The sequence below is a fragment of the Gigantopelta aegis genome, chromosome 8 (genome assembly GCF_016097555.1).
Source record: "Gigantopelta aegis isolate Gae_Host chromosome 8, Gae_host_genome, whole genome shotgun sequence".
NCBI classification, from domain to species: domain Eukaryota; kingdom Metazoa; phylum Mollusca; class Gastropoda; order Neomphalida; family Peltospiridae; genus Gigantopelta; species Gigantopelta aegis.
In genome coordinates this window covers 21,344,576-21,416,664 of record NC_054706.1, presented here as the reverse complement: position 1 = coordinate 21,416,664, position 72,089 = coordinate 21,344,576, and the positions used below count along the sequence as shown (strand labels likewise).

Sequence of the window (72,089 nt, the reverse complement as noted above, 5' to 3'; positions counted from 1 at the left end):
TGGCGGGAATCAAGATTCTTCAAATCAGGAACCTAGGTTGGTGCATATATGTATACAATTGCTACTTGCCACCGTTAGTTTCGTTTTATTGCATTGGTAATAAAGTTAAGTATGCCAAGCACTAGGCTTTTTAAACCAATACCTACACTATAAGGGTTTAACCCTTCAAATTAGATAGCTAGGCTAGTTTAACTCCCACTCCGTCATTGTATTCAATGCTATACAAGGACGGAGGGGGATGGGTGGTCATGAATGACCGTTGAACTCACTAGAATAGGGACTTAAGACAATAGGTACAACCTTAACACAAAACTAGGATTCACACACAGACTACACGCCCACTGCATCAGTACACAGGGTGCATTGACTAATGATAAAATGCACCCGCCACCATTTAATGGCCCAGCACGTACTCTAATAAGGAACCGGACAAAAGAATACCGGTTCCGAGTACACAATTGCAATGCACACGGGGGAAGCTGAACAAAAGAATATCGGCCTCCCCCACCCAAACCCCCAATATTTGCTGCTGGTAATAACTTGGTACTTGGTGATGCCACGACCAGGAGCGGTCAGGCCCTTTATAAGGGCCCTATGGGCAACTTAGGGAGACACCACAGCATCGTAGAGGTCTAAAATTAAAGACAGGCTGCTCTGAATGTGCACGTAAAACCCTATGACCTGACCTAAGCAAACAAGGCACCGGCCTCGGTGTTGTCGTGGTTAATCCATCGGACATATGGCTGGTAGGTACAGGGTTCGCAGCCTGGTACCAGCTCCCACCCAGAGCGAGTTATAACGACTCAATGGGTAGGTGTAAGACCACTACACCCTCATCTCTCTCTCTCTCTCTCTCTCTCTCTCTCTCTCTCTCTCTCTCTCTCTCTCTCTCTCTCTCTCTCTCTCTCTCTCTCTATCTCTATCTCACTAACCACTAAGAACTAACAACTAACCCGCTGTCCTGGACAGACAGCCCAGATAGCTGAGGTGTGTGTCCAGGATAGCGTGCTTGAGCCTTAATTGGATATAACCACGAAAACAATCTAAAAGAAAGAAAAAACGAACAAGGTGGATTTCCGGATGGAGGGGGGATTGCTATGGACATCTTAATAATTCTGTAAAACTAATTATTGCCATTGGTGCAATCCGCCTTGTCTGTATTAAAAAAAAATCAAATAGATGGGAGTGTATCACATTATATGTCCATATGTTGTCCTGTTTGTGGAAAATTGCATATATATCTGTTATTATTTAGTAGTAATGGTCTCTCTCTCTCTCTCTCTCTCTCTCTCTCTCTCTCTCTCTCTCTCTCTCTCTCTCTCTCTCTCTCTCTCTCTGCCACACACACACACACACACATACACACAGACACACACACACACATACATACACACACATACATACATACATACATACATACATATATACATACATACATACATACATACACAAGGTGAAACATTTGATGTCGGTATCCAGCAGAAAGTTTCTGGCTAATAGATAAAAGAAGCAAAATATCATTATCTTCTTCTTCGTTTTCTTCTTCTTCATCGTCATCACCATCCAGTTCATTTTATTTTTGCATGTGTTTGTTTTCCTGGTCGGTGTTTTTTTTTTCTGGTGGTGGTTGTAATGGTGTGGTGTGGTGGTGATTGTTGTTGTAATGGTGGTGGTGGCGGTGGTGGTGGTGGTGTTTATTTTGGATCTATTTTGGGGTTTTTTTTTACAAGGTTGACGCTATCTGTGATTTAAATCAGTTTCACGGACGAATGTCTACGCAAGGAGATTATGCATTCGGGTCTACGCAATTACCGAGCCAATTTTTAGAGGTTTGCAGGAACACCCGTGTGTAAATATCCGAGCCAATTTTATGCCAGTTGCTTCAATGATTACAAATTTATTCTTGCATTGATTGCTGGCGCGCTGGGTACGCCAGTTTTGGTAAATAATGTACAAAGCCAGTCTTCATTACGAATCGTTCTCGTAAATTTGCACTGCGGTCCGAAACGCTGGCCGTTTATTCCACCATAGCCAGAGCAGCTAAACCGACAAATCACCGGTGCCACGTTTAATACCCTTAATTCTGACAAAATCGCAGACACAATTGCAAATGTTTACTGAAAAGTGCAATTGGCGTATGACCCAACCAGTCAAATTAAATAGCTTTACCCCCGAGGAACCACAGTCGCTATCAAAAAAGAATTTCCATCAGGATAAAGACGTAGAAAGGAGAGCAATTCCATTTTGTTATTTATAGCGTTCATCTTGGAAAGATTGATTTTTGTTAATGATTATAAACTCTTTGATTTGGAATCAGTCCAGCTATAGCGCCACAATTAGTCTATGTGCAGATAGTTTTAGCGTGATTAATGTTCGCGTAAACTTTATGGAAGGTCAAAAAGACCGTCAAATTGCTGGCGGAGATAGATCCCCTCTATAAATCTCGTCTCGGTTGGTATTTGATGTGTCGATAGCAGCCGTATTACTTGTGTCTTCGTGAGGAAATTCGGTAATTGTATCTTTCGTAACTGCAGACACTTCTATAACTCGTTTATCTACGTCTGTCATTGTAAACATTACGTAATATGTTACCCACTGAAGACCCCAACTTTCTGTGTGTCGTTCTGTCTGTCAGTCTCACTCGGTTTCTATCCTATATTTTTTCTTTCTCATTATCTCTTTCTGTGTGCCTCTCTCTCTCTTCTCTCTCTCTCTCTCTCTCTCTCTCTCTCTCTCTCTCTCTCTCTCTCTCTCTCTCTCTCTCTCTCTCTCTCTCTGTGCGTGTGTGTGTTTCTTTCTCTCTCCATTCTCTTTCTCTCTATCACAATGTCACTTCCTCCATCTCCCATACATTTTTCGTTCATTCTCTATTTCGTTTTCTCTCTTCTCTCTCTCTCTCTCTCTCTCTCTCTCTCTCTCTCTCTCCTCTCTCCTCTCTCCTCTCTCCTCTCCTCTCTCTCTCTCTCTCTCTCTCTCTCCCTCTCTCCCTCTCTCTCTCCTCTCTCTCCTCTCGTCTCTCTCTCTCTCTCTCTCTCTCTCTCTCTCTCTCTCTCTCTCTCTCTCTCTCTCTCTCTCTCTCTGTGTGTGTGTGTGTGTGTGTGTGTTTCTTTCTCTCTCCATTCCTTTCTCTCACTCGCATGTCTTTCGTTTGCCCTTTTCTACTTATCTCTCTGGGTATCTCTCTGGGTATTTTAAAAATACTTTGCGTGTAGTAAGTAGGTGAAATAGCCGTATGTTACACAAACACAACTTAAATTTTGCTGAGATATCATAAAACAAATAGTTTATTCATGTCTCTTCTTTTTGTTCTGCTGGTTAAATAAATATTTGGAGAAATGAAATGTATTATACATGTATTTTTATATAATATTTTTAGCAATTTAACAGATCAAATTCCGTGCCACACGCTTTTAATATACTGAACAGCAAATGAAACGCGAATATTTTTATGCATGTATGTATTGGTGCATATATATCTATATATTGTATGTATGTCGTGTTTGACTGTTACATACATAGATATTAACGCATTGGCGCAGGGGATAATTAAATCATTTCTGGCCTCACAAAGTATCTCATACCATTGCTGGCATTCGAACCTGTGGCAGACCGGCCTCGGTGGCGTCGTGGCAGGCCATCGGTCTACAGGCTGGTAGGTACTGGGTTCGGATCCCAGTCGAGGCATGGGATTTTTAATCCAGATACCGACTCCAAACCCTGAGTGAGTGCTCCGCAAGGCTCAATGGGTAGGTGTAAACCACTTGCACCAACCAGTGATCCATAACTGGTTCAACAAAGGCCATGGTTTGTGCTATCCTGCCTGTGGGAAGCGCAAATAAAAGATCGCTTGCTGCTAATCGGAAGAGTAGCCCATGTAATGGCGACAGCGGGTTTCCTCTAAAAATCTGTGTGGTCCTTAACCATATGTCTGACGCCATATAACCGTAAATAAAATGTGTTGAGTGCGTCGTTAAATAAAACGTTTTTTTCTTTCTTTCTTTCGAACCTGTGGCACTTATATGTATGTATTGATGTATGAATATCTATATATTGTATGCATGTCGAGGTTGACTGTTACATACACAGATATTAACGCACTGGCGCAGGTGATAATTAAATCCTTTCTAGCCTCACAAATTGTCCCATGCCGTTGCTGGGACTCGAACCTATGGCACCGAATCGCCTGCAAATTGCTGACTAACCACGATGCGTTCTGAGCTATCCAGACATCCATAAAAAGGATGCTGTTTAACTCCACCACATACATGGGGCCTACAATCCACGCGTTCGATCCCGCTTACATGATTGACACAGTGGGCAGACCTGGCACTATGTATGAATATATATTGTATGCATGTCGAGGTTTACTGTTACATACATAGATATTAACGCACTGGCGCAAGGGGAAATTAAATCTTTTCTGGCCTCACAAACTTATGTATGTATGTCTGTCTGTCTGTCTGTCTGTATGTATGTCTGTATGTATGTATGTATTGGTTTCATGATACTGTTAATTCGGTAAATAAACTGTCGAAATGGTTCTAAAATGTTCACAAGACATTGATAATTTTAAGAGATACAAAAACTAATGGGATTCAAACAGAATAATTTAAAATAAAATTTAACAAATTAAATATATATATGCATTTCTTCAGTGTATATTATGTTGAAATACATGAATATATCGTGCGTTATCCCGGGGGGGGGGGGGGGGGGGGGGGGGGGGGGGGGGGGGGGGGTGGGGGGGGGGGGGTGGGACATGTCCAGCTGATACACGTGCTATATATACTTTCAGCCAATTAGTTTAAATGTAAAATAGCTATTACTTTGGGGAATTAGTGTATGAATTTTATTCATGGATAACAAATAACTTGCTTGATGCCGTGTCTTCTTCTTTTTTTCTTTTCTTTTTTTTCTTTTTTTTTTCTATTTTTTGGGGGTGGGTGGGATGGTTGTTGTTATTGTTGGCTTGGGATGGGATTTTGTTGTTATCATGGTTGTTGTTTATTTTTGTTTTGTTTTTATTTTAGTTCTTGCTTTCTTTTGTTTTTGTTTTATTTTATTTTTAGGTCAGTTTGGTTTGGTTTCGTTGAGTTGAGTTGAGTTATCCTATGCTATCCTGTCCCGTCCTGTCTTGTCATATCTTATCTTATCTCAAACAAAATGGAAATGTTGCGTTAAAGTAACTCTTAAAGAAGTAAAGAAATACATTTCATCCTGGGGGATCGATCCCTGTCGGTGGGCCCATTTGGGCTATTTCTCGTTCAGCCAGTGCACCACGACTGGTATATCAAAGGCTGTGTTTTGTGCTATCCTGTTTGTGGGATGGTGCATATAAAAGAACCCTTTCTACTAATGAAAAATGTAGCGGATTTCCTCTCTAAACCTATATGTCAAAATTACCAAACGTTTGACACACAATAACCGATGATTAATAAATCAATGTGCTCTAGTGGTGTCGTTAAACAAAACAAACAAACATCCTGTGGGAGGATTACGGCCTATGATAGAAGGATTACGGCATATAATAGAATGTAGTAGATCAGATGTGGGGGAGGATTACGGCTTGTGACAGAAGATCCGTGGTAGGTCTACGTGTAGTAGATCAGATGGGGGGGGGGGGGGTTACGGCCTGTGATAGAAGATCCGTGATAGGCCTACGTGTAGTAGATCAGATGTGGGGGAGGATTACGGCCTGTGATAGAAGATCCGTGGTAGGCCTACGTGTAGTAGATCAGATGTGGGGGAGGATTACGGCCTGTGATAGAAGATCCGTGGTAGGCCTACGTGTAGTAGATCAGATGTGGGGGAGGATTACGGCCTGTGATAGAAGATCCGTGGTAGGCCTACGTGTAGTAGATCAGATGTGGGGCAGGATTACGGCCTGTGATAGAAGATCCGTGGTAGGCCTACGTGTAGTAGATCAGATGTCAACTTGCTCCTCAGTGCTATAACATTGTTAACATTAATTGTTTTATCCATGCATCCTTTTTACAAATGAATATTTTACCTTTGGTGAACAACATAAGTAGATATTTTTATGAAAAAATTCAAGGTCCTGTGTTGCATACTTGTTTCACGCAAATCCCCGTTCTTTCCGTTTAGTTTCGCAACTTTAAATTCTCCTGATGGCCCAAGGAGCCGAATTTAGCCCAGTGGGTAGAGTGTTCATCTGAGGTGCTTAGATCAAATGACCGAACCCCCTCCGTGGATCCATTCCTTGACTTGGTTTTTTCTTCGTCCTAGCCAGTACATCAAGACTGGTATATCAAATGTCGTGGTGTGTGATGTCCTGTCTGTAAAACAAACTGTTCCGCCAAGACTATATATGACAAAATTGCTAAATATTTTACATCCAATAGTCGATGATTAATTAAACGATTTGCTCTAATGGTGTCGTTCAACAAAACACACGTTAATCTTTGACCTGAGGAACCGTTAACCAGTCAGAAATTAGGAATTGTAAAGTAACTGAATCCAATGCAGGTTTGAAGTCAAAAGATACGTTATGCAAAAATTATTTACGTAACAGAATAATCGTTTATCTAAGTAAAAATCAATGAACCGTCTTTCGGTTACCTAATATTTTGAAAGATTGTCTTCTGAAAAAGTTGAACGTTTTCGTTAATCGCCCTATATTTATAATAAATCATATTTACGGCTTACGGCTTACGGCTAGCTGCTTAGTTCGTATCACGGTGCCGGATTTAACCCAGAGAGTGTATGCAACTTAGTACTAAATAAGCTTGCGTCAAACTTAATTCGATATGAGCCCGAAAATAGAAAACAATAAATCGGTTTTAATGTCAAATTCGTAGCTCTGTTAAGATCCGCTATTATGCCAAGAAAATTATTTTTAAAGAAAAAAAAATCGCGTCTAGACTGAATCAAAAATTTATTACCCGGTTTATCCGCTTTTATACAAAAGTCAAAGTATTATATCTTGGTTTAGTTGTGTATTATGCACCTTATAAATCTATAGCTACGTCTGGGTTGTTCAAAACATTCACTGATTGATTTGCGCGGTGGAGCCTTTAAAACTTGCTACAATACCGACATTTAAAGTAACGAAAACAAAGTCGCTTCATAACCGGTTCCCGTTGACATTGACATCTACCTTTATAAAAAGGTGCATATCTGACGGTATGCATTTCTCTGGAACACAAAACAGCATGTTAAGCGTAGTTTTCTATGTTTTAATTAATAAACCGGCCTCGGTGGTGCCGTGGTTAAGCCATCGGGCTAGTAGATACTAGATAACGACTCAAGGGGTAGGTGTAAGACCACTACACCAACTTCTCTTTCACTAACCACTAACAACAAACCACTAACCCACTATCATGGACAGACAGCCCGAATAGCTGAGGTGCGTGCCCAAGACAGCTTGCTTGAACCTTAACTGGATATATGCAGGAAAATAAGTTGAAATGAAATGGGTGTTGTAGGGGGTCATTTTGCAAACTGCAACGCATTAACCCTGAAATTTAATCAGGATTGGTAATTAATTAATTCATTAATCAATCGACGTTTATTCATTGAAGTTATTTATAAATCTAATATGAATTAATACATTTACTGCTGGCCTGGCTGACAACACTTATATTTGAAACATATATTTTTACTACGATGTGAAGAGACATGGATTGGGCTTTTGAATGTGGACCTAAGGTTCAACGATTCTGGTTTATCTGCAAAAACTGAATACCAAATTACTTTGGTATTCAGTTTGTATCATCTTAGGCTCAGAACTTTATTTTTATAAGCACAGCGATCATTAAATTAAAAAAGGTATAGTTTTCTTTTATTAAATGACACCACCAGGGCACATTGATTAATTAATCATCGGCTATTGGATGTCAAACATTTGGTAATTCGGACACGTAGTCATCAGAGGAAACCCACTACATTTTCCCTAATGCAGCAAGGGATCTTTCATATGCACATTCCCACAGACAGGAAAGCACATACCACTGGCCTTTGACCAGTTGTGGTGTACTGGTTGGAACGAGAAAAAACCCAATCAGTTGAATCCCTAAATACGTGATAACTATAAATGTAATCACTTTGTACACCTTCAACAGAAGCATGTACAATCTCTCGAACGCCAAGTCAAGCCGCCATCGTTTGCACCACCAACAGGAAGGAAAGAAATTTTTTATTTAACGACGCACTCAACACATTTTATAAACGGTTATATGGCGTTAGATATATGGATAAAGACCACACAGGTATTGCGAGAGGAAACCTGCTGTCGCCTCTTCATGGGCGACTCTTTTCGATTAACAGCAGGGGATCTTTTATATGCACCATCCCACAGACAGGGAAGTACATTCCACGGACTTTGATATGCCAGTCGTGCACCACCAACAGAGAACTGTAAGATCTTCTCAATTCAAGAAGTATCGATGTCCGCCATGAAATGGTTACATGCAGGATCCCCGAAACATTAGAATCACTGACATCCAAGTCACCGACTTTTGAACACAAGATCACCCAGTCAACAGAATCACTGGCTCGCTTGTGCTCGTGTTCAATCAACAGATGCATTATACAGTCAACCAAGTATTAAATCACTAGCGTCAACGGCATCATCTTTTGCACCATCAGCTGAGGCATATGATATCACCCAAGCATTGGACAGACCCATTGGAGTCAAAGGTACAATTGTATAAACATCAAACGATGCATGTACAATCACAGGCTTCAAAGTTAAAGTTTGTTTTGTTAACTAGATCACATTGATTTATTAATCATCATCTATTTGATGTTAAACATTTAGTGATTTTGATATATAGTCTTAGAGAGAAAACCCGCTACATTTTCCCATTAGTAGCAAGGAATATTTTACATGCACCATCCCTTGCTTCTAAGGTATCATTTTCTGCTCAGATGAATAATGAACACCCAAGCGTTAAAATCACTGGCGTCAAAGATATCATCTAGCAGTAGTAGTAGTAGTAATAGTAGTAGTAGTAGTAGTAGTAGTAGCAGTAGTAGTAGAAGCAGTAGTAGTAATAGTAATGGTAGTAATAGTGTAGTAGTAGTAGTGGTAGTAGTAGTAGTAGTAGTAGTAATAGTAGTAGTAGTAGTAGTAGTAGTAGTAGTAGTAGTAGTAGTAGTAGTAGTAGCAGTAGTAGTAATGGTAGTAATAGTGCAGTAGTAGTAGTAGTAGTAGTAGTAGTAGTAGTAGCAGTAGTAGCAGAAGTAGTAATAGTAGTAGTAGTAGTAGTAGTAGTAGTAGTAGTAGTAGTAGCAGTAGCAGTAATAGTAGTAGTCGTAGTAGTAGTAGTAGTAATAGTAGTAGTAGTAGTATCGGTAGTAACAGAAGTAGTAATAGTAGTAATAGCAGTAGTAGTAATGGTGGTACATGTAATAGTGCAGTAGTAGTAGTAGCAGAAGTAATACTGTAATAGTGTAATGGTAGTAGTCGTAGTAGTGGTAGTCGTAGTAGTAGTAGTAGTACCGGTAGTAGCAGAAGTAGTAATAGTAGTAGTAGTAGTAGTAGTAGTAGTAGTAGTAGTAGTAGTAATAGTAGTAATAATAGTAGTAGCAATAGTAGTAGTAGTACTAGTAGTACTAGTAATGGTCGTCGTCGTCGTAGCAGTAGTGTGTGATGTAACTTTAGCATTTCGTATAAATACTCAGCAATGTGTATTACTACTGCTTCCATTACTACTACTACTGCTACTTTGGCTGCTGTTACAATAAAATGTAAAGCTGGTGCTGGGGTTTGTACTGGTAATGCTGATGCTGGTGATGGTAATGTAATAAATGTTACCACATATACACGCGAGGATCCATAGAGGTCCTGGGAGTTCGTACACGCACCACCACCCTACCACCACCCACCCACCCACCCACACACACACACACACACACACACAACACACACACACACAGAGAGAGAGAGAGAGAGAGAGAGAGAGAGAGAGAGAGAGAGAGAGAGAGAGAGAGAGAGAGAGAGAGAGAGAGTGTGTGTGTTTACAAAAACTGGGAGCAACATCTTTATCGATTGTGTGTTTTGGGGATAGATTGTCGTCTTTATAAATCATATAATCCATGCCATAATTGAAGCCTACTTTGGAATTCTCTAGTAGCGCGGTTTCGTGGGTTTTTTTTTTTTTGGATTTTTTGTTACGTCGCAGCTAATTCTCCCCAACTAATCCGTCCCTGGTGCGTGTACGAGGACAACGGTACAGGCTGAAGCCGTGGAACTGACCTGTGATGTTATTATGAAATCTGGGGTCATCGTTGGCATGTCTCCACAGCGGGAGTTTGGTCGGACTATTTCGGAGATTCTATTTTCAGACACGTGTATACACGGCTTCATGGCGCTAATGAAAAGACGAGCCAATTAGAAACCACTGCCGATGGTTTTGATCAATAACTCATATAAGCCCACGTTGATACATATTTCAAAAGCGCACGTCATTATCAAAGCAAACGAAACTTGATTGTGTGACCCCACCGGGCATGGCAGAAGTGATTTTTTTCTCTCTCTCTCTTCTTCTTCTTCTTCCTCTACTTCTGCCATCGAGTCGTGATCCTAAGACAGTAGTTAACTCCATATTATGGTACCAGTGAGCGCGTGGCCGTGTGCCGATAGAGGGCGCTTTCCTAATCTCATCCCAAGCAGATCAGTGCTTTGTCGGCGATCAAACTATAAATGTAATATAAGAGATGTGTACGTTGATCGTTTCGCCATTACTTCTCCTTTAGTCACACCGAGACTAATATTTAATTTTCGCTGATGGAAGTGTACAGATAGCGTTGCCCTAATAGGAAAGAGGGCGACCTTATCTTCTTTGAGAATGGGTCTCGCAGCACGGTTTGGAAATGTGCTCATCGTCTGCCCATTAATTTCATCCCTCGACAAGCAATCTGCATAAATAGGGCCAGTAATCACTGGATACCGATAACTAGTCCTTTTACACTGGAACTCTTTAGCTCTTTGAGTGAGAGAGAGAGAGAGAGTTTAAAAAAGGAGAAGAAGACGAAAATCACCGTGTCTAGTTAGAAATATCAATAACGAAACGTAACGATTTCATTAGTTGACGCTGCGATAAGAGCAAAATACGCGATAAGTGAAATTACGGAACTGTTTTTACCTGTTTTAAGTGTGGGTGTTTTTCATGATCTTTGAGTCTCAGAGTCTTCCATGCATTACCTATGTAATATTTTCCTTATTATCAGACCTTAAAAGGCAGTTCAGTTTTAAAGGTACCTGCTCTGTCAGGGACGTTTCTGACGGCACTGCAAAAAGAGCTTTCCTCGTAGACAAAAAGGGAACCTTTATACTAGAAAGGAATCTTGTATTTTGCTGGTGGTTCAACTGCACCCTCGTTTGCCTTCATTCTAGAGACGGCTCTGCCTGTAAAAAACACTGCATGGTCCTTCAGTCTTAAACTTATGAAAAAAAGAAAGATTAGATGGGGTGTGTTTGTCTTACAGTGGGCAAATACTACTGCCGTATAGATAGCCATTTTTCATTACCCAAAGCTATATGCACGGCCGTCGTGTATATAGCCACTTCTATGTTAAGTAACAAAGATGATGGCGTTTATTCATGGTTGTATTTGTTAAATTAATCTTTGTACGCAATAATTAGAACGATGTGAGGTACAGGATTTGTGGGTAAAAGGATGTACGGCATCGGGTAAGTAAAAATAAGGCTTCCGGCAGTGCAGATCAAAAGATGAGAAGCGGTCAGAACGATGGGAAACTGTTAAAAGGCATTGCTTGTTATATTATAGATCCCTGTACATCTGGGGTGTTCTTTATTGTCTTAATATCTATAGAGGTCGGAATCTAGCTCAGTCGGTAGAGCGCTCGCCTGAGGTGATTGTGACGAAGGGTCGAATCACCTCTATGGACGCATTCTCGGATTGGGTTTATGCCTGTCCCAACCAGTGCACCATGACTGGTATAGCAAAGGATGTGGTATGTGCTGTGCTGTCTGTAGCGAAGTGCATATAAAAGATCCCTTGTTAATAATGGGAAAATCTAACGGACTTTCCTCTAAGACTATATGTCACAATTACCAGACTTGACATTCAATAGATGTGCTCTAGTGGTATCGTTAAAGAGAACAGACTTCAACTTTTTAACTTTAATATCTACAGAAGTTCATGACAGTGTTTTTGACGTGACCGTTTGGCGACTGCCAGAATGTGAATGTTACAGAAACTTCCTAACTATCTTATAGAAATCCTTCCTGCTGAATCTCTAAGATGTTCCACAATTCAGAACACTAAAGTTTGGCTTTATAATAAAATTGTTAACTATAAGCAATACTGTTAAATGCATTTTACTGCGCGTTGTGTTCTCGATAATGAGTAAAACATTATTGTTCCTACTTGTGTTTTCATGTAAACGCATCATGTAAAAGCGTCTTACAAATTATCTACGTTAAGGGTTCCAAACGTCATTTAAAAAAAAAAAATGAATGAATGAATGAATGAATGAACGAATGAATGAATGAATGAATGATTGAATGAATCAATGATTGAATGAATGATTGAATGAATGAATGAATGTTTAACTACACCACTCATTCGAAAACAAGGACGACATCATTATTCGTTACGTAATCTGAACAACAAAACCGTAATACATGGTCTGGGCCCGGTAGCATAAATCACGCGTAACACTTACGTCAGACGTACACCATGCATAATGTGTGGCGTACGTCTGACGTAAGTGTTACGAGTGCTTTGTGTTACCAAATATCAGAAACACGTTTACTATACAGCCGCTAATATTTTATGCAGAAAAAAATATATTTGATATGTAATTAAGTCGTTAAAAAGTCTCTGTTAGTCGATAACATCTTAAAAATTGCAGCAAACTCAGGACTGTCCCTTTAAGAGATGTTGCTAAACAAACATATAACGAAACGTCATAGGAAATTTTATAAATGTGTTTGTTGTTGATTTTTACGTTTTGTACTTGGTTGTTTTGTTTTTTATTGCTGTGAGGTCTTTTGTTTTGTTTGGGGGGTATTGTTAGATTTTTTTTGTTCGTTAGTTTATTTAGTTGGGCGATGTTTCTGTTTTCTGAGGGTGAGTTTTTTTGTTCGTTAGTTTATTTAGTTGGGCGATGTTTCTGTTTTCTGAGGGTGAGTTTTTTTGTGTGGGGTGCATTTTCTCTTTCTTCTTTTTTCTTTTTTGTAAGCAAAATAGTTTATGACATTACGTCATGGGATCAGAGAATAATTTGCTTTAATGGTTTTCATCTCGAGGTATGAGTTGATCGGCCAAGTGCAGAGAAATTAATAGCGTGTGACAAACACTGTTGCTCCTCGTTATTTCAGTTCACTCTCGATTCTCAATTACGTACATGGGCCAACAACTGATCGGAAAGTATAGCAATTGGTAATTATTTTCTCGTTTATGCAAAGCTTATTTCTTACAATTTCATACCAATCGTATATGATATATGGCATGATATAACAGATGAAGTAACAATGGCCACGGTATTTACTATCCTGTCTGCGGGATGGTGCAAATAAAATATTCCTTGCTGCTAATCGAAAAAAGAGTAGACCTTGGCGTGACACCAGCGGGATTTCCTCTCATATCATATGTCCAATTTAACTGTAAATAAAAAATGTGTCGAGTGAGTCGGTAATTAAATATGTTTTCCTTCTTTCGTATTAATAACGACGATGATAGTAATAATGATGATGTTGATGCAGCTTCCAATGTTGATAACGACGGCGATGATGATGATGATGATGATGATAATGGTGGTGATGATGATGATGGTGGTGATGATGATGATGATGATAGTGGTGGTGGTGATGATGATGATGATGGTGATGATGATGATGATGATGGTGGTGGTGGTGATGATGATGATGATGGTGGTGGTGGTGGTGATGATGATGATGATAATGGTAATGATGATGATGGTGGTGATGATGATGATGATGATAGTGGTGGTTGTGATGATGATGATGATGGTGGTGGTGGTGATGATTATGATGATGATGATGATGATGATGATGTTTATGGTGTGGTGATGGTGTAAATAACAATATAGCAATATATATTTTTTAAGTTAGTATCGTTTTATCGACAACACTAGCACATTGATTTATTAATCATCGGTTATTGGATGTCAGACATTATACTAGTAGTCTTAGAGTGAAAAACCGCTACATTTTTCCATTAGTAGCAAGGCATCTTTTACATTCATCATCCACCAAACACGACAGCACATACCACGGCCTTTGATATACCAGTCATAGGCGTAGGAAACGGGGGGGGCAGGGGGCACTCCCCCTTCTCTGAAACTAAGGGGCCACAATATGCACAATATGAACTCGCATTTAATAAGTGTCCCCCACCCCCTCTCAGTTGCTGCCATATTCCGACGCCTATGCCAGTCGTGGTGAACTGGCTGAAACGAGAAATAGCTGACGCGGATCGATCCAAGACCGATCTCTCACCATGCGAGCGCTTTACCACTGGGCTACGCCCGCACCCCAACGAGGGGTGGGGAACACTACCCCAGCACCCGCGCCTGCATCAGCGCCTGGGGCAATGCAAACACAGTTCTGCATGTTCGTAGGTTTTAGTGTACAGTGTCACCAGATATCGATTCGTGTTTATTAATCTCGAAAGGAATGCTATATAATTAATATATATTTACGCCATAAATAAAACGAAATTGGGTTCGCGCCTCCGGCAATTTCATTTTTATGGATCTGTCCAGTTTGTGTTAAGATAACTGAAATTGCCTTTTTTTTATCAGTGCGACTGATCTCGAAGATGTATGTAGTTTATGAAATTACCCCCACTATCATTGTATCAAATGTAAGTCTCGAGGGTTGATCGTTTCGCTTGTGGAAAGAGCTGCCAGCAGACAAAGTTCAAATGAAAACGCAACCATTTATACGTTAAACATGTTCTAGGAGCGAGACGTAGCCCAGTGGTAAAGCGCTCGCTTGATGCGCGGTCGGTTTGGGATCGATCTCCGTCAGTGGGCCCATTGGGCGACTTCTCGCTCCAGCCAGTGCACCACGACTGGTACATCAAAGGCTGTGGTATGTGTTATCCGGTCTATGGGATGGTGAATATAAAAGATCCCTTGCTGTTAATCGAAAAGAGTAGCCCATGAAGTGGCGACAGCGGGTTTCCTTCCTCAATATCTGTGTGGTCGTTAACCATATGTCCGACGCCATATAACCTTAAATAAAATGCGTTGAGTGCGTCGTTAAATAAACCATTTCCTTCCTTAAACATGTTCTATGTGCGCCATTATACACCAGTCAATACTCAAGTTAAAGGTCAGTATATATATTTTAGATGCAAGTTTATTACACTATAACACCATTATACTGAACGCAACAGAAGTTTCACTGTTGTGGCATCGAACGTAATATGCTAATGCATAAACCAGTCCTTGATATCCAATATTTGAAGCATCAATAATCTTGATAAAATTTTAAAAAATGAGGAACAGATATATTCCCATTTTGTATCGAATACATGCAGCAATATTTTTGTGACGAATATGAATGAATGAATGAATGAATGTTTAACGACACCCCAGCACGAAAAATACATCGGCTATTGGGTGTCAAACTATGGTAATGGAATCAAATAAGGTGATGATCAACATCAACAGAAAAATTCAAGATATAAATAAAAACAGTGTAAAGAAATGTGCAAAAATACAAATACAAATATTACAGATAGATACTGACCTTTACTCTAAACTTCAATTTGTGCTGTATCGGCCATTCTCAAAGAGAATGTTACACCCCTGCACCACGGTGAGGTTACAGCACGCGCAGGGGTGACGAATATGAAATGCACATGCAGTTGTTGCTGCACGTGCGTAATTTTCACTCAACACCCTGTAAACACGTTAACTTGGCGCCAGAAGATATCGGTAGGGCACTTGCCTGGCTCCAAAATAGAAATTCACAAAGAATTGATACACAAAGTCTTAATGTTAATAGAAAGAAGTAGCAGCAGCAGCAGCAGTATAGTCTGACAGTCAAGAGACCCAACCTAGGCCTACATTTATTATTTATACAATGTTGTTTTGGTGTGTGTGTGTGTGTGTGTGTGTTGTGTGTGTGTGTGTGTGTGTGTGTGTGCTTTTTTTGTGTGTTAGTGTGTGTGTTAGTGTGTGTGTATATATGTGTGTGTGTGTGTGTGTGTGTATATATATGTGTGTGTGTGTGTTAGTGTGTGTGTGTGAGTGTGTATGTGTGTGTGTGTGTGTGTGTGAATGAATGTGTGTGTATGTGTGTGTGTGTGTGTGAGTGTGTATGTGTGTGTGTGTGTATGTGTATGTGTGTGTATGTGTGTGGGTGTGTATGAGAGAGAGAGAGAGAGAGAGAGAGAGAGAGAGAGAGAGAGAGAGAGAGAGAGAGAGAGAGAGAGAGAAGAGAGAGATGACACATCGTCATTTTTGGTCATTTCTTCTAATTTGCGTAAATCCAATATGGCCGCCACTCAACCATTCAGGGTCCTTTTCTCACCCTATATTCGCATGTATGAGCATTTAAAATGCTCATTGCTGGATTTTAATGTTGAGAAACTCGTTAAGACAACATTAGTTGTAATTTGCACACCTTGCATTTGTATAAATCGAATATTGCTGCTGCTTAACACTGAAGATCTCATTCTTACAATACCTCTACTTCTACATGTAAATTTAGTTCCATTTGAAAAAAAACAAAAACATTATGGGGTTTTATTTGGTGAAACACTTAAACACAACTTTAGTGAAACTTGAGTCACCCTTCATTTGCAGAAATCCAGTTTAACCACCGCCCAACCATTGAACATCCTTTTGTGAATACTATTTTACCTTTTTTAATCATGCAAAATACATACGGTTATACTTTGACACATATGTCTTTTGCATAATCCAATATGACCGCCACTCATCCATTGAAGATGCTATTCTTTTTTCTTTTTCTTGTTTTTATTATTTAACATGCTATTCTTACCATATTCCTATTTCTAGGTTGTGATTTAGATGTATCCGGAAAGCTATTTTAGGGCTAGTTAAGCACTGAAGATCCTATTCTCACAAAATCCCCACTTATGGAATGGAAATATAAATAAATCGGGAATGTTATTTATATTTTATGCAATAATTGTCTTCTTTTTTTCTTTTTTTTAAATAGTTTATACCTGTAATTTCGTTAGGCCAAGATAATTTTTACATAAATACAGGTTATCATCAGATTGTTTCGCTTATTATGATAAGGCTCAGTACTGACATCTATAGAAAACACTGCAAGGCAATTCATTATCCCACATCTCATTGACTTACAATGTGTGTTACTGTCACAAGATCACCAAATCAGTTTCAGAATTTCTTCTGGGATATGATGTAGGTATGTTCCGGTGTAGATATGTGTGGTAAAAACTCAACTGTCAGAACCAATAAAACCACACTGCAGTGGATTTAGGTATGTTCCGGTGTAGATATGTGTGGTAAAAACTCAACTGTCAGAACCAATAAAACCACACTGCAGTGGATTTAGGTATGTTCCGGTGTAGATATGTGTGGTAAAAACTCAACTGTCAGAACCAATAAAACCACACTGCAGTGGATTTAGGTATGTTCCGGTGTAGATATGTGTGGTAAAAACTCAACTGTCAGAACCAATAAAACCACACTGCAGTGGATTTAGGTATGTTCCGGTGTAGATATGTGTGGTAAAAACTCAACTGTCAGAACCAATAAAACCACACTGCAGTGGATTTAGGTATGTTCCGGTGTAGATATGTGTGGTAAAAACTCAACTGTCAGAACCAATAAAACCACACTGCAGTGGATTTAGGTATGTTCCGGTGTAGATATGTGTGGTAAAAACTCAACTGTCAGAACCAATAAAACCACACTGCAGTGGATTTAGGTATGTTCCGGTGTAGATATGTGTGGTAAAAACTCAACTGTCAGAACCAATAAAACCACACTGCAGTGGATTTAGGTATGTTCCGGTGTAGATATCTGTGGTAAAAACTCAACTGTCAGAACCAATAAAACCACACTGCAGTGGATTTAGGTATGTTCCGGTGTAGATATGTGTGGTAAAAACTCAACTGTCAGAACCAATAAAACCACACTGCAGTGGATTTAGGTATGTTCCGGTGTAGATATGTGTGGTAAAAACTCAACTGTCAGAACCAATAAAACCACACTGCAGTGGATTTAGGTATGTTCCGGTGTAGATATGTGTGGTAAAAACTCAACTGTCAGAACCAATAAAACCACACTGCAGTGGATTTAGGTATGTTCCGGTGTAGATATGTGTGGTAAAAACTCAACTGTCAGAACCAATAAAACCACACTGCAGTGGATTTAAGTATGTTCCGGTGTAGATATGTGTGGTAAAAACTCAACTGTCAGAACCAATAAAACCACACTGCAGTGGATTTAGGTATGTTCCGGTGTAGATATGTGTGGTAAAAACTCAACTGTCAGAACCAATAAAACCACACTGCAGTGGATTTAAGTATGTTCCGGTGTAGATATGTGTGGTAAAAACTCAACTGTCAGAACCAATAAAACCACACTGCAGTGGATTTAGGTATGTTCCGGTGTAGATATGTGTGGTAAAAACTCAACTGTCAGAACCAATAAAACCACACTGCAGTCGATTTAGGTATGTTCCGGTGTAGATATGTGTGGTAAAAACTCAACTGTCAGAACAAATAAAACCACACTGCAGTCGATTTAGGTATGTTCCGGTGTAGTATGTTCCGGTGTAGATATGTGTGGTAAAAACTCAACTGTCAGAACAAATAAAACCACACTGCAGTGGATTTAGGTATGTTCCGGTGTAGATATGTGTGGTAAAAACTCAACTGTCAGAACCAATAAAACCACACTGCAGTGGATTTAGGTATGTTCCGGTGTAGATATGTGTGGTAAAAACTCAACTGTCAGAACCAATAAAACCACACTGCAGTGGATTTAGGTATGTTCCGGTGTAGATATGTGTGGTAAAAACTCAACTGTCAGAACCAATAAAACCACACTGCAGTGGATTTAGGTATGTTCCGGTGTAGATATGTGTGGTAAAAACTCAACTGTCAGAACCAATAAAACCACACTGCAGTGGATTTAGGTATGTTCCGGTGTAGATATGTGTGGTAAAAACTCAACTGTCAGAACCAATAAAACCACACTGCAGTGGATTTAGGTATGTTCCGGTGTAGATATGTGTGGTAAAAACTCAACTGTCAGAACCAATAAAACCACACTGCAGTGGATTTAGCAATCATGGGTCTAGATCTAAAGCATGATTCCATACAACAGTCCGCAGATTTACCCATTTGACGTTTTCAAGACACGCCTCATTTGAGAATGGCAGGTGAAGTAAACCGTGTTGATGGTGTGCTTCCTTCTTCCACCTTTGCTGCCCATGATTCTCTCCAAGTTTCAGACAGCATGTCAGTACCCGTCTGTCTATAGTTTGCCTATGTTATTTCAAGAAGCAATGCATGAATATCATACTGAAATTACAAGAAGTACCATTATTGCAAGTTTTGCTTTAAATAGTGCCTAAGTCGCAGACCGTAGTTTTCATTGTTTTATCTACAAACCTGCATGTTTCGATAAAGTTACAAGAGTCTGTGATATTGGAACGGGGACACAACTTTAAAAAAGAGACTTAAGCTCGTCTCAATAACCGTTATATATATATACGAGCGTATGTACTTTTGTTTGCAGTCTTAAAGGAACATGCCCTAGTTTCAACCCGTGAAAATTAAAACTAAGTTTAGTTAATCTACAAACCTGTAACACATTTGGGATAAAGTTACAAATGAGTGAAACAAGAGTCTTGTGACTTTGAAATAGTGAAATATCCTCTAAAAATAGACTAAAAATCGACTCCATAACTGTTACTTCTCAGACGCACGTGCGTTTTTTAAAATATGAGAAATGCATTTTGTGATATTAAAAATACCAGGATGACCAAAAAACACTTCGAATGTGCTGAAATGGATAATCTAAACAAGTAAAGTATGATTTCAGTTATCAAAAACGGCTCTAATAGTCAAATATATTCCTAAGTGTTTACAAACTAAGGTGTGTCACTTTAATTAATGGCATATTACCATACAGAATTAAATTATTGTTTTCAATAACTCTGCTGTAACATCAATGAATATGGTGTTGACATGTAAGCATGTACAATCGGCTATAGTCTAATAGTCCACTCGGAAATCACCGTCAAATGTTATCGCACAATCGCGTGATTTGTTGTTGGGGGGGGGGGGGGGGGGGGGGGGGGGTTATATTATTTTTATGCAGGGAAGCGTTTTACAGGTGTGATCTAGATGTGATGACGTCATGCTGAAAGGCAGACTTTAGGCCTGACAATGACAATATTAAGTAAAATCAAAATGAAATGCAAGGTTCTATACCTTTTATATTTGGTGTTAGGTGGGTTTGGTTATATCAGTTTTATTAGAAAATCAGTAATTGAACGTGCTAATTTTTGACGCGAAGTAGTTAATACATGAGTGTGTAAAGCGGTTCTGTGGTTCGTCCTGAAACGAACGTCGGAAATTATCACGTTCAATTATTATTAAAAAAAAAAGTAGGTCGATTGAATTATTAAGATCGGTTATAAGTCACGTGATATCCTTTGAACCAATCAAATAATGTATAACAAAAGTGGATTTATAGATTCGAATTATTCTTTAATGTAAATGATTTAATGTGGATTGGATAACAAATGAACGTACCCATAATCCAATTAAGGTTCAAGCACGTCTTTCCCGGGCACATTATCTGACTTTGCCAGTGACTGGGTCAGGGACAGAAGGGGTAGGTGGGTTGTTTATGGTAGAGTTGAAAATGGTCAGAATTTTGAAAACAGCAATTAGTAAAAAAGATAATAGAATTTAAAAAATAAAATAAAAAGTTAACAAGCGAAAAGTAAAAGAAAATTTTACACATTTTGTAGTATTTTAAAAGGACAGTCCAAAACATATAAAATAAAGAAGAGAGGATCGGATTATTTAACAATATAAAAAAGTAGTCTAAAAGTTTAAAGTCCGATCCATATGTCCACGTGTGTGGCCTCGTTATGGGTGTTACGTTGCACAGCTTGTAGGGACAAGATGGGTTGCATCCTGTCAAGAAAACACTTAGATTGACAGTCATTAGATGTGGAAGGTGTAGTGCTGTGCTGAAATACAGATCTTGAGAAGACGGGTCCGTACCAGTATCAGACTGGGGTGTAGTCCAGTCGTCATGGTTGGTATAATGGTGTGGACGGACCCGGTTCCGGAGGATACGAGATGGTATCAGTATCAAACAAAGTAAAGTCTAGAAAAGAATAGTAAGGCCGACACCTATTTCTTCTTAGTGTGTAGTCAATATTTTAGTGCTGCTAGGACAGGCTCGGGCATGTAGAGACTAAACTTGAACAACCGTGGCGTTCTGCAGAATGGCCGTCATACGAATCACGGAAAAATGTCTACAAAAGTCAGCCGGAAAAATGTTGACAAAAGACAGACGGAAAAATTAAATGGAGGTAAGGAATCTCGCTAAAAAAAGGAATCCAACCTGGTGTTGTAGACTGTCGAAACGTCCCAGCATATAACACTGGTCTACAAAAATATTTTTGTTTTTTCTTGCATGGACTTTGTAAACTGGTTTAGGCTAATTTTTGGCTGCTGAATCCAAATCTGAGCTCAGATTTGCTCTATCACATCAAGTTTTTGTGCTATCTGTATGCTCTATATTCATGGAGTTTTACGAAAGTTGACCATCCAGTCCGGCAGTTTTTTTGGGCTAAAACAGCAAAAGCTTGATTATTCTACCCAAAACTAATTCATTTATGGCCGTATTATATTTTGTTCACCAATGTTCTAAGTCTTTGTTCATGTGGTGAAGTTGTTTTTATTTATTTATTTATTTATTTATTTATTTATTTAAGTATTTATTTATTTATTTATTTATTTATTTATTTGTTATAGTGTTCTAATGTTGTTTTCTTTTGTTTTTATTATATGATTTACAGATGTGAAGATTACCTAATTAGCTGTTAAGACTACCTTTCTGTGACTACGATTCTCACTGGCGGCACAGCGGACTCAGTCTAGTTGTTTATACCAGTACATGGTACCTTACACTGGAAGCTAGCTATGTCTACACCTTCACAGAGAAGAAAGTGCTGTAACGACCCAGATATTTTCTGCTATATCTGTGGATGCTTCACTTTAGCACCTCAAAGGCGTAACATCACTACATTCGTCAAGAGAGTGTACCGTGCCCACTTTAAAGTACCGCTTGGAGACCAGGACAAAAACTGGGCCCTCATAAAGTATGCACGACTTGTGTCGAAACTCTGAGAGCATGGTCTCAAGGAAAGAATGCTAAGCTCAAATTTGGTGTGCCGATGGTTTGGAGAGAACCAAAAAACCATCTAGATGACTGCTACTTCTGCCTTGTAAATGTCAAAGGATTCAATAAGAAAAACAAGCAATACATGAAATACCCTGGCATACCATCTGCTATAAGGCCAGTTCTTCATTGTGACGAAATACCTGTACCTGTTTTTACCGAGCTCGCAGAGATTGACGAGGAAGCACCTACTTCATTCACATCTTTATCCGATGATGATGATGGAAAAGCAGATGCAGAGTACAAGCCATCGAATTCGTCTCTTGATCAACCTTCTCTGTTTAATCAGCCTGAATTGAATGATCTGATCCAAGATTTGAATTTGCCAAAACAGTCTGCTGAGTTATTGGCTTCCAGACTGAAAGAGAAAAACCTTCTCGAACCTTGCACAAGTGTTTCATTTTATCGCAACAGAGAGGCAGAACTGAGGAAGTACTTCCATTCTGATGGTCAGCCTGTATACTGCAATGATGTTGAAGGGCTTCTTCTCGCTATGGGATTGCCTGCGTATCATTCACGTGAGTGGAGACTCTTTATTGACAGTTCAAAAAGAAGTTTGAAATGTGTTTTACTTCACAACAGGAACATCTTTGGATCCATCCCTATAGGATACTCAGTGACCCTGAAGGAAGAGTATGCAAACATCAAAGTTGTACTTGATCGATTGAAGTACCACGATCATGAATGGTTGATCTGTGTGGATTTGAAAATGATTAACTTCCTTTTGGGGCAACAAGGAGGATACACCAAATATCCTTGTTTCCTATGCTACTGGGACAGTAGGGCTAATGATGAGCACTGGGTGAGAAAGGAATGGCCAGCAAGGAATAGTCTGATACCTGGTGACAAGAACATTAATGAACCACTGGTTGATCGGAAAAATATCATCCTTCCACCACTGCATATTAAGCTCGGTCTAATGAAGCAGTTTGTGAAAGCTCTTGATCACACTGGAGACTGCTTTAGCTACATATGTTCTACCTTTCCGAGTCTTAGCACCGAAAAGAAAAAAGCAGGCATATTTGACGAACCTCACATCAGAACATTACTCAAGGACACACACTTCATTACGACAATGACTGCAGTCGAAGCTCGAGCGTGGAATGCATTCACTAATGTGGTGCAGAATTTTCTTGGGAACAAGAAAGATGACAACTACCAAGAGATTGTGAAGGAACTGCTCCTTAGTCTGCAAGCATTGGGGTGCAGAATGAGCTTCAAGGTGCACTACCTGCATAGTCACTTGAGCGAGTTTCCAGGTAACCTTGGAGATGTAAGCGACGAACATGGCGAACGGTTCCATCAAGACCTTAAAGTGATGGAAGAACGCTATCAAGGTCGTTGGGACTCACATATGATGGCAGATTACTGCTGGAGTTTGATGAGGGATGTCCCAGATGTGTTCATAAAAGAACGTCCACAAAGAGGAAGTTTACTATGTTGTAATACGATTACACCTGTGCCTTTCAATTACCGGATATGGATACTTGCTGCATTTTGAATGTTGTGAAAAGTCTCAAAACTCATGTGTATGAATATGTGAGAAAATGATGTGCAATAAATGATTAAATATTGTACTTCAATTAGGTACCTTTTGCTGTGAACATTTCTGCACCTATCAATCCTTTAATGCGACATAATTTTAAAATCTGATGTGATAGGCAAAAACTAATGACAGATTTGGATTCAACACACAAAAGTTAGCTAGAATCCGTTGGAATACCTTATGCAAGAAAAATTGTGTTGACCAGTGTAATCAGTCCCGATAGTCGCATACATCCCAGTAGAAAACTCTATTTCGTTGACAAGGAAATGTTTTATTTAACGACGCACTCAACGCATTATATTTACTGTTATATGGCGTCAGACATATTGTGAAGGACCACACATATATTTAGAGAGGAAACCCGCTGTCGCGGGCTACTCTTTTCGATTAGCAGCCAGGGATCTTTTATATGCACCATCCCACAGACAGAATAGTACATACCACGGCCTTTGTTACACCAGTTGTGGAGCACTGGCTGGAACGAGAAATAGCCCAATGGGTCCACCAGCGGGGATCGATCCTAGACCGACCGCGCATCAAGCGAACGCTTTTCCACTGGGCTACGTCCCGTCCCTATTTCGTTGACAAAGACAAAACAAAATGCAGGATTCTCAAGTTGAGCACAGGTGAAGCAACCACGTCTTATCGCAGCGAGCTCCAGACTGGGAATGTAAAATTTATAAATTTATATTAACATTTTATATTCCAGTATAATAAGAACAATAACTGCGAATACGTTCAAACAATAGTTTGAAGACACAGTTACCTCCCATTAACTTATGCACGTTTCAAGCTTTTGTCTTTGCAATAGTTTTAATATTAAAGCATTTTGAACAAAGGATGCAGTTCATTTACATACCATCAGGTTGTATAATTTACAACAGATTACAACTTTGTGAAAGATGATTTTCATTTAAAATCTAACGTTGTGAAATACAAATTTTAAGCACATGCAAGCCGATGTACAACTCCAAGGAAAACATCAAGGGACAAATAGTTGTGGCATTTTATCAATATCAGGGGTGGGGCATAGCCCTAGGGGCAAAGCGCTCGATTGAAGCCCGGTTGGTCTAGAATCGATTCCCGTCAGTGGGCCTATTCGCTACGTTTTTTTCCATTAGTAGCAATATTAATTAAGTGATATTTTATATGCATCATCCCACAGACAGGATAGCATATACCACGGTTTTTGATGTACCAGTCGTGGTGCACTGGCTGGAACGAGAAATAGCCCAATGGGCCCACCGACCGCTTTCACGCTTAGCTCGAGTGTCCTCTAGCGTTATTCTATTATATGTGAGAACAACACTGGAGATGAATGTGCATGGCTATATAGCCTATAATGTCCACGCATTTACCACTCGGCTTTTATTCTTAATTTTGGCAATCATCAAATAATGGCAGATTCGGATATAATTATAATATTACTAGCATTCTGTGACGTAGCCTGTGCATTGTGATGTAGCCTGTGCATACTGTGACGTAGCCCTATTGTCTGGGTCTGTTCAGTTTGATATGGCGGACGTTGTTAGGCATAGAATTCCGGTTCCCTCGATTGGTCGAAACTCAATCCCCTACGGCAGACTTTTGCTTTGCTTGTTACTGATTGGTCAGATTTCGATTCCATCAGTTTTACTCTTTTTTTTTTTTTTTTCTTTATATATATATATATATATATAATATATAACAGCTGCAATATTAAATTAATCGAATCAGTGATCTGTTTTGTCTAGTGTTGTGGTAACGTATCTTTTATAATGCGGTAACATATATGGTACAAGACTGGGTTTTTGGGGGGTTTTTTAATTCAATTTCTATAATACACATGGGCGTACATAGGGGGGGGGGGGGGTCGACCGAACACCCCCCCCCCCCCCCCGAAATCGCTTTTTTTATAATTTAATATATCTGACATTGATATCTGACATTATTATATTTACTCAACATAGAAATATATGCCCAATATCTCTGCAATCTATTTTTGAACCCCACTTTTCAAAATCCTATGTATTGGAACCCCACTTTTCAAAATCCTATGTACGCCCATGATACATAATTAATATTAGTCGATAGTGTACGTACCATTTATGTAATTTCGTTTGTACTGGATTTTGCTTGAGTCAGTGTAATTCATTTTAGTTTGACAATGGTTAAAATACGGGCAGAAATCCGTTAGTCCTAAAGATAATGAAAAAAACAACCCAGAACGATTCTAATTTGATCAGTTGATGCATCTGCTGATTAATACCTCTGTTTAGAGAAACAAATTCCAGGTACAATGAATGAAGTTACACGCGGTCCAGTCTACAGTATATGTATAGATAGATGGACAGAGATGTGTAAGATATCTTGCTACAATGAGGGATGTCTCTACTTGTATCATCCATGCAATGGATGCGTGTCGCGTAAGCTCTGTTTAGATGTACAGCACAATGATGTGAAACATAGCCGCATTTCAGAACGTGAGGTCGAGTCGGTTGCAATTGGTCAGTCGGCATTCCATCCAGATAATGAGAATCCAAATGATTGTGTGGTGGATTTGGTGTTTGCCATGTATGGAAATTATAGGTTCTACATTCTAATCTAAATGATATGAATACAAGCATACCCTTCATTTCAAAGCACAAATTCGGCATCAGTTCATCTTAAAATGATCATCAAATACAGGTAAAATATGAATTGCATTTAAAGAGTTAATTGTACCACTTATAGATACATCATTTAGTTAAAATAATTTTGACAATTGGTTCAGTTTTAATTTCCGTTGTAATACAGATACGTTACTATGCAGTGTGTCCACGTCTCCTTTATTTCAAATAATCTCCTTTATTTCATGATTCTGCTAGATCTTTATTTCCTCCTTTCTGACAAATCTGTTTTGGTAAAAGGGAGATTGTCTGCATTTTTATTGGCTTATTTCCTCACAATTGAGTGTGTAATTGTATTCAAGTGACATTTATACTTTCAAATTGAGCTCCTTCTGCAATAAAAGACTGGTTTATACGGGTGTATTGTCTATTTTCCCATTCATGTCTATAAGTGTATAGCTCTCCATCTATGGTGTAACAAGATAGGTCTCCACCAGTCCTTAGGTTTTATAAAAAGGGTAAGCAGGGCTGAATGATGATAACAGCCTTCAAGATCAGCGTCCTTGCCCATGCCAGCTCTCGAACTCACCCCCACCCCCATTTTTTATTTAACGACGCACTCAACACATTTTATTTACGGTTATACGGCGTCAGACATATGGTTAAGGACCACACAGATTTTGAGAGGAAACCCGCTGTCGCCACTACATGGGCTACTCTTTCCGATTAGCAGCAAGGGATCTTTTATTTGCGCTTCCCACAGGCAGGATAGCACAAACCATGGCCTTTGTTGAACCAGTTATGGATCACTGGTCAGTGCAAGTGGTATACACCTACCCATTGAGCCATGCGGAGCACTCACTCAGGGTTTGGAGTCGGTATCTGGATTAAAAATCCCATGCCTCGACTGGGATCCGAACCCATTACCTACCAGCCTGTAGACCGATGGCCTAACCACAACGCCAACGAGGCCGGTGTTTTACATTGAAGACATCAACCATGAATACTTCTTTATGTTACTGAAAATATGAAACGTATACCGTAGTGGGTGCTGTCATATATAAAAACTTATTTTAGAAAGTATCGCTTTCAAGATGCAACCCTGTCAGATTCCGTTCACACAGACATGTATCTATTAAAATAACAAAAAATATTCTAATTGAGGGCCACGACTCGTTGGGGGTCCGAATGTTTTGGGGTTTGTTTGTTTTTTGGGTGGGTTTTTTAACATTAGATGCTCTGAGATGCAATGTCGTGTGTTTTGGGGTTATTTTACATGAGGTAAATTTGAAATTGTTGAGGTATTTTGAGTAGATAGGAACATTGTGTCACACTTGACACCTGAAGTTATTATTGTCTAGGGTAAATATATCTCTATCACGCCAAGTTTGAACATTTAAAGTGGACACCAGATATTGATTTTTAATTTATTAAATTTTCATTGTAAGTGTGAGTGGCGTGTGTGACTCCCACTATGCTAATAATAGGTGTGTATTGTTACATTATTTAACGTAATTAAACTGGTCATCACAATCAAACTGTTTAATACAATATACACTATTACCATTTCGTGCTCAGTTATAAGTACAGTTGATACATATGTTTGTACCGTTATCATTATGATTATCTACATGATTATCGCCTCAGTTCTGTCAATGCAATATTAATAAATACCCTTATACTATATATTAATGCCCACTTTTCTGCTGAGTGAGATGAAGACATATGTATTTACATTATTATCTTTGGATGATGGTAGTGTTAGGCCTCTAGTGTTATTATGCGGCTTTAATGTATATAGTAATTTGTGCACGAATGTAACTCCCTTCTTCCTTCAGCCTTGGTTGCTGAGCGTAATAAGAAACATGGGTATTGATTGGTGAATTGGCTAGTGACTGGTGTGTATACGACCAGTCAGAAAACGGATAACATACAGCGTATTCGCGGTTAACTGCAGCTCGCGAATCGGCAATTTTACCAATTAAAACAAAAGGAAGTCTGAATCGGCACGGCAAAAATACGAGAAAAAAAAATGTCACTTTCCTTTTTTTTTTATCAGGACAAGCTTTGGAAATCGGGACAACTTTGCAAACTTCCGGGACGCCGAAAAAATTGTTTAAAATCAGGACTTTCCCGCGCAAAACGGGACGGTTGGCAAATATGGACACGGTCTGTTTAGTCACATTCGATTCAGTTCGTTTCATTTTCGACTTGTATCATATTCGCCAGACCTAGATCCAGACCCAGGTCCGTGTTGTTTTTGGCCGGGAGGGAGGGAGGGGGGGGGGGGGGGCAACATTAGTAAGCGGTGTCTGCACTGGCTTTTGACGTCGGCATCCAAGTCTGGGTTTTTTAGATACTCTTGAGAAGCAAGGCAAAACAACTTTATGTCTCATAAATAAACACAGGCCCGTAGCCAGGATTTTGAGGGCATGGGTCGTTTATGCTCATGGTGAGGCACACATTTGCTTAGGGGGTCCGGAGGCATATTGAAAAAAAAAGTCGACCGACACCACCCCACCCCCTACCCCACCCCCATTGGTGCATGTGCAAAGTTTTTCTTCTATTTTTGTTTTTCAATACATCTTCCGGGGAAGCATATCTCGACATATCGGTCTCCACAGTCTAAACCCCCCTCTGCTAAAATTACTGCATACGCGTCTGATAAAACAAGTTTGATGGAAACACAGATCGCGAAACAGTCTTTATAGCCTATGGGTTTTGTTTATGAATAAAATATGCATTATTTTTTTTTTAATCTAGAAGACATAAAGAAAGTTGCATTTAAAACGCATTTACTTAGTATAGTAAATGCGCGCAACTACTTGTCTATAGACTAGAAGACTTCGTTATTAAATGTTTTGGAGATTCGTGTGGAAAGCAAACACAACACTTTTTAGAGTGCACTTTTAAGACGTTAATATTACTAAGCCTATTCTATTACGTCCGCCATAAATGTCTATAAATAGAGACAACGCATTGTTTGACGTCATTCCTATTTTAGTAAATTGGCAATCAAACATGAACACGCAGAGTTCGAGAACTTCGAGGTCTCCTTCCAGTACTCCCCCATCGGCTTCGCGATCTTCGTCTGGATCGCGATCTAGATCCCGATCCAACTCAAAAACTACAACCAACCCTCAGTTAACATCTAAAACCATGGCTCCCCTAGATATGCTCCTTGTTGAGGCCAGACAACGCAGAAGAGAAAATAATTTAAATGGTGGCACGAAGCGAAAGCGATCTCAATCGCGAGGTTCCGGAGCAACATCGAAATCAGGCAGCCGAAAGCGACCTCGACGAGGCCGAGCCGGGAAAAAAGGTGGAAAGGGAAAATCGCAGAAAGGGAAAAAGGGAGGAAAGAAATAAGCAGACTTAGCAGAAGCAACCCGTATTAATTAACAAGGCCCTTTTAAGGGCCACACACAGGTCACGAATGAGAATTTTGCCATTCGATTACATCAATCTCACACAACTAGTAGCATTTAATGAATAATAAATTAAAATAATAATAATAATAACGACATTAATGCAACGTGAATAGCCTACTGGTACTATTTTTGAGGACCACTCTTAGTCCAAAGTTCAATAGTCCGAAGGTTCGATAGACCGAAGGTTCAGTAGTCCGAAGGTTCGATAGACCGAAGGTTCGATAGACCGAAGGTTCGATAGTCCGAAGGTTCGATAGACCGAAGGTTCAGTAGTCCGAAGGTTCATTGATACAAAAGACTGTACTCCGTTTATTGAAATCTAACAGTTAAAGCTGCTATATAAGGTTACCATTTTATAACATCGATTACTAAATAAAAATGTAGGCATAACTGCACTTTTACATCTTGCAAATTGAATAGTAAGTTTTTGACGATATCCGTTGACAGCAAAGACGAACGAGTGTAATAAAGGTGCAATGTAGGGTCTGCTATTTTGCATTACTATTCGACATCGTAACATGGAAACTGAATATAGAAGCGTTAACTGTTGGATTTCAATAAAATTATTTTAATTAAATACCGATATTTCCTTTTTGTTAATTCATGTATTATACTACTGACTTATCCAGGTGTGGCATGTATTATACTACTGGCCTATCCAGGTGTGGCTAATATGTTTTCAAATATCCACTCTTAAAAGAGGCATTCTTTTTGTTATATTATTTATATATTTATAGGTTAATATCATTATCACCAAGCGTTTAAATCGTGACCACTGTAGAATGTTCTTGGATAAACAGAGAATACTACATGAATAATCATTACAAAACGTGTTTGCTTCCGAGTTGCTTCAAACCGTACCTAAGGAGTCATAGCTCAGTGGTACAGCGCACTCTTGATGCACGACCGATCCCCGTCCGTGGGCTATTTTTCATTCCAGCCAGTGCTTCACTACTGGTGTAACAAAGGCCGTGGTATGTAATATCATGTCTGTGGGATGGTGCATATAAAAACTGCTTTGCTGCTAATCTAAAAGAGTAACCCATTAAGTGGCGGCATCGGGTTTCCTGTCTCAATATCTGTGTGTCCGACGCCATATAACCATAAATAAAATGTGTTGAGTGCGTCGTTATCTAAAATATTACCTTCCTTCCTTCTCTTTTAAGAGTCTCAAAAACAACATCACTGTAGGCCTTTTTCTGGATGACACTGTTTTTTCTATACTGGTCGCGAGATCGCTAGTACGCTAATTATTGCGTTTGAGGTGTCCGATAGATTATGAAACCGTTTTTTTACATGAGAAAATAGAAAATGGTTTAGCCAAGTTTTAGCCGCTTGCAAATTGTATTAGCCTTCTTTCTTTTCTTTTCTTTTTTTAAATTAGCCGATGGCTAATTTGGCTACCGACAGCTTGAGCTTGAACTTTTTTAACATGCCCATATACCACTAAGGTTTCAGGCATGTCCATCCCCGATCCTGTCTCTAAATAGCCAGGGACTTGACTCGGAACAGAAAGTTAAGAGGAGAATTTGGAATATTACCGACGGCCAGAGCCCTGAATGTGGTTGACCCTCTATGACATCGTCGTCCTCCACCAATATAAAATCCTAGCTACGCCAATGGTTTAAACAGGTTTAAGAGAAATATATTTTTTAATGTTTTGTTTAACGACACCACTAGAGCACATTGATTAATTAATCATCGGCTATTGGATGTCAAACATTTGGTAATCAGAGGAAACTGGCTACATTGTTCTTCATGCAGCAAGGGATATTTTGTACGTGTTTTCCCACAGAGAGGAATGCACGTACCATGGTCTTTGACCAGTTGTGGTTCACTGGTTTGAACGAGAAAAACCCCAATCAGTTGCTGTGATCCATCGCGGTGCTTCGATCATGCGATGCAAAGACCTCAGGCGAGCACTTAACAAGAGAAATTAAAGTGACAGACCCTAGTTTTTAAACACAACAACGTAATTTTCACTATTGAAGACAAAATAAGCTGATTCATTCTGCTCATGTCTGGATAAAAATTTAAAATCCAAAAATAAATTAGAGTGCTCGGTCTAAATGGTTTTAAGGTGATTTGAGCAATTTAGACGGGCTGCCAAAGTAAGGTGCGTCGAACTGTTTATATAAAAAAATAAACATACAATTTAGAACCACGGCCAAAATTTTTAAAGTCCGACTAAGCCCCAAAAAGGAGGTTACCTGTCTTAGGTAAGGTTGGCGCCTACGGCGAGCTGATGAGGAGCGAGGCAGTCAGGTTCGGGATGTCGTGCTTCCTGTTGAGTAGATCAGGAATTATTTCACTGTAGACGGCGCCGAAGATAGCCTTGACGATCCTGTGGATAGTCTGGCTATCCATCTCTTTTAGCAGAATCGCTAGTCTGTAGGTATCCTGGCGCCGTTGTGTCAACACTAGTCCCGAGTGACCTTCCTTAGTCCTGATAGTATGCAGCTCAAAGTGGCTTCCATCTGTCAATTGTTGCCATGCCTGGTTGAGGAACTTGCCCATCAGCTTCGCTTCGTCCGTGGTATCCCCCTGCACGCAGTGCTGGAAGCTGTACGAGCTGGCGGTCTTGCCTTGTCTTGCCTTGCCTAACATACCCCTAGCGTATGTCAGCGTATACCAGCGTATGAATGATATTTTTCATACGCTGACATACGCTAGTACGATACGCTACAGTGTGACAGGGCCATAACAAAGTATTTACGTGAAAAATATGTATTTGATTTGTCCCAAAATGTACTTTATTCAACAATCTAATTAACCATCATACTCCAGTTATTAATGATATTTTGTAAAAATAATTGAATTATAGTAATGGTCCATAATTTTAAATTTAATATTGTCAAGAGGATTGACATAGATTTCACTCCATCATGGTTTAGTTACGGTGATTCAATAGTCAGAGTCGGTTTCCACACATGAACGTCAACGGTGAAATGTTTCAGCATGACAATGCCAGACCACATGTTGCACGTGTTAGTCAGGAGTTTTTGCAGCGCCACGACGTCCAAACATTACCTTGGCCTGCCCGTTGGCCGGACTTAAACCCAATAGAACATCCATGGGATACACTGGATCAGCGTGTGCACCGGAGGAATCCATCACCCCAGACACTCCCGCAACTTTTTACGGCACTGCAGCATAAGTGGCAGAACATTCCACAACGTGTTGTGCAACGTTTGATTGCTTCGGTGCGTCGCCGTTGTCAAGCTGTCATCTGGGCTTGTGGTGGTCATAACCGATACTGACATTTTGCCCACCCCTCTGTCATACATATGGCTGTGTACATGTTTCAGGTGGATTCCCAGAGATACTGTTTCGGACATGTACAGAGTAATCCCCTTCCCATGGCGTCTTGATCTTTGGTTGTTTGTATCATGTCTACGAGCATTTTTTGGGTTTTTTTTTTTAATTAAACTTTGAAAATCAATGTCAAGTTTCTTTCTGGGGGTTTTTTAAGAGTATATTTAGTACTAACTGATAACAGCTGTACAAATGGTATTCTGCCACTTGTAAACTGATCTGGATTAAAATACAATTTTATGACATATGGAGCCACAAATATCATTAATTTGAGACAAATTATTTAGTAAAATGTGTATCAGTCTAACACCACCACCTACACCTGCTAAATATGTCTCTGAATACAATGGCTGTTACAGCTGTTTTTAAAAGGGGAACACATACATAATGGTGAAAACTAGCTGCCCCCAAACAGTGGGCTACTCTTTCCCATTATGGTATGTTATGGTATAGGGATTAACGTGTACATTCAGAGCAAGCTGTTTTAGCACACGCCTGTCAGCCGGCTCCTCTGTCCAGGAGAGAAAGGATTGGGGTGGGTGGGAGAAGGTACCGCCTGCACTGGCAGATGCAAGACAGCACCAGCAGCCCGATCGGAGTCGGTAGCAGGCGGAGAATTGGTTTGAGTGCTACGGAATTTGGAATGTCTCGTAGGATTAATGCCAAAGGGAAAAAGTGCGCAATTTGAATGAAGAAAATTTGGCGCATTTGTGATCGATCCGCCGAATGGAAAAAGGGGAGCTATATATTTTGGAACTTTGCCGAGAGTAGCTCGTTACTTTTCTGATTATATGCAGCATCCGACAGACAGGATGGTGCATACCATGACCTTTCTTACACCAGTTGTGAAGCACCTATTGGAACGAGCAGTAGCGCAACGGGCCCACCGACGAGGGTCGAACCCACACTAGCCGCGCATCAGGTGTGCGCTTTTCCACTGGGCTAGGTCCCATCTCCTCAAACAGTGCAGGATCACTAATACAAATAATGATTAGCTTAAAGTATTGATGTAGTTAATTTCTACCACGTAAACGCTTAAATATATTTCGATTCAGTATTGTTTTCAAGTGCTTATTTGGTATATTATAGCACAAGGAAGGTACCACTTGGCCTTCTCAAAATATTGTATTTAAAACATGCAGTTTGTTATTTTAATAGTGTTTAAGGTAGCCTACTTGTTACGTTGTGTTCGATTCGAAAATCTCGACCCATGCTTATAAAATTGTTTGAGTCTAGGCTCAAGACTGTCACTCTAATATTTAAGGGGGGATGTAGCCCAGTGGTAAAGCGCTCGCTTGATGCGCGGTCGGTGGGCCCACTGGTTTATTTCTCATTCCTACCAGTGCACAACGAGTTGTATATCAAAGGCCGTGGTATGTGCTATCCTGTCTGTGGGACGGTACATCTAAGTAGTGGTGTAACAATACATCGAACTATCGATAACTATCGCAATTGTTTGCTCCACTATCGATAGTTTCGATAGTATGCATAGTGAAATCCTTTGATCTTGTGAAGTAAAAATAATCAAGGATATTCATCGTTATCCATCATTGCAAAGAAGTACCTCTGAGTCCTTGCTACGTCGGTGCCCTCAGATAATGTTTCAACAGCCGGTGATAGTGTCACTGCACAGTGATCGACGCATTTTCAAGTGAAGTCTGCCTGAAAATGTGGATGGCAATGATGCATATTTTTATACCCATGGTGAGAACGCATTGCACTGGCACAACACACATAATTTCAGACATTGGTGCGTTGAGACAACACATGTGTTGGGGTGATAGTAGGTGCATGTGTTTGCATAACTTTTACCATGTGTTGTGGCCTGCAACTGGAAGTACCATTACTCATATTGAAATTCAAATGCTACTTAGGAAACCTCACTCCGGACCTAATCCACGAAGGCCATACTTTCCTTCTTTCATAATTAGTGTGTTAGACGGACATCGTCAACATGTGTAGTACTAACAATATGAGTGACCCTTCAATAGTGACGCTGAGTATATATAGGCTTCTACGAATTGTGTCCCGTCTTTCGGAGCGTTCAACAATGCTATGTTTTAATACTCATGGTGGAGGGGCAGCCTTCCCCAGACCGAGAATTTCTTCATAAGCGTACCAGACAGGGGCAGTTGCCCTCCCCCCCCCCCCCCCCCACTAGTGCTGGAGCAAAACATCAAAATCGGGCAAAATCTATACAGATATTCGGTAAAATGTGCTAACCTGAGACCTTTTTACCATTTATTTGTCATTCTACCCTCAAAATTAGTTGTAAACTATGTAAAAATGTGTATGGAACTCTCCCCTGACCGGAGCATCATGGGATGCATTACGAAACGTTATGGGAGGGGGGGGGGGGGGGTACATTTTGTGAAAAACCATACTTAACGTTTGTTTCCATTTATATTTTACCATTAGTAGCATGGGGTCTTTTATATGTACCATTCGACATAATTCTTTTATATGCACTTTCCCACATACAGGAAAGCACATACCACGGCCTTTGTCCAGTTGTGGTGCACTGGCTGGAACGAGAAAAGAACCAATAAGTTGAATGGATTTTTCGACTAAGTGTAATTTATTTATGTCGTTTCTTAAATGATTTTAATTATTACACCAGATCAATGGCAATGGCAAGGTTCGGGTGCCTTGAATCATCGTCTTACAATAAAATTATAACATGATTGTGTGTACATATATATATTATTGTAAGAAAAAGGTTTTATAATATTTCATATATGTATACAAAAATATATATGATATATATATTAGTTATATTTATTTCATTTGTTGTCATATCCATATTTGTTGTTGGGGTTTTTTTTTTTAATGATCTGAGGGTCAAGAAGGATAGTTGAAACGAGCATACTAGGGAGAAGAAAAAATGGGAAAGGCAAAAAAAGGACATAAAGGAAAGGTTTGTCTATCAACATCCAAATGTTTTAGTTTTTTTAATTAACTGCTTTAAGTGTGTGTTTAATCTATTAAAAAAACCCCACAAAACAAAAACAAAAAACACACCTTTTTTAAGAAGAAGCAGCAGAGTTTGTTTGTTTGGTTTAACGACACTACTAGAGCACATTGATTTATTAATCATCGGCTATTGGATGTCAAACATATTTTGACAGTCATAGAGAGGAAATTCGCTACATTTTTCCATTAGAAGCAAGGGATATTTTATATGCGCCATCCCACCGACAGGATAGTACATACGACGGCCTTTGGTATATGCTGGAACGACAAATAGCTCAATGGGCCCACTGACGGGGATCGATCCTAGACCGATCGTGCATCAGGCGTGCACTTTACCACCTGGCTACGTCCCGCCCTAGAAGAAGAGGAAGAGGAAGAGGAAGAGGAAGTGGAAGAGGAAGAGCAATATATATATATATATATGACAGGGGAACAGAAAAATGAAGAGGAAGGATAACGAGGAAGAAAGGTGAGTTTGTATCTAAATGATGGGTGTTTCAAAGGTGTAAGATACGTATGCTAGTACTTGTGTTATTTTTAAGTACAATAGGTTTGAAAAACAAAACAAGAGAAATAGAAAAATAACGCCAGGGCCGTAGCTAGCGGGGGGGGGGGGGGGGGGGGGCAAGGAAAAACTCGGAAAGCACTATAAAAACTTGAAGAAAAGGAGTTTTAGATTATTAACTACTCAGTTGCCCCCCCCCCCCCCCCCCCCCCCCCCAACAACAAATCCTAGCTACTGCCCTGAACGCCTTTAAATGACTTCTATTGTAAATTACCCTCATTTACTTGTGAACTGCTCTTCTTTTCAATATTTCTGTGCTACTTCATTATATTTACAACTTCAATAAACGTGTAATTTTGTTAAGAATTATTACATAGTGGATACCATACGAGTGTTACGAATTCGGCATCGCCCAAACAGGCAAGAATTTTAAAGTGTATACTCTATGATATCGCCTATCGCCTCGCGCAAATACGGCCAATATGTCTAATCTACGCATGCGTAGTTAACAAATTCCGAAGGCACTGAAAACAAATTTGTCGCTTGTATGACAACCGTTCATCCATTATTGGATTTAACTGTTTTCTTTGACTATAGCAAACGATTTTATATATAGAAAGTATTAACATTACATTTTATCAAAATGGTAAGTGTGATAAGAATTGTGGTTATTTTTGTACAAGTATGTATTTATATTTTTACCGGCCGTTGATGTATTTTCGGATAGCTTCTAATTTCGTACACGAATATAATGTGTAATGTTTACAACAGACCATCGTGGTATCATTGCTTCGGTTTCGTGCATTGACAACACGATAAATACATGTATATTTTAGCACACCTCTGTACACTTTTAATTGAACTTTTGAAGTTTTATTTCAATAGATAATAATGTTGATCCTATGATCATGATTGAGGATCAAGCTAAAGCAGACCCGTACGGTACACCCCCTTTAGAGCCTTTGATATAGAGCGGTATGGGTCGAACTCTTTCCAAAATATTTTCATTGGTGAAAACGGAATCAATTGGGCCAAAATAAAATAGCGCCTCAAAGTATTGGCAAAAAATGGTGCAATTTTGGCCGATAACAGCACCTCAATGCAACACTAAGGTGAAACTACGATTAATTTTTATTTCACATGCTAGGTCTAAGAAATGGACTGCTTTTCGCAGACCGCTATTTCGAGCCCTAGCTGACATCAAACATTCTTCATTCATGCTGAATTTCAATTTTGGGCCTGGTTAGTTTTAGTGGTTCATCAGAGAGAGTCAGAATAGTGGATTTAAGTCTTCCTAGTTCATAAACACGTCAAAGTTTATTTTAATGAACTAAGGCCATCTCACCGACCCAATTAAAACTCACTTTGGATGAGAGCTTGAACAGGGATATGAACCAAGTATCTACCAGCCTGAAGTCGTGATACATGTAGCTCAACCACTATGTACACCATCAAGGTTGATTCTACTTTAATTATCAGACATCGAAACAAGCATGTTGTCTGGTAACACATGTACAGGTTACCACAAAATACGACACATTTTTCCTATAACTTACCCATGCTATATCCATGTCATAAACCCATGTGATAATTTAGTGTATTAACCTGGTTATATTCAAATTTAAAGTTATATACAAATTTACAAGGTTTCTAGGTAATAAAGTGTTGCTGTGAATGGGTCATTTGTTTACAAGCCAACAATTAAGACTTGTTTACGTGAGCTTAACGTTTTCATAAGATTTAGTTAAAGTGCGTGATGTCAAAGTTATTTGTGATAATCGTGATGACATCATATTACCGATGGACGTGGCTTTAGTACTGTAATTTAGTAAATATTAAATGAAAATGTTATTTTAGAAGTGTTATCTAGGATAAATAGAATTTGGTACTCGTGTTTCAGGGCTAGCTCTGGGTGTATGGAACATTTTGCCAAATTATCTAATGAACTTCAAAAATTGCAAAAACACACCTGCAGGGCACAATATTTCACGCAAAGTTAAATTTAGGCGAACCGCAAACTGGTTACGCAGGGCACAATATTTCACGCGAACCGCCATTCTGTTCGCATGTAGGTTACGCAAAATTAAATTTACGCGAACCGCAAATCGGTTACGTCATGACCTGTAAACGTTCAGAAATTAAATCTTGCAAACTTCACGATTACAGAAAGTTTATTCATGCAGACATACTACTGGTATTCCGAAAAATGTTTTAGACTGATTTTTAGATAATTGATGCGCAGCAAACGAGTAAACAACGTTATGTTGTAACTTGCGACCAGCCTACAGTTTTAAGACAGTTTTAAAGAAATGTGCTCGGACCGCTTGGGACGGCTAAATTTTCTGCTGCTATTTTATCTCTAAAGGAATATATGTAGACATACTATTGGATTGGCTATAATTTTACATATGTTAAAAACAGTTTTAATGTAAACAGGAATCCAAAGTATATAAGTACTATCGATGAAGTGAAAGTAGCATAGCCACTGCAAATCGCAAAAAGGAATCCCTACAAATGATTATTTATCTATTTCAAAGGCGCATGTGCGTAATTCAAAACCAAAATCGGGGAATAGGTCGAGGCTGTCTGTAATTGTTCTATAAAATAGACCTTTTAAAATTGACCGAAAAAAGATGTTCAAAAATGCATTTACAGGCGTCCTGAGTTTCAAAGTTTTCACAGGGGGAGGCGCCCCGAATCCCCCCCGCTCGACACGCCTTTGTCGTGCGTAATTCTAAGAATATTTCTGGCTACGCCCCTGTATTTTTTTTCAGTACTGGGGCTAATATTCAGTTCTTTTATAATATTGTTAACTTTAGCAAGCATTAAAGACATTTTTTTTTTTTTTGTAAAATGTTTTCTTTTGTATTTGTTTTAACTTTATGTTTCAGCTAAAAACTATGTATTTAAAATATAATTTCAACGTAATTTTGAGGTATCCGATCAGATAACCTATCGGTTACGCAAATATAATTCACGTAACCGAACAATTAGTTACCTAGGTAAAAACCACGTGAACCGACTTCCGGTTACCTCAGATTTCGAAATATTGTCCCCTGTTACGTCATGACTTGTAAACGTTCAGAAATTAAAACTTGCAAACTTCACAATTACAGGACGTTTATTCACGCAGACATACTACTAGTATTTCGACAAATGTTTTAGGCTGAATTTTAGATACTTGATGCGCGACAAATCAGTAAACAGCGTTATATTTCAACAGTTGTAATTTGCAACCAGTCTAAAGTAAATGTTCAGTATAGTCGAGCCAAAAGTTTTAAAGAAATGTGCTCAGACTGCTGGGAACGGCTAAATTATCTGCTGTTATTTTATCTCTAAAGGAATATATATGTAGACATAATATTGGATTGCCTATAATTTTACATGTTAAAAACAGTTTTAACGTAAACAGGAATCCAAAAGTGTCACAAAAATTGAAAAATACTAACATCGCATAATGAGCTTTAAAAAAACAAACATTTGGAATGTCACTGTAGTATAGAAGTACCATTGATAAAGTGAAAGTAGCATAGCCACCGCAAAAAGGAATCCCTCCAGATGATTATGTATATATTTCAAAGGCATAGTGCCCATTACACACAGTATGCATGTGCGTAATGCAAAAACAAAATCCGGGAATAGGTCGAGGCTGTCTGTAATTGTTCTATAAAATATCCCCTTAAAATCGACTCGAAAAAGAGATTACAAAAAAAAATGGAAAAAAAAAGCCTCTGAAAAGTCTCAGATTGCATCTACAGGCGTCCTGAGTTTCAAACTTTTCACAGGGGGAGTGCCTCCTAATATCCCCGCTCGGGCACGCCTTTGGCGTGCCTAATGCTAAGAACATTTCTGGCTACGCCCCTGTATTTTGTTTCAGTACTGGGGTTGATATTCAGTTCTTTTATAATATTGTTAACTTTAGCAAGCATTAAAGAAATTGTTTTTTGTAAAATGTTTTCTTTTGTATTTGTTTTAACTTTATGTTTCAGCTAAAAACTATGTATTTAAAATATAATTTCAACGTAATTTGAGGTAACTGACCAGGTAACCCACGGGTTACGCAAATATAATTCACGTAACCGAACAATTTTCGAAATATTGTCCCCTGCACCTAGCTGTCACCATTATTTTCAACAAAATATAAACCATAGCATGAAATTCTTTCGCCACATTAAAATAAAATTCGCCAGTTGTGTTTAAAATTTGCAATTGGTGAATTTGGCGAGTGGCAGATCGAGCTAGCCCTGTGTTTTTTAATATGTAAAATATCAACCTCGTCTAGTTAATCGTTATTTGTCTCGGCAGAGCCTCGACAAATTATACTGATTAACATAGACTGTTGATATTTTACATATTAAAAAACACTCGTGACGAATCCTCTATCCCGTTTACATTATTATTACTATAAAATCCCATAGGATACAGACTGATACTTCGTTATTCATTCAGAGTACTTCTCTCATTGTACTGATACTTGAATTATATTATATTTGATAAAAACCAGAATGGATCAAAGGTTAGGGATTGTGTAGGTCTTGTTTTAAAATCATTTTGTGGAGAATGAAGTGTCGTTCTCAACTTTCCTGACATGCTGGTAACCTGAACGGCCGTTCTCGACTTGCGATGTATTTCAATGCCTGTATTATGTTATCTAATATTTTTTAAACTTCAATTACAGATGCTCTCACGGTTAAAGCCGGCCGTTGGGCCTGGCGCTTCCACACCTGGTAAAGAACCAATGAAGAAGAAAAAGGTTCCAAAGTTAGATGATTTTCTTGATGCCAGAGATTACACCGGTGCCATAACACTGCTGGAGGTACATTAAAGACAACTTAACAGGCTATTGAATTTCATAGTGATGTTCCAATGATGAATTATTTTATATTTTAAATGATTGGTTTGCAGGGTTTGAATTAAGACGACAGCACTATGGTAACTGCCGTCAGTGCTCCTACGTTTGCCGTAACACTTCTCAATTTTACCCCTACCAATTGCAATGTATTGCCGAGCCCTTTATCCCCTCTTGCTGTTAATGCCCCTCAGTAATTCAGATTGTAGATGGTCTGACTCTTGAATGTTGTTGCAAACTTGCATTTAATTATGTTGTCCTGGAAAAGTACTTGAATTTTGCCTTGAAAAATACTTGAAAGCAACGAAAGTTATATATAGTTTTGATTGTGTGAAGTTATACATTTGTACATACATATATGTCTACTTCTCAGTTGCAATTGGTCTAAAAGATAAGATCAAGTTACTTTTTCTTGTGGCCATGAGGATGTTTGTTCCAGAAAATCACAACTTTCTAATCATAAAAAATTCTGGTGCATTATGGTATGGCATTGTCCGTATGTCCGTCTGTTAAGTTTTTCTTGTCTGAACCATATTTTGCATACAGATGCATACAGGACCATCAAACCTCACATCTAGGTACAACTTGGGATGGCGGTGTGTCACGTAATATTAACCGGTCACTGTGACCTACTTTTCAAGGTCTACTGCACATAACAGTAAATCCTTGTCCGAACCATATCTTGCATACATGTACATACACGTACGAATACAGGATCGTCAAACCTCACATGTAGGAAAAACTTGGGATGGCAGTGTGTCGCGTACTATTACTAGGTCGCTGTGACCTACTTTTCACGGTCTACTATACAACAGTAAATCCTTGTTCAAATCATATCTTGCATACAGGACCATCAAACCACATGTAGGAACAACTTGGGATTCTGGTTGGTCCAAAACAAACTGTTCATCCATCCCATTGCAAAAATTTCACATAATTAGAATTGAATCATAGTTACGGTTTTCCATCAAACTCCTGATGGGCGTATATCATGTTTCCAGATTTTTTTTTTAAAACAGATTTTGGAAGGTAACCCACTTTCATCTCAGGATCTAATTTCATAAGATTTTTTTATATAATAAGATTAATATTAATGAATTATTTTTTGTTGTGTCCATTTCAGTTCAGTCGTAACAGTGGCAAGGGCAATGAAGAAACCAACATGTGGATAGCATACTGTGCTTTCCACCTGGGAGACTATAAACGAGCAATGGAGGTATCATATACTGTTTTCCAGACCATAAACAGTAGTTAGCAAATAAACAGCAGCTGCTGTTCCAGAATTGAAGACACATCGTCATTATTACTTTATGACTGGCAGGTCCGCAGGATCTTTTCCCCTATGCATATATGGTTAAATTTAAAGAAAAGGAGTTTGTTTTGTTTAACGACACCACTAGAGCACATTGATTTATTAGTCATCGGCTATTGGATGTTAAACATTTGGTAGTTCGACTATAAGTCAAACTACCAAAGTTAAATTATAAGCCTAAGAAAGGAACCCCACTATATTTTTCCATTTGTAGCAAGGGATCTTTTAAAATCACCATCCCATAGACAGGATAGCACATACCATGGCCTTTGATATACCAGTCACGGTGTATTGGCTGGAGATGTGGCTAAATAAATAAAATTTTATTTTGTGGTTTTGGAGGGAGAGCACTGGAAACTAGAAACAAAAATATGTGAGAATACATTTTGCCTCATTTAAACTATGCGCATACACATTTATCACAAATTTCAGGGAAGTGATACCTGTTTAAAAATTAATGCTGAAATTATCTTTATGAAAAAATTGTAGAATTTCAGATTAAAGTCACTGTGACAACTGATGAGTGATTGTTCGTGAAATTTACAAGTCACAGTTTACAAATTTTATGTGTATTCATGAAAAAAACCATGTCATAATATTAATCCAATTCCAACCCCTGCACTTGCCCACACTAATAGGCAGTGCCATGGAGATTGCCGTGGAATTTTTAATTCTCCACAGCACGTTTTTGCCTGAACTACATATATTCAGGTTTTTATTCCATGGCATGTTTTTATGGATGGCATGGACTTTTCTTAATTGCAGAGGTTGAGTTTGCAGTACATGTACCATATATAGAAAAATTGCCTCTGGAGCTAGGCGGTATATCGTATATACCAAAATACCAAAATTTCAGTATTGAAAAATGTTATCTACCATTTAGTAAAGCACTAACATATATCTAGCTTTTCTTTCTTGACAAAATTTGCTCAGCAGATTCAGCTTTATATATTTAAAGACCTGTCATATACTCGTCCTGTCTGTAGCAAACAAAAATGCATCAGAAAGATCACTTGTTGCTATTTGGAACTAACAGCATCTGAGCTAGTTACTGATTTCTTCCATAATTACTTATGTCGAAGTTGAAACAATTTGTCCAGATATTAAACAATATCCCCTTTTTTATATAACCAGAATCAAACTGGAATTAAGTTTCATAATCATCATGACATTAGTGTTTTATAGCATATTATAATTCATAATAACAGGTTTTTTATATTATTATATCTTCAGGAATATGAGAGAATGACGGCACGAGACGGGTGTCATCCCGATGTGTGGTCGTTTCTGGCGTGCTGTTATTTCCTACTTGGAATGTATGGGGAGGCAGACAAGGCAGCCCAAAGAGGTAAGCTATTCAGTATCTTGCAGCAGTCAAGGGGGCCCATTCTATGACTGTTTTTATACGCCCATCTATGATGGGTCGTATTATGGTATGACGTTGTCCATCTGTTAACTTTGTCTTGTCTGAACCATATCTTGCATTCATACAGATGCATACAGGACCATCAAACCTCACATGTAGGAACAACTTGGGATGGTGGTGTGTCGCATACTATTACTAGGTCACTGTGACCTACATGTACTTTTTACAGTCTACTACACACAACAGTAAATCCTTGTCCAGACCATAACTTGCATACAGATGCAGACAGGAGCTACAAACCTCACATGTAGGAACAACTTGGGATGGTGGTGTATCAAAGGCTGTGTATGTGCTGTCCTGTCTGGTGAGAACGTCATTTGTTATTTATGATAATACATGTACATACTTAATATCACATGCATGTGTATTATCGTTTTAAAGACATACAACTGGCTGCACCTAGGAGATAACCAGATCACAGCAGCCATACCATCTAATCAAATAGGCGCAATAGAAATGAATAGCTTTGTGACGTATAAGTTATCCTGAAACTAATTAGTTTGTGATGCATAAGTGCAAGCATGTAAATAAGTTGTACTTGGAAAAGATGTTTTAATCCTGGGGTTTTTTTTTAATGTTGTGTAAGAAATAGAATACTACATTTGTGTCCGTTAGATACCATTTATCTTACAACTTGTTTAAAAACATATTTTTAACCATGTTGTTTTGTTTTCTTCTTTTTTTTCAGCAAACAGCTGTGAGTAAAAATTACTGTATATAACTAGGCTAAGTAAATAAACAAATGAATAAAAAATACATCAAAATTAGAAGAAAAACAACTCAGATTAGATATTTATGCCGACATTTCACACCAGACACTTGAATAAAAGACAACACACAATCAATAAGTCACTTAAGCTGTCACTGAAATGTTTTTAAAATAAAACTCAACAAATCACTTCTACATAAATGTCAGTGAATGTCGAAGTTCACAGGATGTCACATCACACAAGGTCAAAGTTCACGAAACTGTCACATTGCGCAATGGGTAAAACTGTCACAGGTTCGAAGATGAAAATAACAACCAGTCACAAGTAAGAACAATCTTGATCCACAATTGTCACATGATTGATTGCATGATTCCAATGGTCCCTAAGTCGGCTCCAAATGTAACAGAAAAATGTTTCTCCACTGAGGGGATTCAAACCATGGATCGACTCTCAGTACGAGAGTCCAGTACTCTACCTACTGAGCTAATAGTGAAATTCCCACCAGCTACTGCCAGTAGGAGCACTTCATACCAACACTATACATATTCAACTCACTTTCACTTGTTAGATACATTTCAAAACAACTCATTGTAAGATACATTGTAAATGGTATCTAACGGCTACTCATGTAGTACTATTCTCTATATATCAAACTTGCAGTGTTCATCATATGTTTGAGAAAGTCACTATCCCTCACAGAAGCTTTGTCTAGTGCCCTATGTATTATAGTACCGGGTAATACAGATAATAAGTTCCACTAGCCTAGACCACAAGTTCATTAGTTGGGACAGGCCGGGACTAGTGGATTTGTCGAACCTTGTAAAAGATCCCTTGCCAATAATGAATAAAATGTAGCAGGTTTCATATTTTGCAATTTAAGAAGTTAGAATGAAAGTTTAAGTTAAAGTTTGTTTTGTTTTAACACATGGATTTATAAATCGTCGGCTATTGGATGTCAAACAGTTGGTAATTTTGACTCTTAATCATCAGAGAAAATCCACATTTTTCCATTAGTAGCAATTTTTAAGGGATGTTTTATATGCTTTTTCCCACAGACAGGAAAGCACATACCACAGTCTTTGTCCAGTTGTGGTGCACTGGTTGGAACGAGAAAAATCCCAATCAGTCGAATAGATCCACCGAGGTAGTTCGATCCTGTGACGCAAGCACCTCGGGCAAGCTAAATCCCTCCCCTTAGAATAAAATTAATTTGCCAAATTCAACTTTAATTCACCTGTGATGATTTGGTGAATGATACCTTGAACTGTGTCGTTCCAGCCAGTGCATCATGACTGGTCTATCAAAGGCCATGGTATGTGCTGTTCTGTCTGTAAGATAGTACATATGTATAAAAGATCCTTTGTTACTAATGGAAAAATGTAGCAGGTTTTCTCTCTTAGACTATGTGTCAAAATTATCAAATGTTTGACATCCAATAGCCGATGATTAATATATCAATGTGCTCTAGTGGTGTTTGTTAAACAAAACAAACTTACTTTAGCTGTATGTATATATATATATTTTAGCTCCAAAAAGTCGCCTTGTGAACCGTCTTGAGTTCCATCTGTCTCACAAGTTCAACGATGAGAACCGCCTCATGTCGTACCACCAGAACCTGCAGGATGTGTTTGAGGATCAGCTGTCGTTGGCATCCATTCACTACCTCCGCAGTCACTACCAGGAGGCCATTGATATATACAAGAGAATACTACTCGATAACAGGTAACTTGTTTGAGGATCAGCTGTCGCTGGCATCCATTCACTACCTCCGCAGTCACTACCAGGAGGCCATTTAGGAGATAACCATATGGAGTTTTTAAATTTGTGGGTGATATTGTCTATTTGATCCCGCAAAAGTCATTGCTTGACATGTGGCAAGTGATCTCCTAAAGATACAAATGTTAGATCAAACCCTCTCACTTTGTATTTCTGTCAGAAACGGTTTTCTACATACTAGCAGTGGTCGCAAAACAAGGCGTCGCGTGTCGCATGCGACGTTTACTACCCTCATTTCCGACGTCTATTTTCGCCACAGTTGCTCAGACTCCAGTTCATATTTTCTTGGTTTGTCTGAATGTATAGCTAGGCTGCTATGGGTTAATTTCTTTAGGACTACTTGAGTTTCCCTTGAATACAGTCCATTACTGCTCATTGCCTTTGTTTTTAAAATATATTTTGTTTTGATTCATGAGCACAGTAGACCCAGTGATTTTTAGCGATCGCGGAAAACGGACGGAATTTACATTTGGAAACGGAATTAAGATTTTCCGCGAAGTTAAAAAAATTAATACTATTTTACTATTGCCACACGCTGTAAAACTGATGATTGACCCGTGTACTGCACTATTGGCAAACGCTAGACTGGATTATGCGCTTCACGGTAAACCAAATGGTCACTGAAAACAAATCAAATACTTCGCGAATGTTAGTGAAACGTTTGCTGGCTGAACTTGGGGTTGGTTTACTGATTAGTCTGTTGCGCCTGCGCAGATGGGACAGGCTTTTTTGCCAGGAGTAAGTTTAGCCAGCGGTTTGTCGCTAACGCTTGTCTTGGAAGACAGATTTTTACACTACACATTAAACCGAATGACCATTTCAGGAACTACCAGTCAAAATATGTTTGCAAACGTTTAGCAAAAAACGGCTGGCTGAACGTTACAATGTTACTTTATTTCTGCTGTGTCATGCGCATACTTCAATTTGCAGACAACGTTAGACTGTCAAACAGATGATAAAATAAATGTTTACGTTTTGTGAACCCTAAGCCCCGTTGAATAATGCAGTGCACTTAATTGTTGGACAAACATGCTTTATGTAGTTATTATAATTGTAGTCTTTGCTCCTGATGTGATTTTTCACTACTAATATGTAGGCCTACTTTGAGTTAATAACAAATGTCGACGCCAGTCAATTTTCGGACCCTTTAATTTGTCACAACTTGTGTTATGGTTGTTCAGTTGTTAAAGTTCCTGAGTTTGCTGCATTGTTTCAGACTAATAAAATATTCCTATGATTAAACTTACATATTAAATATATTTTCTTGTTTAGAATATCAGTGTTTGTATATTCAATGTGTTTCTGGTTGTCATAATATTATTTGTAGGAAGCCCAAACTGGATTTTGTCTTCAAATAATTTCATACGTACGAACAAAATAGTTTTTAGGAAATAAAATGAAATGTAACATGGTACATTTATTAGAACGCACGTTTAATATACAGCCACTAATATTTTATGTAGAGAAATATATTTGATATGTAATTACAGTCGTTAAAAAGTCTGTTAGTCGATAACATCTTAAACATTGCAGCAAACTCGGGAGTGTCCCTTTAATTACATATTGTAGTCTGAAATGGAAATGAAACGGAATTTACAAAAACATGAAACGGATTTTTTTTTTTTTTAAACGGAAAACCACCGAGTCATACTTGTTCTATTCTTGGGCCAACAATTTCACCAACTTTATGCATTACAAGTGGACTAAATGGCACACTTCTGTGATAACAGACTCTGGTCCATAGAGCCGCCCCCCGCGTGCCCCCATTACTAAGTGTCTGTAGCTCTCGATAAACCCCCAACTCCTACTCTGTTAGTTCCAACGCCTACTACTACTTCGTTTTGCAACCACTGACTAGTCACTTGGTATTAATTTTATCATGCATCAATTTCCATTTATCTTAATGAGGACACCTTCGATGAAACATTTCAGTGATACATCTAGCATTCAAGAAATATTTAGTGGTGTGGGGCTTTTTGTTGTTTGTGATATTTTTTAAATTATTTTTTTGGGGTCAAAGACATCACTTACTAGACTGTTATTTAATTGTGTTATCTGTTTTGCTATTCCAGAGATTTCCTGGCTCTCAATGTGTACGTTGCCCTGTGTTACTACAAGCTGGACTACTATGACGTGTCACAGGTACAGTACAAGACATAACAATAACACCAACTCAGGTCGACAACTGTCACTTTTTGCACCCTTGTTTTGGCTTCATACACTATATTTACAGCGTATCTCACCATAATTTCACTTGAAATACATATTATGTTAATAGTACAATTTCTTAATTACAAGATTTTCTTCAAACACATCAGGTGCGTTAATAATATTCAATCAAAAACATTTCAATAGCAATGTTGCATTGGACTTTTCCAGCATTCTGAAAATGGAAAGGTTATGTACCCAGTTTATTGTTATTGTAAGGAGATGCAGAGTGATGTCAATAGAATACTGAAAATTAGCTGTAGTATTACAATATTTCACCACATTAAAATAAAAACTGGTCTACTAACCTTGACTCCTGTCAAAATCCTAAAATGAGAAGACATAATTCTGGATAAAATGTTAAGTTAAAGTTTTAAAAGATGAAATAAATAAAAAGTACATGTAGCTTTCGTCAAATATATCGTATCAAAACATTAGCATTGGATATGTTATATTATTGTGTACAAAGTCAAAACAAGGGTGCGAAGAGTGACTGTCATCTACCTTAGCAGGAAATAGATTGTTTCTTAAATCTGTTAGTTTAAACATTATTTATTGCCAACAGGTCATCATAGCTTATATTAAGGATTCTCACAACATTTTACAATGTGAATATATTGGACACATTATATTATAAAATATAATAATTGAAACTTGTTCCAAATTAACAAATCTGTTATCATGCCAGCTGAATATGCCATATCATGCAGCCTTTTCTTTTCATACATGATCTGACCTCTGACCTATGGTATCCCCATGGATTTGTCCGAACATCCTAACAGCCAATCAAATGGCTAAAATCTTCCATTGAGTCATGGGCATCATGTTCCAATCATTTAATACTTCTTTCTCCTCAGCTCTTAAGGTCCAGATGTCTTTTTTTTTGTTCTTGGTTTATCCAAGCCGTTTGGTTTGTGGTTTGGGTGTGTTTTTATTGGTGGATTTAGGGTTTTTTTTTCATGTTTCTTCTTAATTGCTGCTTTTCTCAAGTTTCATTTTTCAATTAGAAAAGTGATTTGTATTTACTCGGTCCACCATTTTGTTTTTCTTTTGATTATACCTTTGGTGAGTTGTTGTTAGTGGTGAGGTTAATTTTTTTCATGAACACAGAAAATGATCTTAAGTTTTCTTCATATTTACCCTTTAATCTTTAAGACGTCTAAATGGCTGTGTTTTCTTCCCAACTGTGATACACGATATACAAAGACAATCAAGCCATCTTGATTTTACAATATGTTATCCTGTCTATGGGATGGTGCATATAAAAGATCCCTTGCTACTAATGGGAAAATATAGTGGGTTTCCTTTCTAAGACTACATGTATATGTCAAAATTATCAAATGTTTGACAGCTCGAAGTCTTGTGTTAATAGCCGATGATTAATAAATCAATGTACTCTAGTGGTGTCATTAAACAAAACTTCTTCTTTTTTACTTTACTGTTTGTTTGCATAAAGATAGGTTCCTTTCAAAAGAAGTGCAGTTTATTAAACTAACCAAACTACATGATTGTGGAATTTTACTGAGCTCTTTCTTTTTCCAGAATATTTAGTGAATTTAACATAATAAATTCAGTTTACTAACTGAAGATGATTGTTGTTACTGATCACAGAAAGTAATCAATTTAGACACTCCTTTGAAAGATGGAACCAAATGTTAACTAGTTTTCATGGAATTGTTTTAAATGTTGGCTTATGATGTGTACATGTAATAAACTGAATACTTGATTTTTATTGTGCATAGCTTTCATTTCAGTTCATTTCAACTTATTTTCATGCTTATATCCAATTAAGGTTCAAGCATGCTGTCCTGGGCACTCAGCTATCTGGGCTGTCTGTCCAGGACAGTGGGTTAGTTGGTTAAGTTGTTAATATTAGTGAGAGGGAAGAGGGTGTAGTGGCCTTACACCTACCCACTGAGCCTTAAGAACTCGCTCTGGGTTGGAGCCGGTACCGAGCTGCGAACCCTGTACCTACCAGCATGTAGTCTGATGGCTTAACCACTGCCCCACCGAGGCCGGTACAGAATTAAATTATTGTTTTCAATAACTCTGCTGTAACATCAATGAATATACCATGTGATGGTGTTGACATGTAAGCATGTACAATCGTATATATTAGTATAGCTTTCAAAAAGTTCATCAGTTAACTGATCATTGTCCAAGAAATACCTGAATAATATTTATTTGATGTTGATTTGTCTGCTAAAAGTGCTTTGTTTTCTGTGTTGTACAGGAGGTTCTAGCTGTGTATCTCCAGCAGTATCCCGACAGTGCCATCGCCCTCAACCTCAAGGCTTGTAATCACTTCAGACTCTACAATGGCAAGGCTGCCGAGGTAAGATGGTGTGTAAACAGCTACAGACACTTGGCCAAAAGACAGTTTCAAGGATTAGGCACTGTATTTATCAAGACCGGGTCTTATAAAACATTTAAAGTCTGAACATTACCATTATGCTAGTGTTGGGAATCAGTTTGAATTTCATCATCATTTACAATTGACATTACAATTATGTCTTTACTACAGTCAGAACATTTAAACATTTTATAAGCATTGGCCTAAGAACTTTTGAATTTAATTATCATTACTCCTTACAGTTAAGGAATTGGGGTTAATTTACTGCTTACATGTAAATGTGTGTATGCACAGACAGACATTTTATAACGATCTCAGGTTCTGTCTGCAGGGCTTGAAACGGTCTGTGGCCAGGTCACCAAATGTGACTAAAGTCCCATTTGGGCGACTTAAATATTAAAAAATAATGGCATTAGTCACCCAAATAATATTATTTGGGCGACCTTCTTTAGAGCTAGAACATACGAGCCACTATTAATATTTATATTGCATGTATGTATTCCACATTAAAATCTTGCTCATGGTTTGTGGTTCCCTTAAAATAATTTGCCATCATCCATTTTTTATTTTTTGACCCACCATATTTTTTGGTGAGTTTTGAGCCCTGTGTCTGTACTTCACTAGTGAAAATCCCAAATCACAAGGTATGTTTGGATTATAATTTTAAAAGCATCATTCACATCTTCCATTTGTTTTATAATCTACAAGGATTTATCACCAGGGTCCCATGTCTGATGGAATTGGGAAAACTAGCACTAGTAAATCATACTTGAGATTTGTTTTCAGGCCACTGAATGATGCAGTACACCACTGTTAAAGTAATTTATTAAAAGAGACCTAATCAAATATATATTGAAATTTTTTAGTACAGAAATTTTTAGAGCGACTCTATTGGGAAGGAGCCTATGTGCAGACTCACAGAACATCTGGATAAATTGCTGATCTATTATTGTAACTTAACCGAAATTGTTAAATAAGCAAGCCATTTTACTGAAGGTACATTGTATTTGCAAAAAACTTTATATGTGAAATGTTTACCTGTATCTGAAACACTAACTTGCTATGCAGCATGTCTTGTGACAATAACCGAATCTTGTTTAACATTTACTTGCAGGCAGAGCTGAAAGCTCTTCAAGAAATGTCTTCACCATCATTCACATTCGCACGAGATCTCATTAAACATAACATGGTAAGTTTAAACAAAACTATGAATTAAGACTTACTATGGTAACACAATATTTGTGACTTAAAGATGACAGGTCACTATTATTGTTCAAAGTCAACAGTTTGCAAAACATTATGACTTCATGTTATTTTGTTAATGCATTAATGTGTTTTCCTGATGTTTTGTTATAGGAAAAGAATATTGGTTTAATGACTCCTCGGCACAATTTAAACTACGTGTATGTTATTTTGTGTAAGTTTAGTTATTAGTCCCCAACCGGTCTAAACTAAGGGGACTATAGGTTCCCTGTTTGTCTGTCTGTCTGTCCCACATATAGTTTTCCAGATGTTTTTTTCACAATGCCTTAATATATTGAGCTGAAATTTTGTGTATAGGTTTACCATGTACTGTTACAAATCAAGTATGACTTTCATGGCAACTAACCATTTTGTTCATAGAGTTATGGCCCTTTAACCTTGGCTGTACTTTTAGTGAGTGAGTGAGTAAAGTATTTACGTGCATATATGCCACGAGGGCTTAATCTCTGGACTTTCGACTGTGACTTAAGTCCGGGACAGGAAGGGGGGGGGGGGGGGGGGGGGGGGGAGTAAGTTTGAAGTGGGCAGAATTTGGAATAAAGCCATTTAGTAAAGGTCCAGTGAGTGTGCGGACCGACAAGTAGACACCAAGTAAGAACCACGATGTAATTGGCTGAAGTTCGATTCCTTGGTTCTACCTGTAAAAAACCTAAGTCTACAGAGAATAACTGCATCCCAATCATGTCCGGACTAAGATATTAAATCCAAAAATAAGTTTGACTGCTCAGCCTAAAAGGTTTTACGGTGATTTGAGCCATTGAATGGGCACCAAAGTGAAGTGCGTTGGACTATTTATTAAAAAAATAAACATAAGAATTTTGAGCAACGGCCGAAATTTTTTAAAGTCCAACTAAGCCCAAAAAGGAGGTTACCTGTCCTAGGTAAGATTGGCTTCTACTTCGGGGAGGCTGGAGATTCCCGGAGAGTCGGTAGCAGATGTTGTCGCTGACGTAACGTCCGAACTACAGTGGAGTAGTCGGGGCCGCAGACTGCACTGATCATCTTGTGAATGGATCTATTGTCGATCTTGGCAAACAAGATGCACTGCCTGAAGGTCTGCCACCTCTTGTGTGTGACGACTACTCCATGTATGCCACCGAAGACTTGGTTGTGCAGTTCGTATCGGCTTCCGTCATCCAGGAGTCGCCAGTCCACGTTGAGGTATCCTCCTCGAAGTAGCTTCGGATCCAGCGTGTCCACCTGCATGTACTGGTGCAGCTGGCGTCTGAGTCCATTGATGGCCAGGACCCACTCATCGTCCTCAGGGGGGCTGACTACCGGTGGTGGGGTGGCTTGGTCTTGGCTGGTTGGGTGGTCGGTGATGTCGCCTTCCGTTTCGCCACCGCAACAACAACGTGTCCCTGTGCCGACTGAACGGGCACGATCGGTATAGTTGATCACGTCACCGGAATCGGCATTCTTGGAGTGGAGGTCGGTGGAACCGCCATCGTCCCTTGACACATTGCTGTGTCAAGATCGGAATAGGCTTCATCCGGGGACGCTGGTGTTGATGGCACTGGCGTCCTCCTCGGTGGGGGCGGCTACGCAGAAAGAACCGCCGCTGGCAGTTGAGCCGCCAGTTTTGGATCCCCCTGAGCCGCTCCCGGTGCGCGTCTCCTCTTCCCTCCTCTTCTAGTCTTCTTAACCGGGTCACCGTACACTAAGGTACTCGGTACTCCAACACTGCTCCGAAAGAAGCATTCATTCCCCGTGGGGGGGGGGGGGGGGGGGAGGGCAGCTCGAGAGCACAAGTAACAACGTCTTGTCTCATTGCTAGTCGCTAGAGAAGTCCTGTACTTTTAGAATGCTTGTTTAAACAGAGAAAGAGAAGAAACCCATTCCTGACAAAAAGTATCAAGATATCTTTTATATGGACTTTCTCCATAGACACCGGCCTCGGTGGCATCGTGGTTAGGCCATCGGTCAACAGGCTGGTAGGTACTGGGTTCGGATCCCAGTCGAGGCATGGGATTTTTAATCCAGATACCGACTCCAAACCCTGAGTGAGTGCTCTGCAAGGCTCAATGGGTAGGTGTAAACCACTTGCACCGACCAGTGATCTATAACTGGTTCAACAAAGGCCATGGTTTGTGCTATCCTGCCTGTGGGAAGCACAAATAATCGGAAAGAGTAGCCCATGAAGTGGCAACAGTGGGTTTCCTCTCAAAATGTGAGTGGTTCTTAACCATATTTCTGACGCCATATAACCGTAAATAAAATGTGTTGAGTGCATCGTTAAATAAAACATTTCTTTCTTTCTCCATAGACAGGACAGTGGATGACCCGTCGCAGGTCAAGCAATCACGTTATCCCTAAGCTAATCTCGCCCCCTGATGTTTTGTGAATTTATTAATGGGAAGGTGGGAATCTAGCTGAGTAGAGCACATGTCTGATGTGCTTGCATCGTAGGATCGAACCACTTGAGGGGACCCATTCTCTGATTGGGGTTTTCCCATTCCAACCAGTGCACCACTTTACTTTAGCATATGGGGGGGGGGGGGGGGGGGGATACGGGACATGATATAGCCCAGTGGTAAAGTGCTCGTTTGATGCGAGGTAAGTCTGATCGATCCCTGTCAGTGGGCCCATTGAGCTATTTCTTATTCCAGCCAGTGCACCACGACTGGTATATCAATTAAAGGCTGTGGTATGTGCTGTTCTAATGAAAAAATTTACAGGTTTCCTCTCTACGACTATATGTCAAAATTATCAAATTTTTGACATCTAATGGCCGATGAGTAATAAAATCAGTGTGCTCTAGTTGTGTCGTTAAACAAAACAAAAAACCTTTTTAACATTAATGCATTAATGATGTTTTCTGTTTTGTCTATTCCAGGCTGTGTTTCGAGGAGGTGAAGGTGCGTTGCAAGTTCTCCCACCTTTGATTGATGTTATACCCGAGGCTCGGCTCAACCTGGTTATATATTACTTAAAACAAGGTATGAGTATTATTAATTGGGTAGGATTTCAGTCAGTAGAAAACTCTCTTACGGTGCTTGGTTTCCCTCTGTGAGGGGCGGGAAGTAGCCCAGTGGTAAAGAGTGCAGTTGGTCTGGGATCGATCCCCATTGGGCTTTTTCTCATTCCAGCCAGTGCACCATGACAGGATCATGTCTGGGCCACATGTATGTATGACAAGGGAGGCAGTATTTTCTAATGTCCAAAATCAGTGTTTTTACTCTGTCATCAAGTCTGAAACATTCCTTGGTTACCACGAGGTTTTTTTCAGTGGCAGACATATTTGTAAATTTAGTTAGTGATAATATCTTGACTTCTATTTGTCAGAGGTAGCTCTCGGTGAGCAGAAGATTTTACCACACTATCTATTAAACTTCAAAAATTGCAAAAAAGTAATTTTCCCAACAAAATATTATTAGTTGTTAACTGAAAATATTTTGCCAAATTAAAATAAAATTTGCTTGTTGGTTTCAAAATTTGCAATTGATAAATTTGTCAAGTGCCAGATCGAGCTACATGTATATCTACGTGTAGTCTTGTTTGTATTCACTGTATGTGGTTGTTTCTGAATTCAGCGAAGTCATTAATTATTTCTATGGCTAGCACTGTGAGCTCTGTGGTATTGGGCTGTTATTGTTGGGATTTGTAATCTTGACTTTTTTTCTGTTTTGAATCAGACGATGTATCTGAGGCCTACAACTTGATCAAAGACCTGGAACCTACGACTCCACAAGAATACATTCTGAAGGGAGTTGTCAATGCTTCCATTGGACAGGAACAGGGTTCTGTAAGTTAAAACTAGCATTGTCACAGTTGAGATAACAGATGGCTGTTTCAGCTTCATTCATTTGCAATTTGATGTGTGGTCAGTCTGGGATCAATCCCAGTCGGTGGGCCCATAGGGCTATTTCTTGTTTCCACCAGAAATACAGTTATTTTATAACAAAATATCAATTATAACATGAAATTATTTCACCACATTTAATTAAAATTTACCAACTATTTTTAAAATTTGTGATTGCCAGAACTAGCCACGCGTAAATACAAATGTATACATCATGTAGTGTCAGTGAGATATTACTGTTGAAATGAGATGTTTCAATGACATGTGAGATACATGTGGTATTTTCTTTATAATATATTTGTTTTTAGTTAAACATGAGATATTAAAGTTAAATTTGTAATAAATTTCAGTTATTGTATGTCATACAATGTACATTGTTTCCTACACGTGAAATTGCAAGAAAATGTTTTTATCTAATTAATTTACAGTTTCAGTTTAGTGCATGTTTCTTTTGCAGAATTGTAACTGACATCTAATTTTTAGCCAAATGCAACTTGAATTATTATATAATAGTGCTTTTCAATTCATTTTAAATGTAAGAAAGATTTGAATTTGTTGCGTTAGGCTGTTGGTACCAGTTTCTTCAACATATAATTTCTAATTATTAGTGTCCATTGTTTTTTTAAAACTGTGTTTGTGTTTCAGAGAGAACACTTGAAAATTGCCCAGCAGTACTTCCAGCTCGTTGGTGGATCAGCTAGTGAATGTGGTACGTCTTGTATAAACCCTGCAAATATCAGGCATTGAAATAAGCATAGTGTATGATGACCCATGTAGAGGTCACTACAAAATACAGGCCTGCTAACCTGTAGATAGGTTATGACACATTGTCACCCATATGGGCAGAGAAAAATTATCTTTCCTAGGGGAAAGAAAACAAATTCTTCCCCTATATACGTTTTGACATCATAATCGGTTCTTCTGAACTGTTTGTTATATCTGATCATTTTAGTGCATGCAGTGGTTAATTAGGTGTAAGAATAGTTTCCATGGTGGCAGTCAACTAACTTACGTCATCAGCGATAAATAATTGTTACAAGTATGAAGCATCACTGTCTCTTGTTCTCAACTTGCAAACTTGTTTTCAATAACAGTATCATTTGAAAATCTTCCATGAAATGATAGATTGATAATGAGTATTAAATAGAATACCCAACTCGCTACATTCATCTTGGATTCGTTAATTGATGTTGTCCTTCCCGAGAATTTTGCGAGGGGAGGACAACATCAACTCACTTGTGCAAGAAAAACGGTATTGCCTCATAGCTCATTGAGCATTCTGTAATTCCACATTATGACTAGTTAATTGTATAATATATCATTACTAGACAATGTTATAATGTTTGTTTTTCTTACAGATACCATTCCTGGTCGACAGTGTATGTCATCGTGTTTCTTTTTGCTGAAACAGTTTGAAGATGTGCTCATCTATCTCAACTCCATTAAGGTCAGTAAACAAAATGCACGCTTGTTACAAACAAACCTGTTCATCTTCACAATATAAACTATATTTATAAGGCCAGTTGACCTTTTAAAGTTTAATACTTTGTACAAATTCCAAAACCTTAGTTATTTTTTAACAAAATATTAATTATTATATGAAATTATTTTGCCAATTTAAAATAAATTGTCTTTAAAAATTTGCAATTGGCGAATTTGGCAAGTAGCCAGATATAGCCCTGACACTTGATGGAAGCAATCTGTTATACAGGGGAATGATCTAGCTCAGTCGGGAGAGCACTCGGGTAATTGGATCGAATCCCTAAGGTGGATCCATTTTCTGATTGGGATTTTCCCACATCCCAACCAGTGCCCCATGACTGATATATGTATATCAAAGGCCATGTTGTGTTATTCTCTCTGTGTCAAAGTACATATAAAAGATTCATTGCTGCTAATGGAAAAATATAGTGGGTGTTCTCCGAAGACTATGTGTCACAATTGTCAAATGTTTGACTTCTAATAGCCAATGGTTAATTAATGAATGTGCTCTGGTGGTGGTGTCACCGGTAAACAAAACAGATCTTTTATATAGAAACAAATCCCCAGTGTAGTTTATGCATAATACATGTATATCGAGGGCTGACGCCCACAACTGGTTGTTCACATAGTTATGGCTTTCAGAAATACAAATTTCAAAGTTTAAAATTTTTATAAAAATCCAAAAAGAAAAAAGGTAAATCTTCACGCGCGCACGCACACACACACACACACACACACACACAAACACCTAAAAAGAAAAAAAGAAAAATGTTACCGACACATTTATGTCTCCATTATTATTATTACTGTAAAATCTTGTCATAGACACACTGATTCTTTGTTATTCGTTCATGTTATTGTTCTCACTGTACTGGTACTACATGACATTGTGTATCTATATAAGACTGAACTGATCAAAAGTTAGGTCATGTAATTTTAGTTTAATAAGATTTTGTAGAGAATGAAGCACCATTCTCGACTTTGTTGACATACAGTAACATCTTGGTAACCTAAACGACCATTGTCAACTTATTTTGATGTCTTAAGAGTCGAGTTTGCAGCATTAAAGTTCTAAATCACAGTCATAATTGAGTATTTACATGTTCTTATATACACTATACTAGGTAGTAAGTTAATCGTATATATCATCTTACATAGTTAAATTTTGATGTTCACAAAATGACTGCTATCTATAACTATCTATTTCTATCAGTAGTTTGCTGTATCTGATCTTATATGGGTAGGTTTCCTTGTCAGTGATCTTCGCTCTGTTTGAAAAGGGTTAAACAAGTAATAAGTTTTTTGTCTTTTTATCAGAGTTACTTCTACAATGATGACCTGTTTAACTTCAACTACATGCAGGCTAAAGCAGCGGTTGGGAACTACAAAGAGGCTGAAGAGGTATGTTTGTCTTCTTGTTACATGTGGTAATATAGATAACTGGTGGGATATATTTTGTATTACACAACATCTCATTGAAGAGGTACGTGTCTTGTTACATGTGATAATATAGATACATTTTGTATTACACAACATCTCACTGAAGAGGTACGTGTCTTGTTACATGTGGTAATATAGATAACAGGTGGGATACATTTTGTATTACACATCTCACTGAAGAGGTACGTGTCTTGTTACATGTGGTAATATAGATAACTGGTGGGATATATTTTGTATTACACAACATCTCACTGAAGAGGTACGTGTCTTGTTACATGTGGTAATATAGATAACAGGTGGGATATATTTTGTATTACACAACATCTCACTGAAGAGGTACGTGTCTTGTTACATGTGGTAATATAGATAACAGGTGGGATATATTTTGTATTACACAACATCTCACTGAAGAGGTACGTGTCTTGTTACATGTGGTAATATAGATAACAGGTGCGATACATTTTGTATTACACAACATCTCACTGAAGAGGTACGTGTCTTGTTACACGTGGTAATATAGATAACTGGTGCGATACATTTTGTATTACACAACATCTCACTGAAGAGGTACGTGTCTTGTTACATGTGGTAATATAGATAACAGGTGCGATACATTTTGTATTACACATCTCACTGAAGAGGTACGTGTCTTGTTACATGTGGTAATATAGATAACAGGTGTGATACATTTTGTATTACACAACATCTCACTGAAGAGGTACGTGTCTTGTTACATGTGATAATATAGATAACTGGTGGAATACGTTTTGTATTACACAACATCTCAATGAAGAGGTACGTGTCTTGTTACATGTGATAATATAGATAACTGGTGGGATACATTTTGTACTACACAACATCTCACTGAAGAGGTACATTTGTATTGGTACATGTGATAACATAGATAACTGGTGTGATACATTTTGTACTACACAACATCGTGCTGAAGAGGTACGTGTCTTGTTACATGTGGTAATATAGATAACTGGTGTGATACGTGTTGTATTACACATCTCTGAAGAGGTACGTTTGTATTGTTACATGTGATAATATAGATAACTGGTGTGATATGTGTTGTATTACACAACATCTCACTGAAGAGGTATGTTTGTATTGTTACATGTGGTAATATAGATAACTGGTGTGATATGTGTTGTACTACACAACATCTCACTGAAGAGGTATGTTTGTATTGTTACATGTGGTAATATAGATAACAGGTGCGATACATTTTGTATTACACAACATCTCACTGAAGAGGTACGTGTCTTGTTACATGTGATAATATAGATAACAGGTGCGATACATTTTGTATTACACAACATCTCACTGAAAATGTATGTAACTTGTAGGTGGCGTTACTGGTACAGAGTGACAAGATCAAGTCAGACTACACATACCTCAGCTGGCTGGCACGTTGTTGTAAGTACTCAACATTTTAAACTTTTTGGAGGGGGTTTGCAGATGGGTTTATTTTGGGAGGAGGTATTCAGGATTTTGCCCACAGTGGTTGCTGTGGGTCGGGCATGACTGGTATATTGTAGTTCCACGATGATGATGCCTATCTTTTGAGTTCAAAGTTCTCCAGTGTAAAGTTTATATGTAGGTCCATTTTCTCACAAGCTGTAAGTGGGACACCAATTTAATACATGATAATGACTAATATTTCAAGATTTTTTTATATTCAAGAAAATCCCAAAAATGTATTTAGTAACACATCTAATGTTATCTATAATGTAATTAAAATGAGTAAAGCACTTTTTGAATGTTTCAGACATCATGAATAGAAAGTCGCGGTTAGCATGGGAACTTTATCTGAAGATGGAAACCTCGGCCGAGTCATTCAGCCTACTCCAGCTCATCGCCAATGATTGCTACAAGGTATGCTGCAATTCAGTGGTCACAAAATACTAACAAGAAGGTATTATTGTGGTTTACAGATCAGGGTCCAGTTCCACTAAGCGATCTTGGCACAAATATCACCACAAGTGCATAACTAGCTTATACACTTAGTGATCTTACATGTACATGTAGCTCTAAGATCACTTAGTGGAACGTGACCCCAGGGCCTAAATCACAAAGCTCTCTTAAGCATCATCGCATCCTTCTTGCGAATTGTTTTTGCCTTACATTGCGAGATCACAAAGTTGCAAGAATTTATTGAATTAGGCCACCGCTTTTGAATTGAAAATATACAAATTCATTGGAAGTTTTGCTTTAATATTCTGATGCTTCAGGGATACAAATCTCAAGATCTTTCAGAAATTTTAGATTTTAGCACTTCCGAAACTATATTCTCTGGGTTCTTTGATGAAAAGCTTACAACAACCCCTTACATTTTAAGACCCTGGCCCTTCACCGCCACCACTGTTAAATTAGTCCAATGTTATTGCTTCTCATTGTACAACCGTATACATGTAATTCGAAGCTTTCATGTGTAGACTAAAAAGTTACACTAGCTATGTGTCGTAAGTTCTTGATTAAAATGTTACATAATTTTGTTCCACGTAATGATCGAGAACCGTTGTTTGTCTTTCAGATGGGACAGTTCTACTATGCTGCCAAGGCCTTTGATGTTCTGGAGCGTCTTGATCCCAATCCGGAGTACTGGGAGGGCAAGCGTGGAGCATGTGTTGGAGTCTTCCAGCTTATCATTGCTGGCCAGGAGCAAAGGTGAGAAACTGGGGCCCATTTACCTAAACATCGTAAGTTTACATCTGCTACTAGCAGTTGTACCGGTCATGCGTTTACACATGTTTGGCGTCTTATTTCACACAGAAAATTACATCATTACGGAAGCTGGCGTATTTTAAGGACAAAAGAAAATGAATTATGTGTATTTCTAACTATATTTATTGTACACTAATAGTAACAAGAATTGTGGTTTAGTCGTAGATTTATGTTTACATGCAAAACTTGGCTTATGCTGTTTTGTGAAATTGGGCCCTGTTCTGTTGATTGTAGATAATATGAGGTGAGCATCCGCCACTGCTCGACCTGTATTTGACTGAGTTATGGCCCTTGAACTTGGGAGATAGAAAGATTTGTTGAGCCCAGCATGTATTTCTTTAGCAGTAATCTCAGAATGCTTGTTTTTAATGTGCTGTAGTGACTCCAGAGTATTTTGTTTTAATGTTGTTTTTCTGGTTTAATGATTATCGTTAACCTTGTATTTTGGGGAGTATTTTTTTTATTTCCTGTTTTTATTTTTAGAGAGTATTTGTTAGTCAGACGGAGTTATTTTAATATTGTTTTTGTGTTTTATGGGCTATTTTTACTGTTGTCTTTGTGTTTCAGGGAGTACCTGCGAGAGGTGATCAACATGTTGAGGAACACCAGCAACCCCCAGGTGGAGTACATCATTCGCACCATGAAGAAGTGGGCCAAGGAAAACCTAGTGCCTGTCCCTTGAGGAAAACCGACAGCAATAGCAGTTAATATATTTACCAACACAGACATCTAAACCAATTCTGAACTGATAGTGAGAAGTGGAACATGTTAATTATCCAGACCAACTATCAAAAGACAGATAAATTATGACGTTTAACATTGTAGGAACAACGGGGAATAATTTTTCGATTATCTCATAATGACTCAATATACATGTTCAGGGCCCCGTTCCACAAAGCGATCTTGGCGCTACGATTACCTTATGTGCATAGCTACCTTATGTGCTTACGGTGATCTTAGCGCTAAGATCGCTTCGTGGAACGGGGCCCTGGTCTGTGAGAAGGATTGTTTCTTATATGTGTGTGTGTCACTCAGGCAGATCTTATTTTGCTAAACACATCTTTTATTCGTTTCATCTTTCATTCATTTCAAACACCATATGTTTTGTTTCATGGGAATCAGTTCTGGACCTTTCAGGAATTATGCTAAGTATCACAGCAACCAGTGATCTCATAATGATAAATTATTACCTATAATCCTTCCCACAGGGAACACTTCTGTTTTTTCATAATATGGAATTTACTACATGTTATTTATTTCTGAGCTGATGGTTTTGTGAATTGCACACACTAGTGGGGGGGGGGGGGGGGGGGGGGGTGTTCCAAAACACTTTTACTTTTCTTTAAATGTCAAACCAAACTGATATTATTTATTTAAAAAATAAAATAAAGGGACGACTATATAGCATAATGTTGAGAAGAACTGGGCCAGTGCTTATGAAATTTTAGAATTGGATACAAATCTTTAATGAAAAAGTTACTTTGTTTTGTTTAACAACACCAGTAGAGCACATTGATTTATTAATCATTGGCTATTGGATGTCAAACATTTGGCATATTTTATATGCACCATCCCACAGACAGGTTAGCACATACCACAGCCTTTGATATACCAGTCATGGTGCACTGGTTGGAACGAGAAACAGCCCAATGGGCCCACAGATGGGGATCGATCCTACACTGATGTGAATGCTTTACCACTGGGAAGTTCATCCAAGTCTTTAATGATGCCACATTCATGCAATTTGTATGTTGCCATGATTATGAAGTCTCAAGACTCTTATTAAGAGACTGGGGCCCATTTCACTAAACATCGTAAGTTTATGTCTGCTACTAGCAGTTATACCAGTTGTGTGTTTACACGTGTTTGGCGTCTTATTTCACACAGAAAATTACATCATTACGGAAGCTGGAGTATTTTAAGGACAAAAGAAAATGAAATATGTGTTCTTCTAACTATATATGTTGAACTATATTAGTAGTAAGAATTGTGGTTTAGTCGTAGATTTACCTGCAAAACTAGGCTTACGATGTTTTGTGAAATTGGGCCATGAGGCCATGTGTTGTTCTTCATTGATAAGTCGACTGTTTTGAAAGTGCATTTAAAAGATACATGTATCTTATTGCTAACCACAAAGAGTAGTCTATGTTGAAGCTTTCATCTTCCACATGTAACATACATGTACATGTATGTTAGATTGACACTTAACATACATGTCCGTTAGATTATTAACATGTGCTGGCATGTTGTTAAGCAAACATTCCTTTCATCTATCACACTACAAAGTCATTTCAGTGTGCAGTTTTCATATTGGTAAAGTGCCATTCTCATTATGCGAGTTGTCTCACCAATTTGTCGTATGCACTTTTGTTAGAAATAGGACATGTTCTAATCGGTATGACTGCCGACACGACTTGTCGTATAAGACTGATGTTGTTCTGATTTAGGTGTACTCACAGTACGATATACGATTTCATGTAGCATGTTGGTACAACTAATCACATAATGAGAACACAGCTTTATGGTCCCAAGTCCTTCAACCTGAGTCACAGAAGTTGGCTTAAATAGTTGTAAGAAACATTTACATCAGTATACCTTGTTGATGAATATTTACTTATTACATTATTAATCAAGAAACTAACGTGCAATTCAAAGACATCATATCATTAGATTTGTGCTGGTGTTAAAATATAGTCGTTAGTTAAGGGCTGAATTTACCAAGCCTGTGTATGTTTTACACTTGTGTGACTACATGCATTTACAGGGGTAAAGCTATCACTTGATGCACAGTCAGTCTAGGATCGATCCCCGTCGGTGGGCCCATTGGGCTATTTCTCATTCCAGCCAGTGCACTACAACTGGTATATCAAAGGTGCATATTAAAAATCACTTGCTGCTAATCGAAAAGAGTAGCCCATGAAGTGGCGACAGTGGGTTTCCTCTTTCAATATCTGTGTGGTCCTTAACCATATGTCTGACGCCATATAACCGTAAATAAAATGTGTTGAGTGTGTCGTTAAATAAAACATTTCTTTCCTTTTACATACATTTACAATGCTTAAACACCTGCATCTAGGAAAAACAGGCTTCATAAATTCAGCCCTAGATGTTGTTATTTTAAAACACTTTGAATTTATTTCAGTAGTTATGTGAGAGTGCCATACACTGCATCCTTACAAAGGACTGTAGTGTTTAAAAATACTGTGGTATTCCTTGAAATGAGTTTTGATGCCATATAACCGTAAATAAAATGTGTTGAGTGCGTCGTTAAATAAAACATTTCTTGAAATGAGTTTAGCACATACATATCAATGTCATAATACAATACATTTGATGTGCCAGTGATTTTCTTTATATGTAGCTCATATACACCAAAACTCCTTGGAAGGAGAACCGGGGGGGGGGGGGTCTGCATCTTTACTTTTGTTGTCCTTAAAATTAAAATTCTGTTTAATATCCATCGTTATAAAATCGAGTTAATATCATTTGCATTCAAATACTCCCAGCAGAGCCATCAAACATAAATTTTGCTTTATTCACTATTTATTGTAGTATGGTATCTTATTTTCATGGGGCAAGTGTACTTTTCATGTTGGGGTGACGTTAAACATTCATTCATTCATTCTTATTTCACAAAACATTCCAGTCTCTTAGAAAGTGCAATGGTAACACCAACAAATTAGTTTGCCAATCTTCAAATGACATCTTATATATGTATATATTTTTTTATTTTATTATTATTGTGTGTGGTTTGAGGGGAGGGAAATACAGATAATTACTTCTCCCTAAATTATTTTGAGGGAGAAGTGATATTTCTATGTTGTGTTAGTTACATGTAGCTTGAAGTCTGTTACAGTAGCTGTGGCACGGATTGTCTTAACTGGATGCATCTTGGACCTTTTGTTGGCTGTTATATATTAAAGTACTAGATGTACAAATGATGCTGTACTACATCCAGTAGAGTTTTTATAAGCATTGGATCATCCATGGCAGTGCCGGATTTAGAAGGGGGGCAACTGCCTCACAGCCCCCCCCCCCCACACACACACACACACACACACCAACTAAGGACTTCCTTAATAAAAAAAAATGTAATAATTATAAAATTAGTTAATTTTTGTTATTTGTCATGTAATTTAATTTCTATGATGAGGGGCCCCCAAACCTGAAGGGCCCCTGTCCCAGGTCCCCCAAGGTCTAAATCCAGCCCTGATCCTTGGTATAAATGTAGTGGATAAATTGTTCATGTGACTGCAACAGATACTTCACCACACATTCTGACAAATCTTCTTCTGGGTTTTTTTCGTTGTCTTTTTTTTTTTTTTTTAAAGTTCCAACGCCTGTATAGAATTAAATATTTATGTTGTTATATTTGTGGTGTTCTTTTATTACCATTTTTACAGCATCCGTCCATTCAGTATGTGATATTTATTTTTGTACAGTTTATAGTATATAAATTAAATCAATTTGTAAATATTTGGCTATTGTTAATGAGATGTAAATAAAAAATAATAATAATTAAAACAGTTTTGTTTGTTATTTATTTGTTTATCCTGCATCAATTTTTTTTCTGAAAATCGCTGTTTAAATTAATAAGCAAGCATCCACACACAAGTATGAAGTGTGACAAGTCGTGCTCGTGATTCAGGCTGTATTCAACAACACTTGGACACATTACAATGTCACTATGTGTAACACGAGGATAATATAAAAAACCCAACTTGGTTGCATGTAACATACATAACAAGAACACACATTAACAATGAAATATCTATAGTTAATGTGAAACCACTTACTCGTACCGTAGATATTCTCATTTTTGTGGATAAATGCAGTCAACGAATTTAATAACGAAAATATAATACTTTAATACATATAATACGAATTTATGGTACTATATTATTGATATACAAATTTAAAGCTGCAATGTCTGGTTTCAATCGTATATAATCAAGTTCTAAGTTCAAATACAAGCATAACTGGCCTCAGATTACAGTTATCTTCCCATTTGGTTGTCGAAAATCCGGAAGTTTGACCGCGCAAGTAGTCTGCTGTTTGACTGTGATTATTTCATGGCAGACAGCTATGAAGTGGCAACTGTTTGACTGAAGTGACAGGGGATAGCATGTAGTTTGTAAACATGTGTAACTTGCTGACATTGAAGACTTGTTTGTGGTAATTCCGGCCCATACAAAAGTAGTGCTTTTTGTGTAAAATGGGTGTACTCCGGTCTGGTTTAGAGGGTGTGTCTGCTTAAACCAATATGCTGGGAGAAAGAGCTGGACAACAGGGGTTGTCCTTTTCAGGGTATGTGTCCCCCATGCAGGCAAAGGTACATACAAAACCTCACGGGCCTGCTGATATTAATAAAAATGTTATAGCCACTAAGGTTATATAGAAACATATAGCGAAATTAATTGTGGTCTGAGGCCAACTGCACTTTTAATTCACTTGCGAGTTGTCGTTATTAACGCATATCGTCAAATGCTTACTAGCCAGTTAGAACAATTCTCGCCATTTTGTAATACCGAGCGGATTCTAGCAGCCACTTCCTAGCAACCAATTACGCTAGCAGCCAATTTCAGCAGACACACATGGCGACGTTCTAAACACCGGACTCATACGCCTTTTATAATGTGTGTTGTGGTGTGGGCTATACGAAACTAGTTGAACATCCTGCATTACCGTAGTACAGACTGATTTTTAAAGTGATACTTCAGATATTATAAAAGTGCTTAATAAAACGGTTAAGTAGTATTTATACGGATATTAGTAACAATAAGACTGTGAAAATGAGTTTTGGTTGTTATTTTGTTTTTGTGTTGTTATTATATAAAGATACTCTTTAAAACTCTAAAATTCCTAAGTTGTAGTGAATAATAAAAATTAGCATAACGGTTTGTTTAAAAGTGTGTGAAATACAGGTAACAATCGAAAGCTGTATGAGTCCGGTGTTTAGAACGTCGCCATGAGGGTCTGCTGAAATTGGCTGCTAGCGTAATTGGCTGCTAGGAATTGGCTGCTAGAATCCGCTCGGTTTTTGTAATGCAACAATAGCCGAACCGTACTATTTTTAGCCCAGAGGGAGCCCGGCAAAAGTGTCCCACTTTCAAAATAGTGGGTTTATTTTTAACTTAGAAAAGCCAGTGGAGTGAAACCAATTCGGAGTGCGGCGTCTTATATGCACCAAACGTAATGGGATTTTCTGTTCTAAATGCTTAAATAATAAAAATATTCAAGATAATGCACGTTTAAAGTAACCAATGAAATGTGTAATTTAGCAAAACCACGAAAATTTGAGCTCACGAAATTAAAGGATTTCACAGTAACGTGGAACACCGGGTACCAATTCGAAGAAACATTGATTGTTCATACTAGATAATTTAAAAATAAATATAGAAAGTTTTTCAGTAGAGATGGTGTCTCATATGCTTATCATTTCGTGAAAAAAATATATGATTGTGCATGAAATCATAATTTTGTCCAAAAGGTAGCTTCGGCACGTTGGGCTACTAGGTCACTGTTCAACAAAACAAAATGGTCTATTCTCGATTGCTGATGGGGTGGGATGTAACCCAGTGGTAAAGCGATCGATCCCCGTCGGTGGGCTCATTGGGTTATTTCTTGTTCCAGCCAGTGCACCACGACTGGTATATCAAAGACCGTGGTATGTGCTATCCTGTCTGTGGCATGGTACACATAAAAGAACCCTTGCTACTGATGGAAAAAATGTAGCGGGTTTCCTCTCTATGACTGTCAAAATGACCATATGTTTGACATCCAATAGCCGATGATTAATAAATCAATATGCTCTAGTGGTGTCGTTAAACAAAAATTCGATCAAACCAATCAAAAGATTTGTAACTTCTGTCGATATTTTAGACATCAATATGTTCACCGGGTGCCTAAGGAATACAAGATATATATTTTACATCAACGTTTTCTACATCTGCACATCTGAGTCGAAAAGGATTTTCTGAAATCCTTGTTCATATAGGAATATAAAATGAAATTAATGGCGGAATTTACCAGTCCTAACACGGCACAAAAGTTGAAGACGTCGTAAGAAACTCCCACGGTGACTCCCATAATCATACACGTGTAATACGGAACCCAGCATACAAACGATATCACACAGATGAGTACAAACACGGATATCTGACGTCGATTGGCCACGTGGTTTGCTGAATAATTATTATTCACCCTAGCGGAAATGGCCGCGCGCTGTTTTTTGGCAACCACGAGGATGGAAGCATAAGACGCCGTGACGGCTGCAAGACTCGACACCAGAACTGTTCCCACACCAACGACTTGATACTCCTTAGACAGAACCTCGAGCTGTAGACACGTCCCAACGTCATCAAATCGATTCAGCTTCAGAGGCAGGACACTGAAAGCGATCGTAACGCACCAAGATAAGCTTATTAACGAGTTGGCGTTGGCGCCCGTCGCGTAGCGTTCGTATACGAAAGGATACACGATGAAGACTAGTCGATCCAGGGCAATCATGGTCATGTTGGACATGGATGCCTCAAATGTCCCGAACAGGAACACGTAGTAGAATAAACAGCAGTATTTGCAGGCCGACAGAAAGTTCTCGAGATCGGCGTCAATGTACCACAAGGTGGAAAACAAAGCAAGAATCCCCGCCAGAAAGTCGGCGACGGCCAGTGAAAGGATGTAGCGATTTGTGACTGTGTGCAGAGACGGCGTCCGCCATATTATGACGACAGTCAGGAGGTTGCCCAGGCAGGCCACGGCTGATTGTATGAGACACATGACCACTATGGTGGTGTAAAGCGGCCCTGTGTAAGATACGTCACGTCCGGGAGAGTTATTATACACTCCCGTTGTTACGTTCATGTTTGGCTTTTTCTGTCTTTTTCTTTGTTAGCGAGTTGTTGTCTGTTGACGGCTGCAAGACTCGACACCAGAACTGTTCCCACACCAAAGATCTGATTCTCCTGAGACAGAACCTTCTTCTTTTCTTTTCTTTTTTTCTTTTTGTTTTTGCTTGTTTTTTGGGGGGATAGGGTAGCCTAATAGGTTTTTTTAGGTTTCAGACGAGGAAATGGAAAGAGATCCAAGCATGTCCAAACATTTCAAGCAGATGACAGCCTTAGGTTTTAAGTATTATAAAACCAATTTAGTCCTACCAGTATTTTAGGTTTCAAACAATATACAATAACAATACAGTCAAATCTTGTATTCCAGCCAATTATTGTATATAATGAAAGAATGTTTTAGATATATGTCAGTCTGCAAATAATATGACGTGCACAACTCAACTTCACATGAATAAGGTCCTCTTGTAGTCTAATCTGATTTGAACGGTATCTTGTATTTAGGCCTTTGTATAATGGACGCTTCAGACATGTCCCAGTCTGCATAAAATGCCCTATTTGTAAAAAGCAAAACAAAAAGTGCCTACCTTTTAAATTCCAATATTTGCCGTTCTCCTAACAAATAGCTTTTGTAGACATTCCATTGTATCCGTGTTGTGATTTATCCGTAACAGATTGATATATAGCCATTTTATTTTATTTTTATTTTGTTGATGTTGGTAAAGTTAGCAGACGTTAGCTGCACTATACCTGTTATGTACAACGATGTCCATACGACATTGCATTTGTTAACGATTCGGACATCTTGGATACCATTAGAAGAAGATGCATTAATAAATCCGCTGTTCCTTTTTACGTCTTAATGGTATCAGCTTTCGTCACTTACACGAACTCTGGAACAAATATTAAATGTACCTAAATCACAAGAACACATCTTGTGTGAACGCATTTACCTGACAAAGATGAAAATGCCTGCAGAAAGTTCTTCCCTTCTGGTTTCACCTTGTTCTGTATTTCTTCACACATATTATCAAGATTTTTCATCCACGAAGGTATTCCAGCGTGTTACATTAACACAAGTCGTGTTACATTAGCACAAGCCATGCCTATGACACAGATTCCGGTTAATGTAATTGGTAACTAGTAGCCGCTTCCTATAAAACTACCGACTATTTCCTGTTATATCAGGGATGGATGTCATTGTTCATGTTTGCCGCCTAGTATTCCATTACGGCAATCTCTGAATATCCTGAGATCGTTTGCATACATTCACCAGCAATCAACTAAAATAAACGTGTCTGTGTTTCCGTCTCGCATTGAATGGTGACATCTGGCCCAGATAAAAACTACATTACTGGAGTTCAAAATATGAAAGGATGAAATATGATGACTTTGTACTTTGGTTGTCGTCTGCTACTGTTGTCTGCCACTCGATGCAGATATTAAGTATAAATAGGCCTACCACAGTGAACCCTAGGTATATTTATCCATAGTTCAAAGTAAATAATATTTATGTCAGTTTCAGTTCAGTGACGTAAATCTTAAAATCATAACATAATTTTATTATTTTTAAATCGTCATTCAGTATTAATAACACACACTGGTATTATCGTTCGCGTCCGTTATCTTAAACACTGGATGACATTTGCAGACTGTGCTTTCTGTTAATTGGTGGAGATAAAATAACCAACTGCTAGTCACATTTAACCTTTGTCACAGCATCGGTGAGACACATTAAATAAATTTGTATTTAACATACTGACTGTTATTTGGTGCTTAATTCGCCCTGGTCACGCAGTCGATACCTTTGGCGTGTTTTGTCTGTTCGGGTTTTTATTGCGAAAATAAACACTAAAACGACACTTTCGTGCCCATTACCAATAATTCCATGATGTATCGTGGAGACTGGAGTGGGAGAACGTGCGATGAAATATTGGTGTCTGGGATAAACTGGACAGCAAAGCTCTAGGTTGCATTTTATATGTTGGGATGGTGGAATATATGCATTTGTGGTGTGTGTATCTCTCTCTCTCTCTCTCTCTGGTGTGTGCCTCTCTCTCTCTCTCTCTCTCTCTCTCTCTCTCTCTCTCTCTCTCTCTCTCTCCCCCGTGTGTGTGTGTGTGTGCGTGCGCGTGTGT

At 38.5% G+C, this 72,089-nt stretch overlaps 3 protein-coding genes across 4 annotated transcripts; 2 read left to right on the top strand and 1 right to left on the bottom strand.

The window, feature by feature from the left end:
• Positions 1-29,553: 29,553 nt before the first annotated feature.
• On the top strand, positions 29,554-29,901 carry LOC121379541 (probable splicing factor, arginine/serine-rich 1). Its single transcript, XM_041508185.1, has one exon. It carries the CDS (start codon positions 29,554-29,556, stop codon positions 29,899-29,901), a length of 348 nt encoding a protein of 115 aa, XP_041364119.1.
• A 7,369-nt stretch (positions 29,902-37,270) lies between these two features.
• Positions 37,271-64,977, top strand: LOC121380016 (intraflagellar transport protein 56-like). Of its 2 annotated transcripts, XM_041508731.1 has the most exons (18): positions 37,271-37,402; positions 41,435-41,572; positions 42,729-42,821; positions 44,151-44,265; positions 45,032-45,040; positions 46,580-46,775; positions 48,902-48,971; positions 51,271-51,372; positions 52,505-52,579; positions 55,490-55,592; positions 56,289-56,398; positions 57,101-57,164; positions 57,814-57,902; positions 59,255-59,338; positions 60,730-60,799; positions 61,152-61,258; positions 61,917-62,050; positions 62,675-64,977. In XM_041508731.1, the coding sequence occupies exons 1-18, from the start codon at positions 37,400-37,402 to the stop codon at positions 62,787-62,789; spliced, it is 1,677 nt and encodes a 558-aa protein (XP_041364665.1). In that variant the 5' UTR covers positions 37,271-37,399; the 3' UTR covers positions 62,790-64,977. The 2 variants fall into 2 exon arrangements, with proteins under 2 accessions (XP_041364665.1, XP_041364666.1); XM_041508732.1 differs by lacking the exon at positions 45,032-45,040.
• A 3,870-nt stretch (positions 64,978-68,847) lies between these two features.
• Positions 68,848-71,038, bottom strand: LOC121380222 (histamine H2 receptor-like). Its single transcript, XM_041509041.1, has one exon. It carries the CDS (start codon positions 69,968-69,970, stop codon positions 69,041-69,043), a length of 930 nt encoding a protein of 309 aa, XP_041364975.1. The 5' UTR covers positions 69,971-71,038; the 3' UTR covers positions 68,848-69,040.
• Positions 71,039-72,089: the final 1,051 nt, after the last annotated feature.

What these genes read in the sequence shown, in the direction of transcription:
- LOC121379541 (XM_041508185.1), top strand. Translation starts at nt 29,554, where the DNA reads ATGAACACGCAGAGTTCGAGAACTTCGAGGTCTCCTTCCAGTACTCCC.
- LOC121380016 (XM_041508731.1), top strand. An exon ending in GTGCCATAACACTGCTGGAG is followed by an intron (nt 41,573 to 42,728) that starts GTACATTAAAGA and finishes TGTCCATTTCAG; the next exon opens with TTCAGTCGTAACAGTGGCAA. An exon ending in TCGCCAATGATTGCTACAAG is followed by an intron (nt 61,259 to 61,916) that starts GTATGCTGCAAT and finishes TTTGTCTTTCAG; the next exon opens with ATGGGACAGTTCTACTATGC.
- LOC121380222 (XM_041509041.1), bottom strand. Translation starts at nt 69,970, where the DNA reads ATGAACGTAACAACGGGAGTGTATAATAACTCTCCCGGACGTGACGTA.